The 72,089-nt window shown below is 43.8% G+C and overlaps 1 protein-coding gene, 2 long non-coding RNA genes and 1 pseudogene across 9 annotated transcripts; 1 reads left to right on the top strand and 3 right to left on the bottom strand.

Moving 5' to 3' along the window:
* Positions 1-11,061: 11,061 nt before the first annotated feature.
* Positions 11,062-12,483, top strand: LOC147303016 (zinc finger MYM-type protein 1-like; annotated as a pseudogene).
* An 11,712-nt stretch (positions 12,484-24,195) lies between these two features.
* On the bottom strand, positions 24,196-49,482 carry LOC147303015 (uncharacterized). 6 transcript variants are annotated; one of them, XR_015127249.1, is made up of 5 exons: positions 48,041-48,521; positions 47,643-47,694; positions 47,171-47,293; positions 46,401-46,558; positions 44,891-45,080 (listed from the first exon to the last, which is right to left on the bottom strand). It is a non-coding gene; the product is annotated as an uncharacterized LOC147303015 (long non-coding RNA). The 6 variants fall into 6 exon arrangements; XR_015127252.1 differs by lacking the exons at positions 44,891-45,080; positions 46,401-46,558 and adding an exon at positions 24,196-24,619 and having other exon boundaries at positions 48,041-48,536; XR_015127253.1 differs by lacking the exons at positions 44,891-45,080; positions 46,401-46,558; positions 47,171-47,293; positions 47,643-47,694; positions 48,041-48,521 and adding exons at positions 24,196-24,619; positions 27,731-27,850; positions 27,994-28,050; positions 32,810-32,890.
* A 2,612-nt stretch (positions 49,483-52,094) lies between these two features.
* Positions 52,095-53,456, bottom strand: LOC147303014 (uncharacterized). The gene is made up of 4 exons (XR_015127275.1): positions 53,338-53,456; positions 52,927-53,005; positions 52,493-52,609; positions 52,095-52,334 (listed from the first exon to the last, which is right to left on the bottom strand). It is a non-coding gene; the product is annotated as an uncharacterized LOC147303014 (long non-coding RNA).
* Positions 53,457-55,362: 1,906 nt separating this feature from the next.
* On the bottom strand, positions 55,363-71,224 carry arhgap1 (Rho GTPase activating protein 1). Of its 2 annotated transcripts, none has more exons than XM_086282240.1 (13): positions 71,084-71,224; positions 65,694-65,897; positions 65,414-65,512; positions 65,223-65,310; positions 64,209-64,340; positions 63,177-63,263; positions 61,337-61,435; positions 60,456-60,563; positions 60,271-60,347; positions 59,964-60,041; positions 59,589-59,717; positions 59,360-59,463; positions 55,363-59,275 (listed from the first exon to the last, which is right to left on the bottom strand). In XM_086282240.1, the coding sequence occupies exons 2-13, from the start codon at positions 65,815-65,817 to the stop codon at positions 59,108-59,110; spliced, it is 1,293 nt and encodes a 430-aa protein (XP_086138366.1). In that variant the 5' UTR covers positions 65,818-65,897; positions 71,084-71,224; the 3' UTR covers positions 55,363-59,107. The 2 variants fall into 2 exon arrangements, with proteins under 2 accessions (XP_086138366.1, XP_086138368.1); XM_086282242.1 differs by having other exon boundaries at positions 65,414-65,506.
* Between the last annotated feature and the right edge of the window lie 865 nt (positions 71,225-72,089).

Here is a 72,089-nt window from a genome sequence, read left to right as displayed (position 1 = left end):
CTGAGTAAATCGGTTTGGCTGAGATTAGCTGACTCTGGATTAAATCTAACATTAAAAATATTTTAATTCAGGAAACATTTTCACCGGGAACAAAAACAGCATCTTAGTACATGGAGATTCTGAAGGCTGCTTCAAAAATGATCAGATTCTTTTAAATATTTTTTTCAGTTCTCTTCCAAACCCCAGCAGCTGTCTGTCATTTTTGAGTGTCCACCAGGGGCGGAGCGTGGGGGTGGCTTACTGGGCTTAAGCCCGGGGTCTTTTGGAGTGTAATTTTTTTCATAGTTAGATGTCTGGCTGACAACTGTATAAAACAAAAAGTACACACAATATTCGAAGCACATAGTGCACACTGTGGGAATTTACGACTGTGCGTGAATCCCCCCTGATATTGGTATGATCCGAGCTCAGGCACTAAACGACTGAGCGAGGGGGCGGGGCAGCTGCCGCCTGTGAGTGCGCTGTTGGAGGTTGGAGAGACAGAGCCAGCCATACTAAGGAGAGCTTAAGTTTGACCAGGTACCAAAGAAAATCATTCGTACTGTACAAATAATGTAAATATGACGGTGCATCACGAAAGATATCAAACTGATCACTTGACCCATATTACGTTACTTGCTCTTCAAGTGACTCAACAAATGGCGAAATGAAAAGCCGAACAAATGCTATTTTTTTTAGAGTCTTAGCTTACGTGTGTTTATTTCATATTTTCAGTTCTTACCCTCCCCGACTAAATCGGTTTCAGTTATGTACTGAAATATAAGAATGGACATTAGAGGGTTCTTTCAAAGAAAAACTCAGGTAAATGTTATTTTCTATATTATGCTTTGTATGTTGTTCAGTATATTTCTATGCAAAACAAGAGGGGTTTCAGTACACAGCAGGATATTCACATTTGTAACCAGATATTTACACTTTAGGGAGAAAACATTTTTACTGTACAACATCAATTTAGAGTAAACTTTTATTTTAGACAAATATTGAAATATCTTTTGAATTAGTTAAATGTCAGAATAAAGAGAGAGAGATCGGTCTATTTATTATCACTTTCATCAAATGTAGGAGCACATATACACTAAGTTTATTGTTAAATAATAAGAAACTCCAGACGATTCCATTCTGAGCTGAAGAAGCTTCTGATAGGTTAGTAGAGTCCATGTGAGTAAATCGGTGGCACAGCTGTGGATGCAGATAAGGCAAAACACTGAGTCTGTTTCTGTGACATGGGAACATCAAGAGATGTCAACAAAACACCAGGAACAGAACTGTGGAGCTCCATAAGTGTGGCTCAGTTTGAATACAATTTGGTGCCATTTACAATTAAGAAATACAGATAGTTTCTCTCTTTACTATTAAAGTTAACAAATATAAATTAAACATTTAGTCTAATTTGAGGTTTTACCTTAAATAAGTGTTTGTGTTTTTATCTGAAGAGCATGTAAATATCTGGTTTCAACTGTATATTTGATGATGTTGGTGTTTGGTTTGATTCTCAGCACAAAGAGGGAGAGAGAGGGTGAGAGAGGGAGATGGAGAGGAGAATGAGGACAGAAGAGAAATGGAACAAGAACCAGGTGAGACAGACATGTTAGTCAAATGGTTGTTTGCCAAAACATCAGAACATGTATCTCGTACCTAGTGTATCTTTTTAGGTTTGTTATTTTTCAAATTCTATATTTATTAAGTTATGCAAACTTATTTGCACAACAAGGCTAATTAGTTATATAAACTTTTGTGAATCTAAATAGAGTACTTTGGTAGAATTAAAAATAATATGGCGGACTTCCGGTTTAGGTGACTATGGCGTAGGTCGCACCGAGCGTAGCTCCTGCAGAGTCTAGTTATTATCTAGCATTTCCAGGCACATTTTGACGGGTTTTTTCTTTTTGTTTAGTTCCGAGACAAGACTGTTTTTGCTTTTTGTGTTTACAATGTCGCGTAAGGTTAATAAGAGCGCAAGCACCTCTCAGCCGAACTTGCGGCCTGCTGCTAACACTGCATCCCCGCCTCGTGGTAAAACTTCACCACTGCCTGGGTCACCCGACACGCCGCTCGTCGATACGGAAAAATTCACGAAGGCTGAACTCCTCTCTGAACTTCGTGAAGAAATTTCAGCACTGTTTAAACAGGAACTGACGACAGCGTTTGCGGAGAATCTCACGTCTATCAGGTCCGACATACAGCAACTAAAAACGGACCTTTCCTCAGATATAACTACCATGCGGCAGGAATTTGCTGGCCTCAGGAGCACAGTTACGGAGATGGAACAGTCTCTCTCCACATGCACGGATGATATTGTCCACCTCCAAGCCAAAGTGGATGCGATGTCAAAGGAGTTGGCCAAATTGGAGAATAAATGCGAGGATTTGGAGTCCAGGTCTCGCCGCAATAATATACGCATTGTTGGTGTGCCAGAGGAGAACGTCCTGTCCGCTACAGATGTGTCCGTGCTGTTGATGGAGGCATTTCAGCTTGGGAAGGAGCCGCTTGTAGACAGAGCCCACCGAACTTTGGCCCCCAAACCTAACACCGGTGAACGCCCCCGTGCTATGGTTGTGAAGCTGCACTATTACGCGGACTGTGCTAGGATTCTCCAGAAGGCCAGGGAGCTGCAGAGGGTGCAGATAAATAATATGACCATTTCTGTGTTCCCCGACCACACCGCTAAGACAGCGCGGGCCCGTGCGGCTTTCAATGAGGTCCGTCGCCAGCTTCACGGCATCCAGGGAGTCCGATTTGGGATCCTCTATCCGGCAAGACTGCGGATCACTTATCAAGGAATGCAGCGCGACTTCGTCTCGCCAGATGAGGCCAAGGAATATATTAAGACAATAACCACGCGATAAAAAATATAGCGGGACAATGTTTGTCTGTTTGAAATAGCGCATGATCCAAATCCAAACCTCATTGTGGTAAGCTAAGTTTGTTACTCTGCCAAACACTTGTTTTGTTTTACCTGTCTAATAGTAAAATATAATTGGGTTATTTTTATTTTATTTGTGCCTTTTAATCTATTGAGAAATGACTCTGTTGGAGCTTTGGTTTGACACGGTTCGTTTCGTAGTCGGGAGCGTTTTTGTTCAGATTGCTCCGGGTGGGAGCGTGCACTGCCGTCTCCATCGTTTGGGGATGGGGGCTTTTGCTGTGCAGGGGGGAGGCGGGAGGGTGTGTTTGACGTGTTATTATTATTTTTATTCTGAAGCTGTACTTCTGTTGTTGTGGGTTTGCGTTGTGTGTTTGTGTGAGTGTGTTTTTCCACTTGTTCTTTCTTTGGGGGTGAAGAAATAAGTATTTTCTCTTTTGTCTTTCTGCAATGACCAGTACTTCAGGTCAGTCCTTAGGCAATTGTGGGATTAGATTTTTAACTTGGAATGTCAAAGGTATGAATAGCCCAATTAAACGATCTAAAATATTCTCGCATCTTAAACGTTTAAAGAGTGATGTAATGTTTTTGCAAGAGACCCATTTGCGAAATCGGGATCGTCTTAGGCTCAGGTGCCCATGGGTGGGTCATACTTTCCATTCAATGTTTAATTCAAAAGCCAGGGGGGTGGCGATCTTAATAAACAGAAGGGTACAGTTTACAGCCTCTGAGATTAAAGCTGACAAAAACGGGAGATATTTGGTTGTTGTAGGCACCATGTACAATGTACCCGTCCTCTTAGTCAATGTGTATGCGCCAAATTTTGATAATCCAGGTTTTACAGATGCACTTTTGAGTAGTCTCCCTTCCCTTGATACTCATCTTTTGATATTGGGTGGTGACTTAAACTGTGTTATTGATCCTGCCTTAGATCGCTCGAATCCTCGGACCCTGACCCAATCCTCTATGTCCAAGTCTATTTCAGAGTTTATGTCTCAGAATGGTTTTGTAGATCCCTGGAGGTTTTCTAACCCTACTACCAGAGCGTACTCTTTCTTTTCTCAGGTACATCAGTCCTTTTCGCGGATTGATTATTTTTTTGTGGACGGTTCCCTTATTCCAAAAGTACTGTCATCTACATATCATCCTATTGTCATTTCCGATCACGCACCACTTAGCGTTGACATCAAGCTCATAGCCCAGTCCTCTTTTTCCTCACCCTGGAGATTTAACTCTTTGTTGCTTTCGGATGAGGGGTTTGTTACCTTTATCAAATCCGCAATTGATGAATTTATGGTGTTTAACGACAGCGATACTGTTACGAGGTCATTACTTTGGGAATCTCTTAAGGCATATGTGCGTGGGCAAATAATTTCTTTCTCTGCCCATTCCACTAAAAGCCACAAAGCCAAACTTCAAACTTTGACTACGCAATTTTGTGACATAGACAGGTTGTTGACAGTCCCACTCCTGATTTGCATAAAAGACGACTTGACTTGCAGACCGAATTTGATTTACTTTCTACGGCAGATGCTGAACGTCTCTTACTTCGTGCGCGTGCGACTTATTATGAATATGGTGATAAGCCCAGAAGGCTTTTGGCCCATCAGTTAAAACGTCAGGCCTCTTCTCGATTAATTTCTCAAATTAAAGATGCGGCAGGCAACTTGGTCTCTGATTCAAAGGAAGTCAACGAGGTGTTTAAGACGTATTATTCCTCCCTATATGAATCTGAATCTGCTGCTGACGCCTCTGAGATGGATTCCTTTTTTAACGGTCTTATAATGCCCACTGTCGATCCTGTTATAGCTGAACAATTAGATGCCCCTTTTAGGTTGGATGACATTGTGCATGCAATCAAGACCATGCACAATAGTAAGGCACCAGGACCTGATGGGTTTTCAGTTGAATTTTTAAAAACATTTAAGATAAGATAAGATAACCTTTATTAGTCCCACACGTGGGAAATTTGTTTTGTCACAGCAGGAAGTGGACAGTGCAAAAGTTATGAGGCAAAAATTAGAATACAATAAGAATAAATACAGTACACAACTGTACAGAATAGAATAAAATAAAATACTATATACAGTAGAATAAAATAAAATAAATATACAATAAGACAAGTTTGTAGACAAGTTAGCCCCACTACTTCTTTCAGTGTATAATGAATCTTTTGTACGTGGTCTATTGCCCCCTACATTGTCTCAAGCACTAATTACTGTTCTCTTAAAGAAGGGTAAGGATCCTACGTCTTGCACCTCGTATAGGCCTATTTCACTGCTGAATGTTGATGTTAAAGTCTTGGCTAAAATTTTAGCAATTCGCCTTGAAAAGGTTCTTCCTACTATTATTTCAGATGAACAGAATGGCTTTATTAAAGGCCGCCAGCTGTTCTTTAATGTCCGCACGCTTTTGAATGTCATTCTCTCCCAACACTCGACCACTAATTCAGAAGTAGTTATCTCACTTGATGCTGAGAAAGCTTTCGATCGTGTGGAGTGGAGCTTTCTCTTTGCGGTCTTGCAAAGATTTGGTTTCAAGGACAGATTCATTTCATGGATTCGACTGTTGTACAAGGCACCCCAAGCCAGTGTCTATACAAATGGTGTTTCCTCTGGCTACTTCTCATTGTCACGCGGCACGAGACAGGGTTGCCCCCTGTCCCCCCTACTTTTTGCTATTGTAATTGAACCCCTATCTATAGCTTTGAAGGCTCTTCCTCATTTTCGTGGTATTTCCCGGTCAGGCCTTGACGTAAAATTGTCTTTATATGCAGATGACCTGCTTCTATATGTTTCTGATCCCTTATCTAGCATACCATCGATTGTGTCTCTATTAAACAAGTTCGGCTCTCTGTCAGGTTACAAAATACGTGACTCGTACTTTGTCTTCTCTATACTCTTCCAATTTCTCCCCTTTAATGACTCAAATTCAATCGGATTTTCAGAGATGGAAATCGCTACCTTTGTCCCTAATTGGTCGGATCAATGCTGTAAAGATGAACATTTTGCCTCGATTGTTATTTCTGTTTCAGAGTATTCCTATATTTTTACCTAAAGCTTTTTTCAAAAAGTTAGACCAGCTAGTTACATCGTTTTTGTGGGGAGGGAAACACCCCAGGGTGAGGAAATCATTATTACAGAGACTGACATTTGATGGTGGTCTTGCCTTGCCTAACTTTTTATTTTACTATTGGTCCTCTCATGTTCACAAATTGACCCATTGGCTTGAATCTCAAGAACTGCTGTGGTGCAAACTGGAACGCCTGTCGTGCACTTCCTCATCCTTAGAAGCTTTATTGTTCTCTCCACTACCACTTAAGCCTTCTCATTTCACCCAAAATCCCGTGGTACAGTCTAGTCTAAGGGTCTGGTCACAATTCAGGAGTCATTTTAAGTACATCTCTGCGTCAGTACACATGCCCATCACGCAGAACCATCTGTTTACTCTTGGCCTCATTGATGGTACCTATGTACAGTGGAAGCGTCATGGTATTAATACGTTTAAGGATCTCTATAAAGATGGCACTTTCTTAACTTTTTTAGACCTGTGTTCAGAAACAAATCTTCCGGCTACCAATCTATTCCGTTATTTTCAGGCGCGGCATTGCACTTCTGCTCTCTTCCCCTCCTACCCTCTTCTTCCAAATGTCCAACCGTGGGAGGAATTCTTATCCCTTAAACCCAATAAGAAGTCAATTATATCTTTAATATATAAACAACTTATGGATTTAAATATCCATTCAGTTGCTAAGATTAGGGGGGCTTGGGAGCGGGAGTTAGGAGTAATTTTTTCGGATCAGCAATGGGAGAAGGCAGTATCCAATGTCCGTTATAGTACGTCCTGTGCCAGGTTACAACTTATCCAGTTCAAGGTGTTGTACAGGGTTTACTATTCGAAGTCTCGTCTGTCTGAGATTCACCCACAAGTGATGGATCAGTGTGAGAGATGTCATGCCACCCCATGTGACCTAGGCCATATGTTCTTTCTGTGCCCAAGACTCCATGGCTTCTGGAGTCAGTATTCAGTTATTCTTTCCAAGGCTCTTGGGACCCAGATCTGCATGGACCCTTTTCTAGCTGTTTTTGGGCTTCCAGTCAACACTGGTCTAACCGACCCTACACACTTCAAAATTTTAGCCTTTACATCACTTTTGGCTAGACGTTGCATCTTACTCCTTTGGAAATCTTCAAAGCCACCTTCAGTTTCTTTTTGGTTTAGAGATGTGATGTCATTTCTTAAATTGCAAAAGATAGGCCTTGTGGCGAAGGGCAAATACAGAGAATTTTATCGTATCTGGGGGCCCTTCGTAGACTATTGCAAGTCATTACACGCTCTACCAGCTGATTAATATCACATCTCTTCCCCCCCCCCCCCTTTTTTTTTTTTTTTTTTTTTTTTTTTTTTTTTTGTGTGTGTTTTGGGGTTTGTTGTTTGTGTTTGTTTTGGGTTTCTTATTAGGTTTTGTTTTGTTTGTTTATTTAAGCGTGTGGGTGGGTGTGCCTGTGTGTGTGTGTGTGTTATCGTATCTGTTTATGTAAGAAAAACTAAAAAATATGTGAGGGGAACAGATTGAATTGTCATTGTAAACCACTGTACACTTGTCTCTCAATAAAAATATGAGGAAAAAAAAAATAATAATATGGCACAAACTTGTGACTCACAAAGACAAATACAGAGGGATCATTAATTAGTAATGATTCTCTTTCTGATCATTCAGAGAGGTCAGGGGAAATCAGGAAAGCAAGAGAAAACCAAAACACAACAGCATCACAGCAGGAAGCAGCAGGTGGATCGTTAAGGACAGCTGAAGGAGGTTTACTGGAAGGAGCAGCAGGAGATGATTTAGGAACTCTAGAACGTGATCCAAGACAATGTCCTCCCACAATATCCGCTGAGCCAGTTTGGAGGCCAGCAGAGGGCGTTCAATAAGAGTTGGTTTGAACAGTTTACATGGCTGGAGTATTCTGTTGTGAGGAACTTGGCTTTCTGTTTTTCATGTCGCATTTTTGGGAAGCAGAATACTTTAAAAAAAGATGGCCTCAGTCATTCAGGGTTCTGCAATTGGAAGAGGGCTTTAAATGCCTTTAGGGAGCACGAAAAGAGTTCCAGCCATTCGTCTTCTATGATCTGCCGGCACAGCTTTAAGACCACAAAAAACCAAGGTGACGCTGTTGAGCAACTTAGATCAGCAAGCGCAGCAGAGATTTCAGAGAGACGACAGTATCTCCACAGGATCTTAGCTGTAACAAGTTTCCTTGGAAAACAAGGAATACCATTCTGTGGCCACGGTGGGCAGGAATCCACCAGTCATAATCAAGGCAACTTCCTGGAGTGCTTGAAGCTGCTGAAAACATTTGATCTATTTTTGAAAAATTACAGTCCTTTTTTAAATTTTTTTTAATTTATTTATTATTTTTTTGTGTCCCGTTTGGATCTTTAGCCATCAGAATTGTTGTCTTAAGGCCAAGAAAGATGCCAAGCGGATTTATTTTACCAAGTGGATCATCATGGCCTTGCCATATTGGTCCATTTGATTGACCTTTATTATAATTATGAATTTATTTTATTTTCAGTTGCTACAAACGGGACAGACATGACTGGCGGATAGGACAGGGAGAAAGAATGAAAGAAAGAGAGGGAGAGAAAGAAAACCAAAGGGGAGAAGAGACGGTGAGAAGGGGGGGAAGAAAGAAAAAAAACAAACAAACAAAAAAACAAAACACCTGGGTCACCTGTATGGAGAAAAAAAACAGAAGAGAAAGCAAACAACAAAGAGCAACATAATAAAAAAAACAGCACCATCACAATAAACTAGCTAGCAGTAAATATCAGTAGATACTAAATAATAAACGATATTGTGCAGCACGCAAGATAGACAGCGCACAATGTGCTTTGAGGCAGCAGCCAAGAAAGCTGTAGTCCGCGTCTGTGAATACCCGTGTGTACACCTGTGTGCACACCTGTGTGGATCAGCATGCTTGCATTCCAAAGGTTTCTCCATGTAATGATCTGCTAGGGAGTGTGGGGAGCCATAGCCCTGTCCTCCAGGGTATGAAGCAGGTATGGAGGAGATCAAAACTCCAGACATCCAGAGGCCCCCAGAACACAAGAGACCATGGAAGACCAACAGAGGGGCAGCCGCGCCACTGTCCCAGAAAGAGCTGAGGAGAGTCCCAGATGAGGGCTCACTCAGCAGCCGCGGAGCAGAAGCCAGGGGGGGTTGCAGTGACGCGCCCGTGAGCTCCGCCGGCAGCCAGCTGCGCCTGAGTGACCGAGCCCCAGGCCGAGAGGCCGGGGGCACCCCACCTCCGAAGTGGCCCGAGCGAGCCCCAGGCTCCAGGCCCTGATAAGCGGCCACCAAGGAGTGAGCCGGTGTGTACCTGGACGCCCACCCCCAGACACAAAGAACCACCAACGCACCGACACCTGAGGGAGTCCGCCACTGGCAGGGGAAGTGGTGGTAGGGGGAGATAGGCCTCCAAACCTTGGAGGGCCTGAGATGTCCACAGAGAGGTGGCGTCTGATACCCAACCTGACATATAGACACAGACATACAGGCACACACAGATACAAACATCCATTCCCACCCTCATGCTCTCATATGCACTTACTCCACACTCAACCAACGTGGAGACAGACATAAAGAGACGCTGTACACACGATCACACTCCCCAAGCGTACTCTACAAACTGGGTCTAGGTACCCTTGCCCCTGGAGGGGGAAACTGCACCCAGACCCAGGTGGTGTTACCCTTTTCCCTGCGGTGGGGGGAGGCAGACCGCCCCGACTCCGCAGCAGCAGGGAGGCCCCACACTCCAGACCGCAGTCGGATGGCCAACTCCTCCTCCTAGCCCCCCCCCCCCGCTCCAGCAGGTCGCAGAGAATGGGGGTGAGAGAAGACTCCAAACCTCCCTCCACCCGCTCATTGTAGTGTTGATGCATGTGTGTTCTAAGGTGCATTTAAAACCCAGGAGGGCATGGAGCTACCTGCCAGAGAGCAGCAGGTAAGCGCATGGTCCCTCCTGCTAGCCCTCAATGTCTACGTGTATTTAAAATTGAGAGGTGGGCAACGACGCCAGAGGTGGGGTGTACACCCTGATGGTAATTTGGACTCCGTGTAGCGTGCCCACCCCCAAGATCCTATATGTATGTGTAATGAGAGTGTGAGTAATGTGAATGTCTAAGTTGTGGGATAAAATTGAGGCAGAGGCAGCCAGAAGGGGACAGAGGGGGGTAGCCTCCTCTGCACCCTGGTGACATACCCCTACTCCAAGGCCCTGCATGTGTGGGTGGTTGTGGTGGAGCGGGAAGAGGGAGGCAGCTGGAGATGGGGAGGGAAGGAAGGGAGGGGCAAGTGACCCCTCCCTGGGGCCAGCTCCCCCGCTGACCCCAGTAGGCACTCCCATACTCCGCGACCCGCCAGGGAAAGGGGGCCCAGGCCCATCCAGACCGGGGCCCAGTGCAGCAGCGCCCCCCGGCCCCACAGAGCCCAGGACAGTCCACCCAACCCCACCACAGAAAAAACTGCACCCACCCCACCATCCACTCATCTTCCAGACTACATGAGACAATAGACGCCCAGGCTGAGATCTTCCTCCACCTCTCCTGTATCTCCCCCTCCTGCAGAGAGTTCCTGGGGAGAGGAAAGCTCCTGCTAGGTGTGACAATCTCCCCCACCAGTTGAAGAGCCCCCCCAGGTGGCTCGACGCACCGGCGGCACCCTGCGCCAGGGATGGGCCCCCATGCACCCACCTGCCCACAACCCCAGCAACACACAAACCAGGACCCAAGGCCCCGAGGCCCGGCCCGGGCCCCAGCCCAGAGACGGAGCGCCCCCAGAACCTCACGCCCATCCCGGACCCACCCAGGGGCAGACAGGCTACCAGGTCAGTAACCCACGTCCGTCAGCAAAGACCCTCCCCTAGCCCCGCTGCACGCAGCCACGAGGAAACAGTCACCCGAGAGCCAAAAGAGCCCCCAACCGGACATGACCGCTACCCCGGGTTGAGCCCCCCAAGGAATATGCCTCCAGGGAACCCCCCGACGCCCTAAGCCTGTCCCTACAGGCTTACAGTCCTGTCTCACATGCTACCTATCTGTCTCATTTTTCACACAATGAGATGATAACCAGCATTTCACATGAAATAACTGGAAATATAGTTAAAGAGATGAAGGAAGCTGAGATGTACTCTGTTATGGCTGATGAGGCTAGAGATGGGCACACGGAGCAGCTTGCAGTGTGTGTACGTTTTGTGTCATGTAAAGGCCATGTCAAAGAATGTTTTCTTGGTCTACGGAAACTAGAAAGGTTTGATGCACAGTGCATTACAGACACTATTGAGGAGCTGTTGCAGTATCACACGCTCAGTGACTTACTTTGTGTTGCTCAATCCTATGATGGGGCATCTGTCATGAGTGGTGCTGTGGGTGGTGTGCAGTCCCGTTTCAGACAGAGACACCGTGAAGCAGTATATGTGCACTGCTCAACCTTGTCCTTTGCCATACATGCAAGGCTATTCCAGCTGCTTCTGACTTCTTTGGACTTTTGGAAAATGTCTACTCATTTTTTAACACCTCCCTGGTAAACCACACAAAGTTTAAGGAACTGCAAAAGGACCTTGGACTGTTTGCATCTGAGCTTGTTCAGCTCTCTAACACAAGATGGCCCTGCCAAGTAAATTCCATCAAAGCCCTTCTCAACAACATTTCTGCAGTTTTAGAAACTCTTGAAGCCAAAAACACTCCTATTGCTAAAGGGATCTTGTCCAAGCTGTCAAAACCCAAGACTGTGTACATGTTAATCATGTTCTCTGCTGCTTGGCATCACTGAAGGCCTGCACCGCTACCTGCAGGGAGAAAGGCTAGACATGGGCAAAGCTGTGGAGTACAAGATGTCGGTAGTTGATACACTAAGTAAACTGCGCACAGAGGCTGCTGCTGAGGAAATATTTGAGAAGACCATGGACATTTGTGGAAGCTACAACATCCAGATTCCTCAGGGGGCACGACACAAACAGAAAAGACTTGAAGGATTTGTACTTGAGTCCAGCTGTGCTGCAACACCAAATCTCAGAAGCTCAGCAGAGTTTAGGTACGAGATATTCTTTCCTTGTTTGGACCGAATGTTGCAGGAGCTAGCAGACAGATTTTCTGGGGCAGGACAGAAAATAATGGAGGGCATTCAGGCATGCAATCCATCCTCCCCAACATTCCTTTCCAAAGATGCCTTAAAACCCATTGCGGCACACTACCATGTGACGATAAAGCCTGAAGAACTTGTTGTGGCAAAAAACTTCATGAAAAGAAAAATGGAAAAAGAGAACATTTGCGACATCACAACTGCCTTCCACTTGCTTGACGAGGACATGTTCCCAACTCTGAAGGTCATCTTTAGAATTGCACTAACCATTCCTGTCAGTAGCTGCAGCTGTGAGCGCTCTTTTAGTGCCTTGCGTCGTCTCCACATGTGGCTAAGGAGAACCATGGGACAAGAGAGGCTGAATGATTTGGCCATATTATCTATTGAAAAGTACTTGGATAATGTTGACCCCGAAAATGTCATTGATAGGTTTGCAAAACTCAAGCCTCGAAGATACAATCTCATGTTACCACAATAAAGAGGTGTTGTCAGTGTAGTGCAGATCTGTGATGATTTTCAGTGCTACTGTCATCTAGTTTTGATTTTGGTTCTTTGTTGGTTAAGTCCTAAAGTAGTCCTGATTTTGAACTGTTATTCTGCTGTTTTCATTCCGGATCAGTTCTGGGTGTGGTTGAAATGGGGTTTAGTCCCCGTATCTTGAAACAGCCCTAACTTCGTTCTGCCTTGCTGTTTAAGTAAAAAACTGTTTTTAAGCTGCATATGTGATATTTTTTTTCACATATTAATTTTTCTTTTCTTTTTTAAAGCTTACAACACAGCCTAATAAATCTTCAACTTCACAGCAGGTTTTTTTGTCATTTCCAACCCCCCCCCCCCCCCCCCCCCCCCCGCGCGCGCGCGCGTATTACCCTTTAGGGCTAAGCCCCGGGTGTACACAATGTCTGGCTCCGCCTCTGGTGTCCACTAAAATAAAAATAAAAGTGTTCTAACATCTCACCTGTTTGTTTCTATTAAGACCTACATGTACACTGTTTTTATTAATAGAGAGATTGATGTATAAGTCACTTAGATAACTTCTAAATCGTGTTTGGTTTGTTTCAATGTTTCTTTGTTCCTGAGTAAAACGGTTTGGCTGAGATTAAAGTTAAGCTTCATAACATATAAATCACAGTTAAGAGGGGATTGCAGTAAAAACTCCGGACCTGTGACATCATCAAGTACGCTGATGTTCCAACTGTACAAATCACGAGTCCGGACTCGGCAAGTCCAGACTTGCCCAGAATGCGTGTAAGGAGTCGCGTACTTGAGAATTGAGAAAGGGGCCTAGTATTTTCAGGTTTCTTAGTATTTTCCCAGTTTAGGTTGTTGTTGCATTTTGTTTTTTGTATCCTCGTGTTCAGACTGTATTACCTCGTCTTTTGTTTCCAAGCTTCTGCTTCCCTGTGTTGTCTGCATGTGGGTCCACACCTCGCCATACACGATCTGCACCCGCAGATCTTAACAAGTGAGGGTACCCTGGGAATGCCTAGCAGAGACCTAGTCTCTGAAGGACATTGGGGACCTCATTAATCCCACTTACACGTCTTCCATAGAAGAAGCAGCGTTTCAGGACAAGGGGGACAACAGGGCCCCTAGGGTGGATGAGTTCCTGAAGGCTCTGGATGGTATAGGGCTGTCTTGGCTGAGATGCTTCTACAATGCTACATGAACATCTGGGGCTGTACCTCTGAATTGGCAAAGCAGTGGTGGTTCTTAGCTTTAAGAAGGGAGAGCCAGAGGGTGTGCTCCAACTATAGGGGAATCACACTCCTCAGTCTCAACGATCAATCAATCAATCAATCTTTATTTATAAAGCACTTTTCATACAAAAAAATGTAGCAGAAAGTGCTTTACATAGTTAAAAGCAGCCCACCCCACCCTCCAACGCACTCCCCGCACTCTCATTAACATAAATGATGTGAATACACACATACACATATCCCCCCCCCCTCCACACACACACACGCACACACACACACATACACGCACACACACACACACACACATACACGCACACTTAAAGAGTAAAAATTGGGCTGGGTTCACATGAGCCAAGTGAGCCAAGTGAGGAAACACTATAACAGGGAGCCGTCTGCACCGAGAGCCGGTCACAGACCGCAACCTCCAGGCTGGGCACACAGCAGGAGGACCAACTTTATCCTCTTGAGGATGTTTGAGGGTGCATGGGAGTTCACCTAACCAGTCAACATGTGTTCTGTGGACTTGGAGAAAGTGTTGTGTCCCTTGGGAGATTCAAGATTCAAAGTCTTTATTGTCAATACAACAATATACACAGTATACAGTGTACCGAAATGTCGTTTCACTCCAAGCCCCCCGTGGTGCATTTAAAAGAATATAAAAAACATATCTCCAAGAGATGTAAAACTTGAAATTACAAATAAATAATAACTCGCTAGATTTTGTGGAGATCTGGTGGAAGTGCATCCAAAGTCTCGGGGCAGAACGACTCTGAGTCCCGTGGTCAGGTGAGCAGGTGGAACAGACAGACGGGAAGCTGAAGAAGAGCGAAGTGTACGAGGGGGTGAGTATGTGTGGAGAAGATCGGATAAATATGGAGGAGCGAGGTTATGAAGCGCTTTGAAAGTGAGAAGCAGGATCTGACACAGAGTGAACTGGAAGCCAATGTTTAAGAACAGGTGTATAACACCTGTTCTTAAACATTGGCTTAAACATATAATGTTCAGTGGATCTAGTTCTGGACGCAGTACGAGCAGCTGTATTTTTATTTTTTTCCTGTCCCATTTGGTTCTTTAGCTGTCAGAATTGTTGTCTGAAGACCAACAAGGAGACCCAATGGATTTACTTTGCCAAATGGAGCATCACGGCCTTGCCCTATTGGTCCATTTGATCGACCTCTGTTGTTATTGTTTATTTTATTTTATTTTCAGTTGTTACAGACGGGACAGACATGACTGAGGGATAGGAAAGGGAGAGAGAAATATGAAGGAAAAGAAAAACAGGAGGGAAGAGGGACAGTGAGAAAGGGCACTTAAAAAGAGAAAGAAGAGAAAACAAGCAAAAACAACAGAGCAACATACTAAACACAACACCATCACGTTAATCTAGCTGAGTGTAAACAGCAGTAAATACTAAATATTGAATGTTGTTGTGCAGCAAGCAGGACAGACAGCGCACAATATGCTTGGAAATAGCACCAATAGAGGTGAACAGTGAACACCTGTGTGGATCAGCGCGCTTGTATTCAAATGGTTTCCACATGTAATGGTCTGCTAGAGGATGTAGAGAGCCATAGCCCCGTCCCCCAGGGCATGAAGCAGGCATGGAGGAGATCCAGGCTCCAGACATCCAGAAGCCCCAGAGTGCGAGAGCCCAAGGAGGACCACCGGAGGGGCATCCATGCCACCCTCCTGGGAAGAGCTGAGGAGAGCCCCAGACGAGGGGTCACCCAGTAGCCACGGAGCAGCAGCCAGAGGGGGCTGCAGTGGCGTGCCCGCCGGCTCTGCCGGCAGCCAGCTGTGCCAGAGTGAACCGAGCCGCAGGAGGCCCGAGGGCCCCCTTTGCCCCGGAAGAGGCCTGACCGAGCAACAGGCACCAGGCCCCGCCAAGTAGTCACCGGGAGTGAGCTGGTACATACCTGAGCGCCCAGCCCCAGACACCAAGAACCACCAACGCACCTGGGAGTTCCCAGAGAGGTGGAGTGTAAGACCCGACCTGACATATAGACACAGACAAACAGGCACACACAGACACAAACATGCATTCCCACCCTCATGCACACATATACAAATACTCAGCACTCACCCAACGTAGGGATAGACATACATGGACACTGTACACACAATCACACTCCCCAAACATACTCTATACCCCGGGTCCAGGTACCCTCGCCCCCAGAGGGGGAAACGGCACCTAGACCCAGGAGATGTTACCCTTTCCCCCGGGGAGGCAAGCAGGCGGAGTGGTCAGGTTGAGATCGGCGAAATCCTTTGGACGCTGCCAGGTCTCCAACAGATATATGAAGTCAAGTTTATGATCATTAAGAATTTCATAGACAAGAGGTCCCTTGCTGGAGAGGGATCGGACATTAAGCAATCCGACGGAGATGGGATAGTCGCCGCTAGCTTTGCAAGCCGACCTGGCAGGGCTAGCAAGCACACTGCGGTCAGCAGTCCATCAACCAGTCTTCTTAGCGGAGAAGCGATGAGATGACCACAGGGATGGTATCGGGTTCCAGCTGTTGATCCTGTAATTCCATCTGGATCGGGTGCAGCAGTAAAGCCAGCAGAAGGGTCGGGAGGTGCTGGAAGCGTCGATAGAATCGTTCTGGTACCGTGTACCCCAGAGTGGAGGAGACAGGCCGGACTGCAGAACAAACCCAGCGGGAAGAGTCTGGAAGAACAGGACCTTAGCAGTCATGATGTTACAATGTCCAGAATCCAGCTGATGCTAACAGCTGACAGTAAATATGTCCAAAAACACGCCAGTCAAACAGGTAAGGCAGAGAAGCACTTTACCTAGGACGACAATGTAGGTTCAGGGAATAAAACAAACTTGTGTAGCTATACTAAGCAATAAGTATGGAAAGTATAGAGAGAGAGCAGCGGCAGCCAAAACATGCCAGTGTCCACGGGGGGAGTGGATATGTGCACGGACATGTGCAAGGTGCAAAATGTGCAAATATAATATAATACAGATGTGACTGAGGTGTGCAAACAAGCCTATTGTTCCCAGGTCCAGTTTGTAGTGCATTTGTGGAAGATTGTGTTGCTTTGAGTCTTTTGGTGAGTAATGTTGGTGTTTGTAAAGGTGCATGTGTCACGGGGTGGAAATGGACACGTTTTTATCTTGCATGAGTTGCTGTGTTTTATTAAACAGCCCTGGCCGAGGAGAACACACAATAAAAAACAATAAAACATAAACACACTAAAAGTCCAGTGGCGTCAGCCACGGCGATAAAGTCCAGGAAAATCGGAGTGGGCAAGGAAAGCCCGGTGGCGTCCCCGGCCGCCCTGTCAGTCTCTCCGCTCCGGAGTACTGAAAAAGAGACGGGCAGCGACAGTCACTGTTCTTTCCAGTGGCTCGGGTTATTGCAGCACAATATGTCACGGGACTTACCACACTATTACATACGTGTATAGAGTTGGGAGACGGGTGTCCTCACTATCTGCTGCAGAGACGTCTTTTCAGCGAGGGTGCAGTTCCCGTGCCAGAGTGTGATGTAGCAGCAGAGGACGCTGTCAGTGGTTCCCTGGTAAAACGATGTGGGAGGAGGGAGACTGGCCTTCTTCAGTTTCCTAAGAAAGTGAAGACGTTGTTGGGCTTTCTTCATGATGGTGGTGGTGTTCAGGTTGCAGGAGAGGTCATCTGATCCGGAGTATGAGTTATGTGTCCTGTGATTAAAAACCATTTAGTCCTTATACAACCGTTGGAGGAGCCTGGTTCGCATTGCTAGCAATAAGTTGGACTTGTGTCCGGTGGATGTTGTCATTGATTTTGTACATAATTTTTATGAACAGAATTTCTAGACGTAGCCAAGTGGCAGAAGGCTTCAACTGTGGTTCTTTTGCCTTCATTGGGTGATTGCTTCCAGCTCGCACTGGAGCGGTTTGCAGAAGGAGAATCAGCACCTCCAAGTCTGAGGCCATGGTCCTCAGCTGGACAAGGGTGGTGTCTCGCTGGTCCAGGAACGCCTCGGTGTTCCCCCAGATAAACTAGAGGAGGTGGCTGGGGGGAGGGAGGTCTGGGCTTCTCTGCGTAGGCTGCTGCCCCTGCGACCCGGCCCCGGATAAGAAGAAGAAATGGATGGATCAGAGAGAAAAAGGTTTCAGGGAATATTGCTAAATGTTCAGAGAGAATGCTGCAACTCTCCTTCCTGGGACAGTAAATCAATATATTGATCACTTAGTAAATGATTTAGTAACATGGAGTTAGAACGGAGAGACATAACATAACATCACATAATCAACATTTAATTTAACAGTTTCACTCTTTGGTGCAGTGAGTCAGGTTATATATTTATATATTTTGATTAAATTGTTTTTTGATGTTTGTTTTTTGCTGGTCTGAGTTCATTTCTAGAAATAAGAGCTGCTCCATCCACAGTGGGATGGATGCTGTCTCTCCTAAAGACCATTTTTCCCCCAGAAAGTTTCCCAGTTATCTTTAAAGCCCACCACAGGTCCCTGAGTAACCTCAGCCCCAAGGGTCTGTTACTTCAAAGGGCTGGAGTGGAAGAGCTATTCATACTAATGTAGATAATACTCAGGTTTTTACCTTTGCTGTTTCACAGTAAGTTAAAAAAGGGAATGTCCACAATATACTTTTTAATGCAGGAGATTTTTAAAAAGTAATTTAGCGGTAGCAAGGTAAAAACAGGATCAAATATGAATAAAAACGGAGTCAAATCATCTGAATTATACTCACCATGTTTTTCGGAGTATAAGGCACACTTAAAATCCTTTACTTTAATAATAATAAAGTAATAATAATAATAATGGATTGCATTTATATAGCGCTTTTCGAGACCCTCAAAGCGCTTTACAATGCCACTATTCAGTCACTCTCACATTCACACACTGGTGGAGGCAGCTACAGGTGTAGCCACAGCTGCCCTGGGGCAGACTGACAGAAGCCAGGCTGCCATATCGCGCCATCACCAGTTGCGCCTTATGTATGAATTCTAGTTGTGCTCACTGCCCTCGAACTGATTTTATGTGGAACACGGCGCCCAGAAATCTGTCAAAAATGTTTTAGTAGCACTTTGCTAGCTATGAAGCTGCACCGCATGATGGATTGTCGGAGCATTACGGCTACTGTAGTCAGGACCAGCACCTGTTAAGAGATGCTTACAAAGCAGATTTCAAACTCTATCAGTCACACAGTCGAACATGGGAATAGAGCAGCTGCGAGAGAATTCAGCATTGATGAATCAGTGGTACAGAAGTGGAGGAAGCAAGAAGATGACCTGCACCAAGCAAAGAAGATCAAACAGTTTCGGAGGGACCAAAGCGAGATGGCCACAGTTAGAGGACAACATTGAACAGTGGGTTATTGAACAGAGAACACCAGGTAGAAGCGTCTCTACAGTCTGTATTTGACTCAAGGCAACAGCGGTAGCATGTGACATGAAGATCAGTCACTTTCGAGGAGGTCCTTCTTGGGCGTAACAAGAACTACACTCTCGCAGCAACTGCCAAAGGATTACGAAGAAAGGCTGGTCATTTTCTGCACCTACTGCAAGAATAAGATCACTGAAAAGAATATGTGGCCAGAACACATCACCAACATCGACAGTAATTTGCCTTATAGTGCGAAAAATACGGTATCTAGTGACCTTGTTCTGATCTTTGTGAGCAGAAAGAGGACGAGCACACCGGGATCCAAAGGTGCACTTATCAAGTGTGCTGAGCTGATTGGAAATCCAAACCTCTCTCATTCATCATATTGATTAAACTTGATTATACGTTGATCAGTATTAAGAAATTAAACATAATTAACTATTGTCGAAGCTGTAACATGTGTATGTACACAATATCTACATATTAAAACATTTTCATTACTCAAACTGCATTTCTCATTTAACATGTTAATCATACCTGCAGCTTCATTTATATCTCTAATTAAAAATATATATTCACTATTAGCAAAAGCACATACAGAGAAGCTCTGTTCTAGCACTCTGTATCATTGTAAAGATAAAAGGCTGGACGTTAAGACGTTTTACCGTCTCTCAGATGTAATGAGAGGAAATCGCACCTTTCTCATCAGAGTAAAACTTTAAACTTGACTGTTGCTGCTGATTGGAGCTTTCTGAACTGTTGTGTAAGATTCACTGTGAATAAACGCATTGTCGTTCACATGACGCCATGCATTGGGTCTCTTTGACATCCAGATGAACACACGAAGGTTACACTATGAATATAGAAGTTTTATAAAGGTTCAAGGTTCAAGGTTCTTTATTTGTCACATGCATAGTTATACAAGTATAACACACAGTGAAATGTAGCCTGACACGCTCCTCGACATGTGCAAAAAAATTGGGGGGGGGGGTGTAGGGGAAGAACATTATATATATATATATATAGTATATACATTGGGTGAATGTGCCGTAGTAGCAGCAAGCAGGTGAATTCTGTACATTAATATGAATAGACATCTGACTATTTTACAGGATAGACAATATAAACATATTTAAAATTAAAGGAATTGAAATGTACATTGTGCCTTGGTTTAGTGTCTGGAAGAGTCCTGTCTCAGTCAATTATAGATGATGTGAGAGGGCGGGTGTGTGTGTTTAGGGCACGGGTGGCTTGGGGATAGAAGCTCCTCTTGAGTCTCTCTGTCCTTGCCCGGAAGATGCTGAACCTTCTACCAGATTGCAGAAGTTGGAACAGTTTGTTGCCAGGATGGGACGGGTCCTTCAGTATCTGCTCTAGTCCGGCATCTCCTGGTGTAGGTGTCCTGAAGCGGGGGGAGAGCAATCCTGCAGCAGCGTTCTGCTGTACGGATCACTCTCTGGAGAGCTTTTTGGTCCTTCACACAGCTGTTCCCAAACCACGAGGTTTGCAATTGCATGAGCTACACAGATTGAACCACTGAAAACACATCTGTGCATGGAAACAGGAACAGGCAGTGATACAATACCACTGTGATCTAAAAGCAAGCCACCACCAGGAACAGTAACCTGTCAATCAAATGCAGCTGTGAGACAAATATTGTGATACACAAATTAAGTCTTAGTAGGAATAAAATAAAACATGTTTATTATGTAAATCTTGTTGCGGGGAACAACAAACAGATAAAGCAGTTGCATACAAAGTTATTTATTACGTATTATTGACCAGAATGGGTAAAAGCCAAGGAAAAGCCCGGGTTGTGGCTGAGCTAATGGCTGAGAGCTGGACGAGGGGGAGGATGAACTGGCTGGGGGCTTTGATGGGACAGTCTTAGCTTACTAAATATGTCACTATTTTACTACAAAAAGAAGAAAAGGGAGAGAGGACAGAGTTGTGCTGCCACCTTTAAAGTCTACACAACAACTTGAAAACTAAACCACCCTGCTGCACTCTTTACCTTCCCTCACCAGCTTTTAAAAATCATGGCTACCCAATCGGTTAGGTCATGGTGGTCAATAAGACTAGAAAATGCTACACAGAGGTGAGTCCACTGAAGGATTACTCCAAGAGCGCTGAACAAGTATTCACAGGAATGATGTGACGTAGTGTGATGTGTGGGCCCGTTGTGTCAGGTGAGCAGCATCTGAGACAGAATGAGACGTCAGATCATAAAAGGTTTGGTTTTATGGGGTTGCTTTCATTCAGTTCTCCAACCCTCTGACTCACTGTGTCGCTGAGCCTGCAGCTCTCAGAGCTTTCTTCTTGTTCTTTCATCCAAATATGACTTAAGTGCTTGTTCATAGTGAATCTGCATAACTGATGGTTTATAAATACAATTAGATTGTTTTTAAAAGAATAATTGAGCAAAATTATTTGTTGTTTGTTTATGCATTTCTCTTGCAGTCATGTCAGAGGCGAGCATGAGCCAGTTTGTCTATATGGTCACAAGATTTTGAGGATGTTGAGCTAAAAAACAATGTTTTGTAACACAACAGTGTTAAAGTAGATTCTTAGTAAAGTGCAGTTACCATTGACTCCAATGTTAATTTGGCTGGTATAAAATATGTTGTGGTGCTGCTGAACTTTAATATAGGCAGTGTTGGGACTAACGCGTTATTAAGTAACGCGTTACAGTAACTACGTTATTATTGTGGTAACGAGCACGGTAACTAGTTATTATGCCAAAATCAGGAATGCGTTACTCGTTACTGGGATTCAGATAGACTCGTTACTCGTTACTTCCTGTGGTGGCTATCGCGGAGCTTCCACAGATTCAATAACATTAGCAAGTGGTGGAGGCCAGCAGGTGGATGAACGAAAAGGGAGGCAGGAGGAGGAGAGACCCGAAGCAGCCGCCGGTCCAAGTGTGAACTGAACTTCAGGTAAGAAGTTATGACCTGCAGTCTCTCTGGGTCAGATATGAACCAAGTTTAGGTGGAGTTTATTTTCGTTATTCGGACTTTTTCCATACTGCGTGCTAGCTAGCATGACGGAGTTTCTATACAGCTGGGTGGTGCTATGAAGTTAATGATGTTGCACTTTATTTTGTTCATAAGTTATTAGAATTGCCAACTGTCCCGTCTGTTATTCAGAGAAAATATTACGCGTTTCTTATTGAGGTGAAAAGGAACAGTTTGTCCCGTAATTCAGCTACAATGAAAAAGGCACAAAGCTGGAGTTACTCTGTGTTTACGCTGCACAGCTGCCTCTTCTTCTCTCATCCTCCCCCCTCCCTCTCCCGTTTCTACTTCAATCATGAAACTGATCAATGATCAGCTGATCGTCTCTCTTGTTTGTTTATCGCTCACTTTGCGCCGAAAGAAGAAACCAGTGGATGTCGCGCTAAACAACAGCAGCACGTTTAAGCTTGATCAGCTGTTGTTGGAATTTATTTAATATTAATTTCTAGTATCAGCTGATGTTTGCTGGAGCCACAGCTGTAAAGCTGCTGGTCATGATATGGTTTGGTTATGTGGTGAGAGGGAAACATGAAGATGAAACCAGGAGATGTCCTTACTGGATCATCAGAGCTGTGATGGAGAAACAGGTTTACCTTTTAGGTGACATGGATGAGTTGAAGTTATGAACTGTTTCTGAGAGACGAATAACACCAGGATCCTTTTCTAAGTAGCTGACAGCTGGTAACTGTGCAGGGGCGGGTCTAGCAAAGTGTTGCCAGGGGGCCAGGTAGGCATTAACAGGGAGAGGGGGGCACAAAGAAATACTTTTCTTTCTTATTCTCATTTAAAATGTCTCACTGTTATTAAATAATTATCTGAATCTTACAACAAACGATTGATAGATTGATGCATATATACCATCAGAACAGTGAACATCACTGTCACAACAGTGTTTGTTTTCATTCAAAGGCTTTATGATTTTTCCTATAATGGCGGCCGGTCTCTAGTCAAAATGCCCGGGACTATTTTCTGTCCCAGTCCAGCCCTGTATGCAGCTCATCTGCAGTCTGGTGTTACCTACATCTTCCTATTCAGAAGGCAGAATTTCTGAGTTCTGAGTACAATCAAAGCACCACGACTGCAGTTTTTGTGTTGGATGTAAAAGGCGCACATGACGCTGTGACGTAGGCTAGAATCATGGCAGCAGTCAATGACGGTCCAGGCGTGGGATTTCTCTCGTGGAAATGTGCACATTATCTTTTCCTTTCTGTTGGTAGGTGGCACAGTGCACTGTGGCAAGTAAGCAAGCTAGAAGACTGGCAAAGTTATGGAAGCAACACATTAACAAGAGAATTCTGAGTAAAACCAAAGTTACTTTCCCTAGTAACTAGTTACTTTGAAAGTAACGAGTAACTTGAAGTAACTGAGTTACTTTTGAGAGAAGTAACTAGTAATGTAACTAAGTTACTATTTTAAAGTAACTTGCCCAACACTGAATATAGCTGACAGCTGCTTCACTGTCCTCAGTGTGATAAATCAGTGTCTATGTCCAGATCTGAAGGGTTTACAGAGTTGATGGACCCTTAGCCACCCGACACAGGCTGAACGAGTTAAAAACAGATACACAGATGTACTCAGAGTCTCAAGGGAGGAACTATTCCCAAAGGACGATCCACTGCACTATGATTGGGATTTGCTGAATTATTAATTGAATTAACTGAGATCATTGTATAGAGAGAGACAGGTACAGATATTTGTCATTCATGTGATTCAGTCGACGTTTATGCTTTGCTGAGACTGTAATATTTCCAATATTGCACAGAACGCCCGTCTCACATCTAGCAGAGCTGCTTTTAGCAGTGAGGTTTTTTCCTCTATATTACATTTGGTTGGCACTGTATCAGATTTACAGACTGACTAATACAATAGCCTTTTGATGCTACATTACTCTTACAAGTGACAAGCCAAGCCATCAGCTCATAGGCATGCAACCCACACGGAGGAGAGCACATTTATCTCTCCCTCAGCTGGTCTTTGCCTGTGACTGAAAAATGTGTCGCATTTGCATATGTTCAGCTCAGTATGATCCATTATTAAACCTCAGGTGAAACGACCTGGCTTTAATAAGTGATAAACCCCAATGCTTGTCATTTAAATTCATCATGTGAAGAAAAAAGACGTCAAACTCAGATATCAAAATGTCACTCAGCTTCACTGTTTGTCTTTTAATAAAGCTCTTACACACATATGAAAACACACATATATGCAGCAGCTGCTCGTTGTGTTGTATAGTGTGCCACTGCCATCTAGTGACGGAGTCAAAGCTCACTGGTTTGTTTTTGTGTCAGGTCTGAATTAAATGACACGTGTACAGAGCTACACACACATACCATCACAGAGAAAGCAAACAGAAGTGCACTTGATTGGAATCAGTGTAAGAAGGATATGAAGCTAACAACCTCCAGTCTTGATTCAGGAATCAGCGATCATGTGGTCCTGAGATTAAAGGAAGAGGATCAGTTGCAAAGGTCGGTGCTGCAGCATTGGGCGATCGCACCAGGTGTTGTGATGTAGCTCTGACACAACGCCATGTTCATGCACTGACGGAACGAAGCGCCTAGAATAATGAAACAGAGTGTACGCTTAAAGTGAGCGTGTGAACATACTTACTGAGCAGGCATAACTTCACACATGATTTAAATGGCCTGGTAAATGGTCTGTATTTATATAGCGCTTTACTCGTCCCTAAGGACCCCAAAGCGCTTTACATATCCAGTCATCCACCCATTCACACACTGGTGATGGCAGCTACATTGTAGCCACAGCCACCCTGGGGCGCACTGACAGAGGCGAGGCTGCCGGACACTGGCGCCACCGGGCCCTCTGACCACCACCAGTAGGCAACGGGTGAAGTGTCTTGCCCAAGGACACAACGACCAAGACTGTCCAACCGGGGCTCGAACCGGCAACCTTCCAATTACAAGGCAAACTCCCAACTCTTGAGCCACGATCGCCCCGTTTTAGAGATTCATTCAATCTGTCTCAACACATTTCTTTTTTTGGTATCATTCCTTACCTTTAGTAGTATTTAAAACCCTCAAATACACATACAGCTGGGTGATCCTGGGTCTGTGCTGCAGATTTGAGTTCATTATGGTTTTGTGTTTTGCATTTAGCAGGTTTTCATATTCTAATTTCCTAATGCATCTGAGTCATTAGATCATTTGTTATTTCAAGTTCCTGGTTTTTGTTGTGTTACATTTAGTTTCTGGTCTGTATCTTGTCATCACCGCCTCTTGTTGTAGTATGCTTTGATTCCCTGCTCATATTCCTGTCTGTCTGGTTTCCCTGTGTCTAGTTCACATATCTCAGTCTAGGTCTCAATGTTTTATTTTGATACACCAGCCTCATGCGTATGATGTTCAGTTTTGCTTTCCTTGTCTCATGTGTTCCCACGTTGCTGCAGATCTGCTCGTCTTTGCCACCATGGCCAGTCCACACCTCACCTGTCTCTTTGCTGGCAGAAAGAGGAACCTGCCCCCGCTGCACCCTCAGTTTCCTTTGGTTCCCTCATCAAGGAGGAACCGGCACTCCCAACACCGTCAGAGCCTACAGCTCCACCTGGGTTTGACCTCAGAGCAGCCAAACGCTCCTCCGGGTGAATTAGAAGAACCTTTTCTCTTGTGCTTTCTCCGAGCCAGAGAAAATTAAAACAGGGGCTTTAAATTTGACTGAGTTGTTTGTTCCTGAGTCTGTAGGTTTGTCTTTTTTAATGAATCATGTGATGTTCAGCGAGCAGGAGCTGAGTCTGTATTTTGTGCTTTCAGTGTTGACCAAAGCAGAAGTTTCTTGTTTGTTTCTGAGACATTTGTTCCAAGCTTTTACAGTTTGAGGTCTGACCTCAGTGTGGCTAAGATGGCACAATCAAAGAAGTGAAAAAGTGTTTTCAACCTCAAAGCCAGCAAAAAGTAAGACTGAGGTTTTTGTTCCTGAGACTGTCGACATGGACAAAGTGCGTTCCAGAACCAGCTGAAAATAAAGGAGCAGATTTCTGTGCAATTAACGAAGCACTGTGTGTTTCTGAGACAACTATAAACAACATACTGCTCCTGAGCTGGTCGATAATGACAGATGCCAGCCTCTTATTGCTTTTCCCAGCCGGCCAGTATTGATAAGTGTGTGTTTTCTGCTTCTGAATCCTCGGCACTGCTAAGTGCAGTTTGCTTTGCGTCTGAGTCGACTATCTGAGGACTTTGAACTTAAACACAGATAAACCAAGCTGGTTTTCTCTAACACTGTCAGCATTTCTGAGCTCGATGATTCAGGGATGCTTGGTTATACTTGGTTATTCCTCTGTTATGATTCAGTGTTATGGATATTTGTGTTTCTTTGTCACACCAGACACACCATAGTTTGTGTCCTGTGTTATTGCTGCTATGTGAGTCCCAGGTGGAGGCTGACCATTGGTGGAGGACTGGCAGAGGCCGGCTATAAATGAGGACCCTTCTCAACCGGCACGCTCCGCCTACTTCCTGTTCCCAACGAACTGTGCATGTGGCTGCGTGTGGATCTGTATTCTGGAAGCTTTTGCTGTGTTGTAAGTAGTTTGTTGTAAATAGATGGTAGCTGTTTTGGTTGGTCTTCCTTGAGAGCAGGGAGTGTGGGGGCATTTTCCTCTTTTTATTGTCCTTGTGTTGCACGCCGGTTTCCCCTGGGCTGGGGTGTAACACCTCTGACTGATGTTTGTCTTCCAAAGCTGGCAGCCGTGAGTCAGCTATGAGCCCTGCTCAGCCCCAGTCGTTGAGCATCCTCCCAATCTGCAGGTTCTCACGCTGCCACCTGTGGACTCCACACAGCTGCCACCGGCTTCCATATTGCCTTCAGCATCTGGGACAGAGCCTGGACCGGCTTCCCCAGCGCCAGTGTGTGCGCCCAAGCCGGGGGTCCCCGCATCGCCTTCACCCAAGTCTGATCCTGCCCCGTCTGGTCTTTAGGCAGCCTGGAGATAAACTATCTGAGCCTACAGCCTCCCAGCCGGGCTTCCACAGCTTCCCTGTTTCTAGCCTCAGCTCCCCAACATTGGACACTTTTAAAACCCGTTTGAAACCCTACTTTTATTCCTTGGCTTTTAAATCAGAATGAGTTTATTGCTTTTATTTATCTTATTTCTCACTCAAATCTTCTAATTTTCTGATTCTTTTTCTAAGCTCTTATCATATCCCTATGTTTTTTTTTCTTTAAATTATCTTGATTGTACAGCACCTTGGTCAACGGTTGTTGTTTTAAATGTGCTATATAAATAAATTGGACTTTGACTAGATTAAACATCTAAGTCTACGTCTAGTTTGTCACCTTACAGTAAAGGTTGTTCCCAGTCACTTTAAGTTGCTCCGAGTGATCAGTATTATGGTGACAATCTTCTATTCTGGGAGGGATCTTTTTTTAATTGACTTTTTTTATTCCTTGTATGATCATTTTTCATAATTAAACAATAAGAACAAGAAGTCTGATGTCTTGTATTTATTATGTATGTATAGTTTGAAATACACTACTTTGTATTTAAATTTCAAACACATTTCGTTTTTGTACAAAGTCTCGATATCGGATCAGTATCGCTGATACCAGCCTGAAGTTTACAGCTATGGAAAGGAAATCCGTGGCATCGCTATTGGAAAGGAAACTTCTTCAAGCTGGCAAAAATATTGTGATGCTACCATAGGGTACTTACTGACGCTTTGAAATATAACATCAGCACAGGCATTTTGTCCTGCCGGACAGGTCTGGATGCTTGTAGGAGTACAGAGGTCACTCTGCCATGAGAAACAAAAGTTACACCTCAGTGCCTCTCCTGGAAACCACACACACACACACATATTAAAATAATGCAGATATAAGAGATCATTCTGAGCACTTATTGACGTCTTTTTTGTCATTCTTCTTGAATTCTTGAATTGATAAACAAATGGTATGAAAAAGAATAAAGAAACATACCCTGATAAAAAGTCAGGAAGAAAAGAATGACACCCAGTGCAGCTCTCATGTTTTGGTCTGGAAGTTAAAGAAAACAAAAGTATGTTTACACCGTGTTTCAAGTTATTATGCAAATTGTGTTTAAGTGTCATAAAGATTAAATAAGCTGTTCTTCGATAAAAACCATGGATGGGAGTGTGTCTCAGGACTCTGTGTTTCACTGAAATCAACCTCGGACCCCTGTGATCGTTAGTTTGCCAGCTGAGCCCAATTAAAGGAAAAACTACTAAAGGAGGATGTTCCACATTATTAAGCAGGCCTCCATTTTCAAGAAACAGAGGAATGAAAAAGGATCTCTGCTGCTGAAAAGTGTGAAATAGTTGAATGCCTTGGACACGTAACGAGATATTTCACAAATATTTCAGCGTGATCACCATCATGTTAAGAGATTTGTGAGTCAGAGCACACATGGGTCCGTGCAGGTAAAGGCACAATGATGAAGGTTTCAGACAAATGCATCAGATTAAGAGAGCAGCTGCTAAAAGGCCATCACAAAGCAGCAAACACATGTTTGAAGCTGCTGGTGCCTCTGGAGCCCTGCGAACATCAAGCTGTAGGATCCTCCAGAGACCTGCAGCTGTGCATAAACCACCTCCAACCAATGCTCACAAGCAGAAACGCTGCAGTGGGCCCAGAACTACAAGAAGACTCGTTTTCAAACGGTCTTGGTCACTGATGAGTGCAGCGCAGCCCTGGATGGTCCAGATGGATGCAGAGGTGGACGGCCACCGTGTCCCAACAAGGCTGCATCGTCAGCGAGGAGGTGGAGTCATGTTTGAGCTGGAATCACAGGGAGAGAGCTGGTCGGCCCCTTTAGGGTCCCTGAAGGAGTGAAAATGACCTCTGCAGAGGATGGAGTTTCTGACTGACCACTTTCTTCCATGGTAGAAAGAGAAGAACTGTGCCTTCTGCAACACAACCATCTTCATGCAACACAATGCACCACCTCATGCTACAAGGAACACCTCTGCATCATTGGCTGCTGTCGGCATAAAGGGAGAGAAACTCATGGTGTGGTCCCCATTCCTCCCTGACTTCAATCCTATTGGGAACCTTTGGAACATCCTCAAGCAAACAAATATGAGGGTGGGAGGCCGTTCACATCCAAACAGCAGCTCCGGGAGGCTATTCTGACATCCTGCAAACACATTCAAGCAGAAACTTTCCAAAAACTTCCAAGAATTGTAGAACTGCTATCAAATAAGGGGTCCTGTGTTAATGTGTAACTTGACCTGTTAGGATGTTTCTGATTTCAGTGAAATTGATCCACTAATGCTGCAAATTCAACAAATCACCATTTTCAATTCTCTACAACCTGTAAAATCTTTTGAAACTGTGTGTGCGTAATAATTTGGAAGCGTGCGTTTCAAGTTTTGTATTTTTGAAAAACTGTTTTCATCGGGAGTTTAGTTCAGTAACATTTGAATTATACTCTAATGGCTGACGACTCGAAAATTATGCCGACTGTCATTTAAATCACTATGTAGGAAAAACAGAGAAAAATATCATAATCATTTGGAACGCGGTGTAAGCTCCTGTGCCCAAGAAAAGTACTCGACAGGATTGATTGCCCCACTACCCACAGGAAGAGCTTGTAGGGGTTTGGTGCTTTGTAAATAAGGAGGCAATCAGGGGCGGAGCTCGTGGCAATCCAATCGTTAGCTTCCAAAACTGGCTTGTGGTTCATGGAATGTCAGTTCTTTGTGGAAAAGGAGTCTGAGTGAGACTGAAAGACATGTAGATAGGGATGGGTATCGTTTAGGTTTTATCTGATACCGGTGCCAAATCGGTACTTTTGAAACGGTGCCGGTGCTCAAACGGTGCTCAAACCGGTGCTTAAAGAATGGAGAACACAAAATTGGTCCAAAAACCTCTCATGTTCAGCTGGTTTTTTGTAAAAAGATAACAATGTTAGCCTTTTCTGCAGCTATGGGGCATATATGGTATCACTCTTGGCTGGAAGCAGTGCTTAATCAATGGAAAAAATACAAACTTTGTCCAAAAACCTCTCATGTTTAGCTGTTTCCCTCTTTTTCTTTGGTCATTTTAGCCTTTTTGGCCAGGGTGAAGGGAGTATCTGCCATCAAACAAGAGGACAGCCGCATGTAGCTATGATGGTGTTTGCTAGTTCACCTTACATGCATTAATGTAATAACGTGGTTAGCCTACTCAACGTAAATTACACACAAACAACATTAAGCTCCTCACGCAGAGAAGAACGGCTGCTGCTGCCATCAAATACGGCGCATTTCTCGGCTTTTAAAAAAAACGCTATGCGTCGCCAGGTGTTTCATCGGATTCGAGGTGTTACCTCCTTTGACAGTATCCCAGTATCAGCTTAAAGCACTTGTTGCTGCTGAGTTTGCATCTTTTGCTGTGAAGTACTGCCAGACTTTTGACCGCTTCGCCTTGGGCATTTTTAATCTGTAGCTCTGCTCTAAAAGAACGTACGTACCTGGCCCCGCCTACTATCCTCGGAAACGTAAAATGATTGGCTAGAAGTGTATCACAGCTCAGGAAAAAAAAGCACCGAAATAAAGCACCGAAATGTGCGCTGCTTTTCGGTCTGGTTACTACCGTTTATGTCAGAACCGGTGCCATCATGGCACCGGACACCGGTACCCATCCCTACATGTAGATGTAGTCGGGCTCACCTCAGTGGACAGCCACCAAGGGTGACTTCAAAGGATTCGTTTGACAGTTGGGGTTTTCTTTGCAGCTTCTTTAGGGTCTTTACCTCACAATATAGTAGTGCCTTGAAGCAACTGCTGCTGTGATTTGGTTTTACATGAACTGAATTGAATTGAATTGAATTACACTTGCATTCCCCGGTTCGCTGTGTTTGGGTTTTCCCCAGTGGATGCATCCATGTACCTTCTGGTCACAGAACAGGTCCTGACTGTTGTGTTGCTTGTGTGCCAAGTGACAGTATTCAGCCTTCTTTGAGTCACTGGACGGGGTGCTAAAGTGTGCTCCGTCTGGGGACTCCATTGTTTTGCTGAAGGACTTTAACTCTCAATGGGTCAATGACAGTGTGACCTGGAGTGGTCTAATATGAACCCAAATAGGGTTCTGTTATTGGACTGTGGAGCATAAGGATGTCAAAGTGCACTTGGCACCAGGTCATCCTAGGTCACAGATCAATGATCAATTTTGTAATTATCAGATCTAAGGATGATCAGACATCCTTAGATCAAGACGAGGAAGATCATCTAATCAAAGGCTGTTGGTAGTCCCAACAGCCTTTGATTAGATTTTAAGACCAGAGGAGGCCCCGGGTTGTGGAATGCTCTGCCTCGATCATTACATTGCCTTGATTGTATTTATTCTTTAAAACAGCAGCTTAAGACTCATTTATTTAGGTTGGCTTTTACCTAGATTTGTGCTGTATGTTCGATTGTGCTGTTTTATGTATATCTGTTTTATATTATTGTAAAGCACTTTCTGGTTTTTATCCAGTGAAGAGTGCTATATAAATAAATAAAGTAAAGTAAGCTGGGGTAACCTGCTGGCAGGCAAAACTAAAGAAGTCAGTTGGATGAGTAACAAAATGTTTCTCCTACAGAAAAAGCAACGTGCAGATGAACAGAATCAGCTTCCTGGGATTTCCTAAACTGGATGATTGAGGATGTATCAAGAGTAATTAGCAGTTTCTCAAGGTAACTTTTTGCACACTGTCCAGTCCAGCGAAGTTAATTAAGTTTTTATTTATAAACAATTATAAGGATAAGTAATGATTTCAAATTCAGTACTATATATATCTATATATATATATTTATATATATATAGATATAGATATATATGTCCCACTAAAAACGGCTGTTTTTATTTTGATTAATTTGTTGCCCAATGAGCAGTCATTTTGAAATGACTGATCGTTTGTCAGTGACATACAAACACAAACCAAATATGCCACTAACTGCACTCTGCAAAATCCCTTTGTTCACTTTAAAGCATCCGCATTATTTAAGCCTTTATGTGTCAGTGTTGTTTGCAGCACTTTGAAGACCTTTCCATATCAGCATGTCAGATATGAGCAAACCTCCCTAGTTATGAACAAAATGGAATCTACTTTACAAATAGGGATGGGTACCGGTGTCCGGTGCCATCATGACATAAACGGTAGTAACCAGACCGAAAAGCAGTGCACATTTCGGTGCTTTATTTCGGTGCTTTTTTTTCCTGAGCTGTGATACACTTCTAGCCAATCATTTTACGTTTCCGAGGATAGTAGGCGGGGCCAGGTACGTACGTTCTTTTAGAGCAGAGCTACAGATTAAAAATGCCCAAGGCGAAGCGGTCAAAAGTCTGGCTGTACTTCACAGCAAAAGATGCAAACTCAGCAGCAACAAGTGCTTTAAGCTGATACTGTGATACTGTGCAAAGGAGGTAACACCTCAAATCCGATGAAACACCTGGCGACGCATAGTGTTTTTTTTAAAAGAAAAAGAGGAAAACAGCTAAACATGAGAGGTTTTTGGACAAAGTTTGTGTTTTTCCCATTGATTAAGCACTGCTTCCAGCCAAGAGTGATACCATATATGCCCCATAGCTGCAGAAAAGGCTAACATTGTTATCTTTTCACAAAAACCAGCTGAACATGAGAGGTTTTTGGACCAATTTTGTGTTCTCCATTCTTTAAGCACCGGTTTGAGCACCGTTTGAGCACCGGCACCGTTTCAAAAGTACCGATTTGGCACCGGTATCAGATAAAACCTAAACGATACCCATCCCTATTTACAAAGTTTGCAGATTTAATTTACTTGTGAGTTGTTACCTTGTGCTTAGATCGTCAGCTCCCAATCTGTGTCCTGTATCTTGGAAGGAGGTGTTGGCTTTACAGTGGGTGCTGTCTTTTATAACCATTGCACAATCAGCCAAAGGAGACGATGTATTGTGGAATAGGTTTTGGTGGGGATATCATGTGACTGAGGCTTGTTGAAAATTGTTGTTTCACATGAAATCCCCACCAAAATAAGGAAGTAACAGTGTGTTACTTCCTTATTTTGGTGGGGATTTCATGTGACTGAGGCTTGTTGAAAATTGTTGTTTCACATGAAATCCCCACCAAAAGTAAGTAACACTGTATATATATATATATATATATATATATATATATATATATATATATATATTAGGGGTGCAACGATACTCGTATCGATATTGAACTGTTCGATACAGTGCTTTCGGTTCAGTACGCATATGTATCGAACAATACAAATTTTTTAATTTATGTTATCAACTTTCCTTCTGACGATGCTGTCTGTGTTGAGCGCTCAGTGGATCTGCGCTCGACAGTGCAGCCTAGGCGGAGTAGTCGAACACAGATTCACTGAGCGCAGGGCAAGCTAGCCAGACAGAAGTTAAGCTCTCCTTCCAACATGGCAAATTGAACCTCCCCCACCCTCATTCAGATCTGGCGTTTGGAACTATTTTGGTCTTCATGTGACGTATGACCCTGAAGGTAAGCGCGTCATGGACTAAAATAAAACAGTGTGTCGGATGTGCCACGCAATGCTCAATTACATGGGTGGGAACTAGTGTGTTAGTGCAGTTAGCTTGTTAACGTGTTGACGCCGTCCAGCCCCACGCACGGGGCGATCGGCGGTAGCTCGTTAACGGAGATTTGCCATGTTGTGGTGTTAACGTCATTTCAGATTAACGCTGACAGCACTAGTGGGAACACAACGAATATGACTGCACATTTACACCGACATCATCCTAGTGCAAAGACAAGTGGAAGCAGACAAAAACAAGCAAGCATGCTACTAACTTTACCCGAGTCATTTAGACAGCCGTTAGCACAGGATTCTCCTTATGGGGACCTGATATGTTTAATATGCTGCTGAGAATATAGCCCAGAAGAAGAGTATAGTAGAGCTTTTATTTTGAAAGAGCCATTTCTCTGTAATAAACTCTCTTTTCCAAAGATGAGTGATTCCTCCAGCAGATAGATTTATTATTTTATTACTTTTTTGTTTTTGCAACATTAAATTAAAAAACTGTACTTTTGAGTTAAAATATATATTTATAATTTTAATAAATGACAAATTAAAAAAGGCACGAACATTTTTTTTGTATTGAAAAAATATCGAACCGTGACACCAAAGTATCGAACCGAACCGTGAATTTTGTGTATCGTTGCACCCCTAATATATATATATATATTACGTGAAGTACCCTCAGAAGGTCTGCTAGATGATGTTAATGCAGCACTACGGGCAATACCTACAACCACGATTACCGACACTAACAAGCTGATCTACAATACGGCAACAGTGATCAGTGAGATGCTTGGCTACAAGTTGAACAGCCACAAGGGGCAGTACCCTCCATGGAGAAGGAGGCTAGAGGGCAAGATCAAAGTAGCACGGAGGGAGGTTAGCCAACTAACGGAGTTGCAGAAAGGTGCGACAAAGAAGGTGCCTAAGAAATACAGCAAACTGTCCATACCTGAGGCCTTGGAAACTGCCAAGCAAAGACTCACAGCCTTGGCCAGCCGCTTGAGGAGGTACACCAGAGAGATAGAAGGCAGGAGAATAAACCAGCTGTTCTCCACAGAACCAGCAAAGGTGTACTCTCAGTGGCAAGGGAACAATAAGAGAACAGCACCACCAAGGCTGGAGACGGAGCAATACTGGAAGAGCATATGGGAGAAGGACGCAACCCATAACGGCAATGCTCAGTGGCTAGAGGATCTGAGGGCAGACCACAGCGACCTCCCTGAACAGGGTCCAGTAACCATCACAGTGGCAGATATCCAAGAAAGGGTCTCCAGTATGAAGAGTTGGACAGCACCAGGGCCCGACATGGTTCACGCCTACTGGCTGAAGAAGCTGACTGCACTCCACGAGCGTCTGGCAGCACAAATGAACCAGCTGCTAGTTAACGAGAGACACCCGGAATGGCTAACCGAAGGCCGGACGGTCCTGATCCCCAAGGACCCCAAGAAGGGACCGGTCCCCTCCAAGTACCGACCAATAACCTGCCTCAGTACTACATGGAAGCTCCTGTCAGGCATCATATCGGCTAAGATGAACAGGCACATGGGTCAATACATGAGTGGGGCACAGAAAGGGATTGGCAAGAATACCAGAGGCACAAAACACCAGCTACTGGTAGACCAAGCAGTCAGCCAAGACTGCAAGACCAGACTGACCAACCTGTGCACTGCCTGGATTGATTACAAGAAGGCCTATGACTCAATGCCCCACAGCTGGATACTGGAATGCTTAGAATTGTATGCAACAATTCTATACAATTGTATTGTATAGAATTGTATAGATCAATGGGACCCTAAGAGCCTTCATCAGGAACTCAATGGGGATGTGGCGTACAACACTAGAGGCCAACTCCAAGCCCATAGCACAAGTCACCATCAAGTGCGGGATCTACCAAGGAGATGCTCTGTCCCCACTGCTGTTCTGCATAGGCCTGAACCCCCTCAGTGAGATCATTAACAAGACTGGCTATGGATACCGACTACGGAACGGAGCAGTTGTCAGCCACCTCCTGTACATGGACGACATCAAGCTGTATGCCAAGAGTGAACGAGACATCGATTCACTGATCCACACTACCAGGCTATACAGCAATGACATTGGAATGTCGTTCGGACTGGAGAAGTGTAGTCGGATGGTAACAAAGAGAGGGAAGGTAGTCAGAACAGAGGGGATTGAACTACCAGAAGGCAACATTGCAGACATAGAGGACAGTTACAAGTACCTGGGGATCCTGCAGGCAAATGGGAACCATGAAGAGGCCGCTAGAAAAGCTGCAACCACCAAGTACCTGCAGAGGGTCAGGCAAGTCCTGAGGAGTCAGCTGAATGGTAAGAACAAGATCCTGGCCATCAACACCTGTGCCCTGCCCGTGATCAGGTACCCTGCTGGGGTAATAGGCTGGCCAAAGGAGGAGATAGAAGCCACTGACATCAAGACAAGAAAGCTCCTTACCATGCATGGAGAGTTTCACCCCAAGTCCAGCACCCTGAGGCTGTACACTAAGCGGAAGGAAGGGGGCCGGGGACTGGTGAGTGTCAGCACCACAGTCCAGGATGAGACAACGAACATCCAAGAATACATTGGGAAGATGGCCCCAACTGACCGAGTGCTCAGTGAATACCTCAGGCAGCAGAAACCGAAGAAAGAGGGAGACGAGGAACCATCATGGAAGGACAGGCCCCTGCACGGTATGTACCACCGGCAGATAGAGGAGGTGGCTGATATCCAGAAATCCTACCAGTGGCTGGACAAAGCTGGACTGAAAGACAGCACAGAGGCACTAATCATGGCAGCACAAGAACAAGCTCTGAGTACAAGATCCATAGAGGCTGGGGTCTATCACACCAGGCAAGACCCCAGGTGCAGGCTGTGTAAAGATGCCCCAGAGACAATCCAGCACATAACAGCAGGGTGCAAGATGCTAGCAGGCAAGGCATACATGGAACGCCATAACCAAGTGGCCGGCATAGTGTACAGGAACATCTGTGCCGAGTATAACCTGGAAGTCCCGAGGTCAAAATGGGAGATGCCCCCAAGGGTGGTGGAGAATGACCGAGCTAAGATCCTGTGGGACTTCCAGATACAGACGGACAAAATGGTGGTGGCTAACCAACCGGACATAGTGGTGGTAGACAAACAGAAGAAGACGGCCGTAGTGATCGATGTAGCGGTTCCGAATGACAGCAATATCAGGAAGAAGGAACACGAGAAGCTGGAGAAATACCAAGGGCTCAGAGAAGAGCTCGAGAGGATGTGGAGGGTGAAGGTAACGGTGGTCCCCGTGGTAATCGGAGCACTAGGTGCGGTGACTCCCAAGCTAGGCGAGTGGCTCCAGCAGATCCCGGGAACAACATCGGAGATCTCTGTCCAGAAGAGCACAGTCCTGGGAACAGCTAAGATACTGCGCAGGACCCTCAAGCTCCCAGGCCTCTGGTAGAGGACCCGAGCTTGAAGGATAAACCGCCCGCAGGGGCGTGCTGGGTGTTCTTTTTTTTTTATATATGTATATATACATATATACAGTGTTACTTACTTTTGGTGGGAATTTCATGTGCTTGTTGATAATTTTCGCTTCACATGAAACATGAAATCCCCACCAAAAGTAAGTAACACTGTGTACATATATATATATATATATATATATATATATATATATATATATATATATATATATATATATATATATATATATTAGGGGTGCAACGATATTCGTATCGATATTGAACCGTTCGATACAGTGCTTTCGGTTCGGTACGCATATGTATCGAACAATACAACATTTGTAATTTATTTTATCAACTTTCCTTCTGACGATGCTGTCTGTGTTGAGCGCTCAGTGAATCTGTGTTCGACTACTCCGCCTAGGCTGCACTGTCGAGCGCAGATCCACTGAGCGCTCAACACAGACAGCATAGTCAGAAGGAAGAGAGCAGGGCAAGCTAGCAAGACAGAAGTTAAGCTCTCCTTGCAACATGGACCTCCCCCACTCTCAGATCTGGCGTTTGGAATTATTTTGGTTTTCATGTGACGTATGACCCTGAAGGTAAGCGAGTCATGGACTAAAGTAAAACAGTATGTTGGATGTGCCATGCAATGCTCAATTACATTGGTGTGAACTAGTGTGTTAGCGCAGTTAGCTCGTTAACGTGTTGGCCGTCTAGCCCCATGCACGGAGTGATCGGCGGTAGCTCGTTAACGGAGATTTTCCGTGTTGTGGCGTTAAGGTCATTTCAACAAGATTAACCTGAAAGCACTAGTGGGAACACAAAGAATATGACTGCACATTTACGGCGACATCATCCTAGTGCAAAGACAAGTAGAAGCAGACCAAAAAAAGCAAGCATGCTACTAACTTTAGCCGAGTCATTTAGACAGCTGTTAGCACATGATTCTCCTTATGCTGCTGAGATTATAGCCCAGAAGAAGCAGATAGTATAGCTTTTATTTTGGAAAGAGCCATTTCTCTGTAATAAACTCTCTTTTCCAAAGATGAGTGATTCCTCAATCAGATACAGGGCTTGCAATATCGCTAGCCCGACGTCCCGGAGCTAGCGATTTTTTTCAGACGGGCTACCAAAATCTATCTCTGCCCTGCCCGTCGGGCTATTGTAGGAAAAATATATGTCAATGCTTTTGCATTCTTTCAGAAATGTAGCTGGGTAATTATGTCATTGGCATCGGTGAGCCACTGTCAATATGTGACATATTGAAGTCGCGTTTGAATTTGCGCTTGTTTTTTTGCTTTCACTTTGCAATCGTGCGAACTGTGTATAGAGAGTGACAGCACTGATCTGTGAGTGATGATAATTTGTGCACCAATTCCTCTGACATCGTCTTATTAATCGTTAGCTTACTATGCAAACATGACAAGTGAAATCTCCCGCAGCTTAAACACGTGAGAGGTTGATCGCGCAGAGAATCGCTGAGCTTATGTGAGTGCGTGTGTAAAAGCATTTCAGTTCTGCTGAGCCAAATAAGACAGGTCAGGGTGAAGAAGTGACAGCCAAAGAAAAGCTTACCACAAAACGGAGAAGTTATGACAAATCAGACTATAAGGCAACAAGAAAGTGCAGCTTTATGGTTTCATGGACAAAAGAATTTCTGTGGCTGCAATATGACGAGCTAAATAACCAGGGCTGCACATAAGTGGTCCGCAGGTGCGCATTCGCTGTCAAAATAAAAAACACGCACAAGGGTTAGGGTTAAATTTAAAAACTGTACTTTTGAGTTAAAATATATATTTATAATTTTAATAAATGACAAATTAAAAAGGCATGAACATTTTATTTGTATCGAAAAAATATCGAACCGTGACACCAAAGTATCGAACCGAACCGTGAATTTTGTGTATCGTTGCACCCCTAATATATATATATATATATATATATATATATATACGGTGCAGAAGTATTATAGTATTAGTATTATTGCTTGTATTGTTTCACTGTAAATAAAACCACTGTAGTTTGCCCTGAAGAGCACTGCACTTGGGTTCGCTTTCTTCCTACCTCTCCTTGACAGAAAGCTTCACGTTGGTTTGGTTTGATCTGGTTGTTGTTGTGCTTGAAGACAGAGCAATGACCCAGACCTAGATTTATTTCTGATTACTAGATATTTTCTTTTAAAATCCTTTTTTCTTCATGACTCCTTCCACCTTGATGAGAGTCGCAGTTCCAGAACATTAAAAAAACATTTACACAGCTTAATATCATTGTGTTGTACTGTGGGGTGGCATTTTTTGTTTCTTACACCTCTTACACCCATCTTTGTCCAAACAGCTATACAGCCAAAGAGATCGTGTTCAGTATTGGTCAAGTTACTTGAAAATAGTAATTAGTTACTAATTACTGATTACTTCTTCAAGAAAGTAATCCCATTACTTTACTGATTATTTGGTTTGAAAAGTAATTAGTTACTTTATTACTTACTGTAATAATGTGAATTATTGTTTACAGTATGAGTTGTGTTCCACAGTGCTGTGTTACTACACGAGTGTTTTAGTGTGACACAAGGAATGACTGTGTGGGCCGAAACGTTAGGCTGTATGTTGTGCATGGCAGGAGACTCAATCTGAGTCACATGACATGTTAATAAATCTTACTACCCCGTTGGGTGGGAAATAGATATTCTGTAGTCTGAATGGGACCAGAATATAACATGGTGGCAGTGGAGTAAGCTGCACGGACGGATTGAACCTCCCAGAGATGTCTTAAAATGGCGCCGGTGAGGTCGGCTGCCGTGCTGGATGCTCTGCCCCAACTTCTCCACTTTTTGCAGTTTTTCGTCACTTATATCTGCGATAATCTTACATGGGCATCATGCAAAACACACAAATCCGCTACAGTAGAGACACTTTGGTTTCTATTGGTCTACAATACACGAACATTTCACCATGTTTAACTCCGGACCCAACCTGGCCAAAGGAGATCCTACGAGAGAACAAAGGATGCGACCCTAAGCGACGGCCTCGAGGTAAAAGAGCCGGCATCAGGAACAGGAACAGGAAAACAAGTCTCCCCCTCCATCTCACTCAGCACTGAGTCTTGAAACTGGACAGCATCGTTACTTCAGAGCACCCAACAGCCAAGGAGTGGAACGTGGATCAGATAAAAGCAGAATATGCCGAAGTCTTCACAGGAAATGGCTGTTTGGAGGGAGAGTTCAGGCTCGGATGAAACTGTGAAACTAGTGTAGTTACCAAAACGACGTGTGCCTACTACAATGATGAACCCGTTAAAGAGGGAGCTTCAGGATCTTCAGCGCAGGGGGATCATCAGACCAGTAGAAGGCAGCAAGTTAAGCTACCAACATTGGCTATATAATAAAACAGTACTTTTTAAAAACATGATGCACAACCTCAATACGTTATAAAGGAATAGAGCTTTCAGCCCAATTCTGCATTATCTATCATATAAAATTGAATCAAATGAAAACGTCTCTTATTAAAAATTGTTTTATTACTTTTAATCTTTTAACTTTATTGCATCAGGCAAAAATTAAATTATATGCAACAGTCTTTGACTTAAAGAAATCTGTTTAACATTTAAATCTATTTTCTAACCAGCATATAAAATAAAACATTTTTTTCTGTTTACACTCACTCTTTCAAATAAAAGCAAGTAAAACACAGTAAAAAATAAATAAAACAAAATCACGTTTTAGTAACGCAGTAATGCAGCATGCTTATGGGAAAGTATCAGTAATCTGGAAAGTAGTAGTCAGATTACACTAACGTGTTACTGTCCATCTCTGATCGTGCTGCATCTCATCTGACAAAAGGGCACAGCCAAGTACACACAAGGGAGGCTGGCCTCAACAATGTGTGTGGGAGAAGAGTTCAGCTAACTGCTCTGCACTGTGTTGGCACGTGCTAATGAAGTGCAAGAACAGTGAATCTGTAACTTCCTTAAACTGTTGTACAGCACCTTCAGAAAGACGTCTACTTTAATGAAATTTGTTCCTCAATGCTGTTTAATTCATTTTTGTAAATTATGCTATTAAGAAAAAATTGAACAAACTAGTGTTTTCAGGGAAATAGGCTTAAATTTTCCATTTCTATGCCATGTGTCAAGCGATGGGTTGGATCATTTACATTTTGAGAGGAGTGAGTTGAGGTAAATAATGAATGAAATGCAGTGCAGAAGTTGTTGATTTAAGCATCTACAAAATGTTTAAATCATCCACTATAATTATTTTATTAATTTAGCATGAAATTAAAAAGTTTGTGAGAGCAAATTAAAACTAGCACGTTAGAGTCAAGCGGACAATTGAGATATCAGCAAATTAAACAGTTTTTTGAGTTTTCCAGTTTCCAGTGTACAAGGCTAAGAGTCAGGCTTTCTAATGAATGAAAAATGTCTGCGTTTTCAGTTGATTAATGGGGTTGGGGATGAGATTTTAGGGCGATTCAATTCCATTTTATTTATATAGCGCCAAATCACAACAGCAGTCGCCTCAAAGCGCTTTATATTGCACAGTCGATCGTACAATAATAGATAGGATGACAGGAGGCAAGAAGCTACTAAGTATGTAACACTGCAACCCACTTTCCTTGGAGGTGGTCACGGCCCACCCTTGAGGCTTATTGCACCACTTTATACTAATCCACATGCAGTTAACTATTCAATAAGAAGAAGACAATAGGACATACATAAATATGATTAAATAATGTGTCAAAGCTTTACATCTTAAAAGAGACCCCAGAACAAACAAAAATGAGATGCTGAAATAATTCGTGTTGGCAAATCTGGTTTTTCAAAAACAACAAAGAACAAAAGTGTTTCCTAGATTTCAAGTACTCGGGAAGTGTATTCCATTAACTGGTAGCTTTAAGTGAAAATGCAGATCGAGAGGAAGCAGAGCTTAAAATGATCTCTTAAAGCTTGTTTGTAAAGAGATTTGATAGATTTCAGTGTTGAGACCAACATGAGGTGTAATAAGTTGCAGTATATGAGAAAATATAATAGCATTCAAGTATACACTTGTGGTCTCTCTCATAAGTGAATCATGAATTTTTCACAAGGTATATTTAAGTGTATTGCCCATCACATGCACTTCTTGAAGCAGAGTGTGGGATCGTCGACGACGATGGCGACGTGCCTGTCGTCGAGCAGAGAGGGGATGGAAAAAAGATAGGCTCCATGTTTCCTTTGACATTCTATGTCGAAGTCGCACAGCATATCAAAAATCTGTTCAGATGGCTAAAGCGGCCTTCTTATCGGACATCATTGTGGCCAATGGTCACAATCCTCGAGTTTTATTTAAAATCTTTAATTCAGTGGTCAACCCTCGGTCAGATGTGCTGAGGGAGGCCTCCACAGCTCTCTGTGAGCGATTTTTGAATTATTTCACAGATAAAATTGCATCATTAAAGGCCCTGCATTTACCGGCGGTTAGCCAAGTTCCAACTTTAAGATGCTCTTCGGCCTTTTACCAGTTTGAACCTATCTACTCTTAACACTAAAGGAAATAATAGATCAGTTGAGAAGCTCAAACTCTTTACATGACATTCTTCCATCTCGTATTATTAAGGATGGCGTTGATGTAATCGGGCCTTGCATTCTATCTCTAATAAACTCATCATTGCTATCGTGTCACGTTCGGACTGCTTTTAAACATGCGGTTGTGGAACCTGTCATTAAGAAAAGTGGCCTTGACCACAAAGACTTTGCAAATTATAGGCCGATCTCTAAATGACCTTTTATGGCAAACAAGTCGTTCTTCAGCAATTAGAGGCCTATCTAGATGCTAATCACATTAGCGACAGATTTCAGTCTGGGTCTAAACCACATCATCATGTCATAGTACAGAAACTGCTCTGCTGAGAGATTTTAATGACCTTCTTTTAATTGTGGATTCAGGGCGCCCTGTGGTCTTGGTTTTACTGGATTTGTCTTCTGCCTTTGATGTAGTGGACCACAGCATTCTGCTAACAAGACTGGAATATTTAGTAGGCATTAAAGGGAACGCCCTTGAATGGTTTAAATCGTATCAAAAGTTCCCTTTCTGTTACGATGGGGAGCTACTCTTCCTCTGTTACCCCTTTTCATTGTGGTGTGCCCCAGGGCTCTGTTCTTGGCCCTATGTTGTTCTCATTGTACATGTTACCCTTGGGCTCTATATTTGACAAAAATAAAATTTCTTTTCATCTTTATGCTGATGATATTCAAATCTATTTTCGTCTGACGGACGATACCCCATCTTCACTATGCTGCTTTCTTGATTGTATGAGGAAGGTTAAAGGCTGGCTATCCAGTAACTCCCTTTTGTTAAATGAAAAGAAAACAGAAATTATTATCTTTCATAGCCACATCCCTCGGGGACAATTAACCGATATATTTGGGCCCTTTGCTACCTCCCTCTCTGATACAGTACGTAACTTGGGTGTCCTTTTGGACAGTTCCTTCAAACTTGATAAACAAGTGTCCTCTGTAGTATAGTCTAGCTTTTACCAACTACGACAAATCTCTAAAGCTAAGCATTACATACCGCGAACGGATCTTGAAAAACTTATACATGCATTTGTTACCTCAAGATTAGACTACTGCAACTCCTTTTACCTGGGCCTCCAATCTGCCCTTCTTCATAAACTACAACTTGCCCAAAATGCAGCGGCACACCTTTTAACTGGTACTACAAGGTTTGATTCTATTACCCCGATCCTGGCTGCCAATCAAATATCGGATTGATTTTAAGATTTTATTGTTTACATTCAAAAGCCACTCAGCCTGTATACTCCTAGTTGAGCACTTCAGTCATCGAGTCAAATGCTCTTGGTGCAACCTCGGTCCCGGCTGAAAACCAGACGTGATCGTGCTTTTGTCATTGCTGCACCGAACATCTGGAACAGTCTTCCAGCTGATATTTGCGCAATGATTAGTTAGTGATTTATCGGATGTACACTTTGTACTTTTATTGCGTTTGTATGTCATTCTATTATTTCATATTTTACTTTTCAGAAGCACTTTGGAGTACCTCTGGTCTTTTAAAAGGGCTATCTAACTAAAGTATTGATTGACTGAATATTTAGTGTGAATGGCTAAATACAATTTTATCCAGTTTAAGACACTTATGATTAACTGATGGTGTAGAAGCTTTTTAATAAGCAGTGAATGTGTCAAATGCTTTGTGCAAGTCCAAAGATACTGCAGCCAGTTTTGGTTAAATGGTTTACTCTAAATCCAACTGCAACAGATGAAGCAAAGCTCCTCTTTCCAAACGTTCTTCCAGCTATTCAGTAACAACTTAAATGGTAAATGGCTTGTATTTGTATAGCGCACTGGTGATGGCAGCTACATTGAAGCCACAGCTGCCCTGGGGCGCACTGACAGAGGTGAGGCTGCCGGACACTGGCGCCACCGGGCCCTCTGACCACCACCAGTAGGCAACGGGTGAAGTGTCTTACCCAAGGACACAACGACCAAGACTGTCCAAGCCGGGGAGGTATGTATATGCATTAAATTCGAGACATGTTCTGGTTGTGCTGCAGGAAAAGTCCTTGAGTGTGTGCGGGAAGGGGAGCAGGAGTCTGTTATTGTTCTGGAGCAGGAGAGTGAGTTGTACCAGACGACTCCTTGGGATTAATATGTTAAAATAGTGACATCTGTTGGTGACAAATATAAAGAACAGCTTGAATCTACAAATTAAAGTGCTTCGTGATTACTGCCCACTCTACAGAGTGGAGTTGATAATTCTGTCTCATATTGGGCCACCCTTGTGTTGCTTTGATCATGTATTTTTAGCAGGTGACAAAATTATGGGATAATGACGTGGGGGTAGAATTGATTGGGAACTGGAAAGGGAAAATGCTAATGAACTTGTAAAGTAAAAACATGATGCATTAAAGGTTACCCTGTTTGGTTTTTATTGAAGAAGGGAATGTGTTCCTCTGTGCGATGGCCGAGTCTGTTTCTTTTCTAGGAGGTCATTTCTCCTGCCTTAGAGAAAATCCTCACATGGAACAGAAGAGGCTGGAGCGCACAGAAACTGCAATGCAAGTTGGTAGAGATGCAGGTTTACAGGCGTCCTGGGACCACAGACTATCATCTAAAAAGAAGATCAAACAACAGGCATACTGAATTTTACAGTATTCATGCAAAGATATCTTTGTCTGTGTCATCTTTTATAATTGCAGCTTTCTTCATGAACTTATTCACTGACAATGCGTTTCTCACCATTACATGCACTCACAGTGCTTATAAGTTGTCTTTCTGGCCTAAAGAAAAACGTTTCTTCATTTTAGGAATAATTTGAATGTCTTCGGTCACACAGCTGCAAATCCCTGTTGCAAACAGCAGGGACACAGAATGACCTCAGTGTGATAAATCATTGTGTCACGGTTCATTTTGAGTTTCTTATGTTTTGGTTTATTTTTGAATGATGGATTGTTTTCTGTTCTCTGGTGCTTTGTTGATTATTATGATAAATCTGTTTCAGTTATTCTGGTATATTTCTGTATTATGATTAATGTTCTGGTTGTATTTTGTTATTATTGCAGCTTTAGTTCAGTGTCTAGTCTTTCTCTCTCTCTCTAATCCGTGTCTTATTTAAGTGTTTCCTGTTTTACTTTGAAGGTTCATGTCTGATGTCAGTGTTTCTGGCTTTGCTGTCTCGTTAGGTCTCATTGCTTGCTCAGTGTATTTAAGCTCAGTGTTTCTTTGTGTCAGTGTCGTGTCGAACCCTCAGAATGGCCTGTGTGGTCCAGTTTGTGTGTTCACGGTTTGGTTTCTGTTTTTGTTTCGTGCCGCAATAAAGCTGAGGTTTCCAGTTACAATTCTGTCTCAGAGTCCTGCATTTGGATCCTCATCCCCGCCTGCCCGCACACAGAGCCCTGACACATTATCTGTGTCAAGATCTGAGGGGTTTTTCCAGAGTTGATGACTGGACTCATAGCCACCTGACACCTGAGTTAAAAAAAGGACAAAAGTCCAACTGCACAAAGCTCATACAGATTTATTTTACAGTCTCAGAAGGGAGGAACTATTCCCAAAGGAGAATCCACTGCACTGTGATTGGGAATGGCTGGATTATTTCCTGTTCAATAGGTACTAATTGAGATCAGTGTATAGAGATACAGGCTTCAAATATGTCATTCTATGTGATTCAGTTTATGTAACAAGAAAGAGCGAGTGTGGGCTTTTTGTTTTTTCCTCTTTATTAAATGTGGTTGTCCCTGTATCAGATTTCCAGACTGATGAGTGGCTGCTCGCGGTGTTTATAGTGTACCACTGCCATCTAGTGTCATTCAGAGTCAAAGCTCACTGGTTTATTTTGGACCTCACAGAAGACACCAAATACCATCACAGAGAAAGCAAACAGAAGTGCACTTGATTGGAAGCAGTGTAAGAAGGATGTGAAGCTAACAACCTCCAGTCTTGATTCAGGAATCAGCGATCATGTGGTTGTGGACTTAAAGGAAGAGGATCAGTTGCAAAGGTCGGTGCTGCAGCATCGGGCGATCGCACCAGGTGTTGTGACGTAGCCCTGACACACCGCCATGTTCATGCACTGACGGAACGAAGACCCTACAATAATGAAACACAGACGCTTAAAGTGAGCGTGTGAACATACTTACTGAGCAGGCATATAATGATACATTAGTTTAGATCAGGGATGTCAAACTCCATTTACACTGTGGGCCACTTACAGCACCTTTTATCTATATTTTAACTGTTATTGATGAAATGATGCTTACTTTGGTGTAGTGTGAATTTAAACAGTAAAAGCTACGAAAATACAGTAAAAAGTCCAAAATCAGTGCCCTCCATCAAAATTTACAAAACTGTCCAGTGGACCGGATTGGAGTCTTTTGGAGACCGATTCTGGTCCCCAGGCCATATGTTTGACATGTGTTTATATATTCACGTAAGACAATGAATAAAATAATAAAAACAATCAGATGCACATGCAGCATATGTAATTTTTGTGTGTGTTATCATTCCTTATCTTTATGCAGTGTTTAAAAGTCTCAAATACAGGTATAGACGGATGACCTGTCGAACCTCTCGGAGGATCTGTGGCTCGGTTACTGCTGTGGGTTGTTTCAAGTAACTCTTATCCTGTGGTGATAACTTCTGTTCTGATGGGAGTAATCTCTTGTATAATGTGACACACTACACCTTCCACAGAGTACTTACTCAGAGCGCCTTGGAATATCACGGCACCACAGGCATTAGCCCGTCCCGAGCAGGTCTGGATGCTTGTAGGAGTGCAGAGGACACTGTCGTCTGAGAAACAAAAGTTGCATCGCAGCGCCTCTCCTGGAAACGACACACACACACGTGAAAATAATGTAAGAGATCATTCTGGCTTGAGATACAAAACATTTTTACAGTATATCTAACACATTATACAGGATTTAAATAACTAATGTGGACTCTTCAATAATAAAAATAAAATGTTAACTAAAAAGGTGAAAATGGAAAAGAGACATTTTTACTCCCGTTAAAGCTTCAAAGTCACAATAAAAAGTTGGTACTTGTTTGTATTTCTTTAAATGATTATTTCTCTGTTTTGTAATAAATAACCTGATTACTGTTGTGCTTCAGTCTTTAAGTGGAATTAATAAAATGCATAAGTTGCATGTATGCCAAGAATAAAGAAACATACCCTGACACAGAGTCAGCAACAGAAGAATGGCACCCACCGCAGCTCTCATGATCTGCAAGAAAACAGAAAAGTATTTATAACCTCCTGTGCCCGAGGAAACGACTCTTCATCAGTGATATGACTTTTCAGATGAAAAAGAAAATCTGTTTGTTGATCAGTCGTTTTGAAACAGCTTTTGTTGTCAGAGACACACCAACACAAATACTCACTGTCTCTGTTCTCTTTAAAGCATCAACATTATTTAAGCCTGTAAGTGTCAGAGTTCTTTGCAGCTCTTTAAAGTCATCTTCATATCAGCATGTCAGATGCTTGAAATGTGCAAGTGAACTATCGTATAAACAAAACAGAGTCTGCTTCACAGTTTGCAGGTAAGAACTAATCTACGTGTGAGTTGTTACCTCGTGCTCAGACCCTCAGCTCCAAATGTGTGTCCCGTATGTTGGAAGGAAGTGTGCGCTGTCTTTAACAACCATAGCACAAAGCAGAAGAGCCTGTCTGTTGTGTAACGGTGGGTCAGTACAGGGTTCAACAAAACACACTTTCTAGTTGTGTTGCAAGAAAGAAATTTACAAGGAAACTACATCCCACTGATGGATCACGCACCAGAAGCTTTTTCTCAGAAGTGCAGACCTGATTTCATTGCTGAGTTAAACTGAGTCTTAAAAAGAGGAAAAACAAAGAACAGCTTTCATCTGTTAAATGTTCTTTTAATTATCTTCCTGTTTTTAGATGCTGCTTCCCTTTCTTTCAACAGTTGCAGCAGTAATTCTGTCTTTTGGTGGAGAGTTCATGTTGCAACAGCAGAGGCTGAAGAGTGTGCAATGATTTAAGAGTACACAGAGGGATGGATGACGGATAGATCGCTCTAGCAGCACATGCTATAGTGTAGTGGGTAAGACACTGGAAGTGTAAAGTGTAAATCAGGAACTTGGTGACTGCACGTAAATTTTTGAGCTTCAACATAATGTCCAGTAGTAAGTTCCTGATTATGTTGAAGCTCAAAAATTTACGTGCAGTCACCATTTAGGTCACTTCAGCATTTTACAGGACATCCCACTAAAGTCACCTATGTGTCGTCATGCTTGATGCATTGTGCTTTTCTGATATTCAACATGTAAAGCTTTCCTGCAGGTGTGTTGTACAGACCTTCAGGTGTCAATATCCTGAAATGAGAAGAATAATGAGGCAAGAGTTAACATTTTGCACTATCCCAGATACCATAGGGCAGGGGTGGGGAACGTCAAGGGCCGGTGTCCTGGAGGTTTAGATGTGTCCTTGATCCAACACAGCTGATTCAAATGGCTAAATGACCTCCTCAACATGTCATAAAGTTCTCCAGAGGCCTGGGAATGAAGTAATCATTCGATTCAGGTGTGCTGACCCAGGGTGAGATCTAAAACCTGCAGCACACCGGCCCTCGAGGCCTGGAGCTGGACACCCCTGCCATAGGGGTACACCCTGGACAGACTGTCAAGCTGATGCAGGGCTAACACAGAGAGACTCATTCACACATATGGGCCATTTAGAAAGGCCAGTTACCTAACCCCACTATCTGCATGTTTCTGGACTGTGGAAGGAAGCCAGAGTACCTGAGACAACCTGCACACAGGGACAATATGCAAACTCCACACAGAAACACTCCGGCCAGCCGGTGGAGTTAAACTCAGCCATGTCTTACAGGTAAAGTGTTAAACAGGCTAGCTACTGTCGACAGTTTGAGACGCTTTAACTGAATAAAGTCCAGTGCTGCCATTGATGTCAATGATTTTATTTCTTATTTTTAGTCACATCATTATAGGCCTAAAAATGTGCTGCAAACACCCGTGGCAACGATTTATCGTACTCAATAGTTCTGTTTGTTTGTTACCTGTCGACACAAACGACGCTCTTCATTTTATCCTCCCCATCACCTCGAGTACACGTCAGACTGTGGTCCTCCTAACAAACCATCAGACAGAACTTGGTTTGCTGCTGTTCTGTCTTTTATTGCAAGGAAAATAGGAATAAAATAACTTTAAACTAACAAGTTTATTGTCCCACATCTTTGCTTTTTGCATTAAAAGCAAAATAAAACAGTCACATGTGGCTGTTGTTGTGCTGCTTTTGAAGGCAGGTGCAGCCCTGACACTCCAGTTTGTTTATGACTGATTGCAAAATAACAGACTTTTCAGCACTGACGCAAGAAAGGACTCTACCCAACTTTTTCATCACATTATTGCCATGTTAGAAAGTTCAGAGGACAGACTTGACTCCGCCCTCAAACCAGCGTTCCTCCCTGTCCAGGATGTTACATCCTCATCATTGAAAGTGTCCACTGGCCTGTAGGTGTAGATAGACTGCAGAGTCCAGGCCTGACGAGGTGGCTCTGCTGTGTTGGTCCATCCTCTCAGCCAGAGCTTGTTTGGTTTCCTCGATGTATAAATCCTGGCACTCCTCCTGCACTTAACAGCGTACACTATGTTACTCTGTTTGTGTCGGGGACCCGATCCTTGGGCTGGACCAGTTTTTGGCGCAGCGTGTTTTGGGGTTTAAAAGCCACAGAGACCCGGTGTTTAGAGAAAATGTGTCTCAGCTGTTCTGATACTCCTGACACGTACGGGGGTTTTCCTCTGCTCTTTCCAGGTGGGTGACACGGTTGCCCCTCTGATGATCCTCCTTGGGCTCTTGTGCTCTGGGGGGCCTATGGATTTCTGGGGCCTGGATCTCCTCCATGCCTGCTTCATGCCCTGGGGGGGACGGGGCCATGGCTCCCCACACCCCCTAGCACAGGGGTCGGCAACCTGCGGCTCTTTGGTTCTTATACTGCGGCTCTGCGTGGTTTGGGAAAATAAATTAGAAGCTATTAGCTGAAGTGTATTTTATTTATGTTCTTTTTTAACTTGTAGTTCTAAACTGGAAGATTATTGTGATATTGAAATATAAAAATGAAAATATATTATATTATTTGTTCATCACTCAAAATAAGCGTCACACTCGTGGAAGCCGGTGTACCCGCCGAAACGCCGTGCATTTATCGAGACTTTCAGCCCCAGGTAGGTCAGTTATGGATCTTTGGATCCACATTATGTCAGCAGCTCCACCGTGAACTATGTTAAACCAAACACGCTCGCGCCTCACAGACGACAGCTTACAGTCCTGTAAAGATGAAAGTGACTTCGTACAGCCCCGACCTGCAGACGCTGTGCGCAGAGGTTCAGGAGCAGAAGTCCCGTTGTAAACATGTCACGGCAGACCCGACGATGTTTGCATGAACACGCTTTTCAGCTTCTCTTTATTGACCACTTTTCACACACGGTTGCTGTACGCACACAGCCGGCTGTAGCTTTGCAGCTCACAGCCCGACACACACCAACACAACAGCACAGACGTTAAGGCGGCGAGGCGTGATTGCGGGTGCAGCTCAGGTGCGTCCGCCTCCCCTGCAGCGGCGCTGCAGACCACGCCCCGCCACACACATTAACCAGGTAAAATACATATTTAGGCAGAATTTTGTAAATATCTATTTTTCATCTTTCAGCAGCATCGAGCTTTTTTCCAATTATTTTTTAAAAGTCGGGTCAAGGCTCCAAAAGCACAAAGGCGATATAAGGAGGGCTCACAACAGTTTTTGTTTGCTGGATCATTTTAGTTCAGCTGGGCGTCTTTCCTTTGGTTATATTTCTTTAAGAGTTCAAAATGTGTTCATTACATAAATAACATGTAATTTTCTCTGTAGCACTTCATGGATTTCATAAGCAACACACCTTAGTTGTTCACACAAAGCATAAAGGTACAAAACAATATATACAGTGTTATCTTCATTCTAGATGTCAAAAAGTATTCGCGGCTCCCAGTGTTTTCTTTCTTTACGTGGAAACTGGGTCCAAATGGCTCTCTGGGTCTTAAAGGTCGCTGACCCCTGCACTAGCAGATCGTTACATGGAGAAACCTTTTGAATACAAGATCCACACAGGTGCTCACAGACACAAACTACAGCTTTCTCGGCTGCTACCTCCAACAACATTGTGCGCTGTTGGTCCTGCGTGCTGCACAATAACTTTCAATATTTAGCATTTACTGTTAGTTACAGTTACCCAGGTTATTGCTGTGGTGTCGTGTTTATTGTGTTGCTCTCCTTTTGTTTGTTTGGGGTTTTTGTTCTCTCTCAGCAGGTGATCCAGGTGATTTTTTTTTTCGTGCCCTTCCTCACTGTCCCCTTTCCCCCTGTTTTTCTTTCCCTCCCTCTCTTTCTTTTTCCCTTTCCTATCCCCAGCCATGTCTGTCCCGTCTGTAACAAGTGAAAGTAAAATAAAATAACAAAGGTCAGTCAAATGGACCGAATGGCAAGGCTGGGATGATCCAGTTGGTAAAGTGAATCTGTTGAGCATCTTTTTTGGCCTTCAGATAATAATTCTGACGGCGAAAGAACCAAACAGGACAGGCAAAAATAAAAAACAGTCCTTACACACACAATTATCCTTTTGTTATCCTTTCAATCCTTTTTATTGAAATGAAAGGCCAGACAGTCAAAAGAAAATAAAACAGTGGTTAAAAGTGACTCCATGTCTTCTGATATCATTGTGACATCTTCATGCAGAAGTTTCCCTCATCAGTTGCACCGATCATCAGTACATGTGAAGACGTTAAAGCTGGAAATGGACTTCAAAGCAAAGGCATCAGCTCTCCTCATGCATCTTTTGAAGTACGAGTATCCTGCAAAAGAGCAAAGTGAAAACTCAGACTGTACAGATTTGAATTCAAAGAAACACCATCATCAAAAATAACATGAAATAACAATAATGTGTGTGTGTGTGTGTGTGTGTGTGTGTGTGTGTGTGTGTGTGTGTGTGTGTGTGTGTAACCATACTTACTGGGAAATGTGCTGATGACATAGGCACAGACCTCATCAGGTCTCTGGCAGGTCTCCACTGTGTTGGTGCAGCTGCCACCAGCTGTTATTGGAACGCAGCGGTTACACCGCAGAGCCTCTGACAGAAGACAAAGACAGAGATATACACATGAATATGACTGTTTAATATTAGTGAACACTGATGGCAAATCTACTGAATTAAAAACAGAAGAGAAACATGTTGAAGTCCAGCTCTTCAGTGTTACTGCCCCTAACAGAAGATTGGTGGCACTGGCTCGTTTTCAGTCACATTTTGCAGTTTTAGTTAAGTTAAAATTTCTTTTCTTTTTTTATAGCGCAACAGTTGCCTCGATGTGCTTTATACAGTAAAGTAAATATACAACTCCTCCGACTTTGAACTGAACAGAACAAAAGCAATCTGTAAATCTAACTTACCACTGCTGATGAAGATCATGAGGAGGATGACAGCAAGTGCAAAGGCTTTCATTTTCTTCTCTTGCAGGAGAGTTGGTCTCTGCAAAGATTACTTGGATTACAATATACTCACTCATATGACCAAATGCTGCTGAGTGTGAATCAAAAACAAGGCTCTGAGAAAACATCAGCTTTTTCCCTTTCTTCAAACACAGAAATCCTTCATTTCTTATTGTGTCTTATTTTTGTTCCCATGTCCAGGCGTCTCTGTCTGTGTCGTCCTTTCCCAGTCCTTTCCCAGTCCTTTCCCAGTCCTCCTGCTGCTGATGCTGCCAAACCCTCACCACGAACAGCCCACATGTCTCTGTGATCACACGCTTGCACCAAAGAACAGTTAAAAAGGACATTTCGATTTAGAAAGTGAAGAATTACCTGATGATGTTTCCTTTAGCAAAGGTACAGCTTCACTAGACTGAGCGCTTCACTCAGGAATTTATAGTCTGCTGAGATGTTACACAAACACTGGATATTCCATTTTAATGAAAGCCGACTACAGAAGATTACAACATCATGTTAATGAGCTACCACTCTGCAAAGAAACAACGCAAACACACAATTTCACTCCAAGCAAAATTTCCCAGAGTAGAAAAGCGCTGTATAAGAATCAGTCCATTCACCATGTAAACTGTACTTTACTTCACCAGCAGCCAGATGTGGTGAACAGTGCAGCAGGACTGTCTGAATTCTTCTCAATTCTGTCATCTTCTTCTGTCACCTACGATTTCACTGCCAGCTGCCCTGGAAATAAATAATGTTCAAGCTGACGCTGTAGCAAGCAGCACATGTTACGTCTGTGTGTTTCCTTGCTTGTACAGCACAGCGACCCAAACAGTGGCTTCTACATTAAAGTGGTTTGTAATTTGCAACATGTGAAAATACACCGTGTTGATTTATCTTTATTATTTATGTATTTATTATTATTAATTCTTGAATTGTTATTTCCCAGAACACAGAATGTCAATCTACAGGTTCATTTCTGCTCACCTGTAATTTGACTGTTGTTATCCTTTCATCCCTGCCGGACTGTAGCTGTCCTCAAATGTCATTCCTGCCTAACATGTGTTCCTAAAGCAGCCTAGTTAGTATACGTCTATGTCTCAGCCTTCTACACTTACATTTAATTGTCTGGTGTTTGCACATGAACATCCACTGTTGTGTCCATTACTGAAGCTGTTCAGCAGCAGAAATAACACAGCTGCGTAGGACACAATGTCCTTATTTATCTAACATGCAACACAGTAAATCAGACACACCAGTCCCTCTTACACCATCACTGGTTACTGGTACTCTGAGTTTTATTTGAGTATAGTTAGGAAAATACAGCCAAACAAAGATGGTTTCCACAAATCGTCTTGTCAGGTGAAGTATCGATCTTCACACCCTGAGTGATTCCCAGCTTCAGACGCTCCAGCATCTGTTAGCAGGACTCGTATGTGTACATCTGTATATGTATGTAATTTATAATTTGTTCATAATTGTCCCACATTACCCAAAATGTTGAAAAGTATAATCAGTGGCATGAAATCATCTTTAAAATTTGCTATTAAAACAGAAACAGTTTGAGTGTGGTGCCATTGAGAAATCCAGTAAACGAGTCATGTTAGTGAGTAAAGCCGCTGGAATAAACCAAGCATGACTCACAGGGTCACAGCAGGGGGCAGCAGGTCAGGAACTCTGCTGAGGAACGCTCACAGTTTCTGTGGGAGTGTCCTGCGTGTCCGTGACACATGGACTGGTTGGCTTTAGTGAGTCAGAAGTGTCTTTAAATTCAGTCTTCAGCAGAGAGCTCAAATCATCAGATGGGGACATCTGATTGGACGTAAAAAGCTCCAAATGACCATGTACCAAAATCTAAATCCGTACACTAAATGACGTCTGTAAAAAACATCTGGCACCAGGCTGCATGCCTGTATTTGAGCTCTGATGACCTGACTGTTGCAATGACATTAATATTAATGTTGCATGTAGTTATAATAATATCAACAGCTTTAACCCGATCAGTCTGACAGCACAGAGGCCGAGCAGGTTTTCTTTCTTGTGTTGGTCCAAGTGTAAATGTCTTCTATGTTCTAAATGTGTCTAAATGTGCATTTATAGTAAATCTGCAGAGGTTGATTCTGTTCATATCGTCACTCATCCAGGTGACGTCCTCAGTCTCAGCTGACTGCAGGTTTCCAGCCTTATGCAAATGTGCAGTTTATAAGACTGGGGAAACCTGCCGCTTACAGTTGAAGGCACATCGATATGGAGCGCTGCCTCAAACAGGCAGTCTCATTAATGCATTTATGATACATTAATATGTATCATCTGTATGAATAAATACTAATGCAGACTGTAGTTCGGGTATTATACTGAGCTTGGCTGAGTATGAAAATGATCAAAGAGCAGAGCCCCAGCTTTCATTCATCATTTCTTTATTGTTTGCACACATTAACATTACAGGATATCACCATTTATATCACACATGTATAAGACAGATCCACAACATATCAAAAGAGGATGAAAAAAAGGAGTTAAGAAAATAAGGTCACTAAGTAAAAATAAATCAGCCTGGGAACCAATGAATTTCTCCCTTAGAGAAGTTCACTGTCACCATGACAACAGTTACAGTACAAAGACCCATAGATTAGAGAGGCTGTAACGGATCAGCAGAGTTGAGAAGAATCAGCGTTTCGGGAAAGGAACACGGGACACAGCTGACAGCTTTACAGTGGGGTTAGAAAAGGAAGCGTTTTTACCCGTCTCGCTCACCTGGTGACTTTCAGCTACGCCGTCTTAAAACCTGAAAACGAAACTAAACCGAGTTTTGTGAGAAGAAGATCAGACGAGTGGGTTTACACTCGAAGCTCAGACTCGAGCTCGATTTTGTAACGAAGACAAATCCTCAAGTCTGCCGTCGCCCATTACAGCTGAGCTGCTCTCAACAAAGTCAGCGTTTGGGTGGGGGCCACGCCGCACGCGTCACAGGCTGCTCTGAACACCAGCAAACACCAGAGCTTTGTTGAACGCACCCCGTCTTATTTAATCTATGGCAGAATGATCACACTGGCACTTAGATGGCTAATCACATGACCACGCGGGGGAAACAAATAAGGCACGAGCACGCACAAACACACACAGACTATTTAAAAAGTGCATCTCCACTAGCTTTTGTGATTCAGAGAAACTGCTTGGCTCGCTCTTTTTGTGTTTCACAGATATTTTGAACAGATCAAAGATGACTCACAATCAAACAGGAAGGTCTGTCTCACTACGTCACACCATTAAAAAACGGAGATGCCACCGCCTGACAACATTCACGCACGCAGCCCTCGTCTGCAGTGAAACCCATCTGCACTGGTACACACAAACACACACCCACGTCACTGTGGCATTAAAACAGGTAAACACTTTTTGTTGTCGTTTTTGCTCTCAGCTTCAGTCAAAGTGAAATTCTGACTGTTTTGGTGCTTTTCAGTCACATCGTTACAGGAACACCACAACACCAATATTTACCCACTGATAGTTTGTTGCAATGAAAGACATCTAGTTGAACAGCTTGTTTTGAGTCTTTAGAAACTGGCTGACTAAAGGAAAGAGACAACGTGTCAAAGGTAACTACTGCAGGTGCTGACTGCTGTAATCACTGTGAGGCTGTCCTTTACACGAAGACTCTGGAAACAGACTGAGGACAGAAACTGAGACTTGCAGAAATAATGTTCTTCTCAGGAATCACAGGTGATTATTACAGGAAAGAACATGAGCAATGATAAATGCAGCAGGAAGCTTAAGGCCTCGGTTACGGCCACACAGTTCTCATTTAGCCACAGAAATTAAAACCCTCATTAAGGAAAGTTGTAGCTGTGCTGGAGGCTGTGAAAGCAGCGATAACAGTGAAACCCTCAACAGCAAAGACATCCCAACCAACTCCCCACAGCGTCTGTGCATCACTGCTGAACCGTGAGATAAATGAGAACACAATGCAGCTTTTGGGAGGCCATACAGTTGCACCCGGGAACCTCTGCGAGAGCCCACAGTCACCTGTGTGCATCCAGTGCCTGCGCTCAAAAAGCCGAGGACGGGGGCTGCTGCTCACCTAACAGGAGGCTGTGAGCTGCTCAAACAATCACACCGAGCAACCACCGCTCGTGTTGGCTGCACTCTATAAGGGACTGATTCATCTTTGGGTTTAGGAAGAACTAAATCATTTCAAAGGGTTCACACTTTCCTCTCTCACTACAGAGGAGAGAGTACAAGCCGATTCTGACGGGTTACACTCCTGCTGCATGCTCCTCATACGCCTGCTCCTAAAGACCTGTGGTGACTAAAAGAAAACACAAGAGCTAAAAGGAATACTGGCTTGTGATTGGCCAAAGGGTGACAGCTCTGATCTAATGCGTCTATATCCTACATTAATACTCAACAAACAAATGGACGAACAGCTGGCCTGGAGCCCCGGTGCCCTCTGAGGCGTGTGGGGTCTGTTAACTGCACTGCTCAGTGTGGATTATGTGCAGCACACCACGGCACTGCGCCACAAACACCGAGCCAAAAACCAGCACATAACTTGGACAGACTCCTGTAGTTCAAAGCCTGAAACGGTACACAGAGTAAGACTCAGTATCAGGTACTTCTACTTAATTAAATTTGGGACAATCACAGGAAATCAGACACCCAAAATCATTCATTATGTACACTGAAGTGATGCTGCTACAAATGAAAACATGAATCCATTACAACTTATATTATTACTGATTGTATGAGCACACATCACGTCTGCTCGCACAATCAGTCACACAGAGGGCAGCAGAGACGCTGGCCCGTGGGAGTCCACCACATGCCCGACGTACCGACCGTCTCCCTGTAATTTAAACAACAACGGCGTCACTCCAGGGAGCGCAGTCACATCTACACTTTGTCACCAAACCCGCAGAGTGCCGAGTGTGAAGCCGTCACTCAGCACACTTTTGTAGTGTGCCGTTTACCCGGGACACCAGCTACAGGTCCAAATGACACTGCTATTAGTAAAATTCATATAAAGGAAGAGAAAGACTCCACGTGCACAGCTGTGGCTGGTTTCTGCCACTCCAAGTACAGCATTTCATAGATTGTCCACAAAGTTCGGTACCGAGTTCACCATTCTGACGTAAACCCGAGTCACGCCTCCACTCTCCTCATCAGCCCTCTCTTTAGCGCAGAATCAGAATCTAAAGAACATTTGGTAACACAGGTGAAACGCCTTTTTGGCACTACATAGAAAACAACACGACCAGCTGCTACTGACAGAGATAAAAGATGCAAACCAGCCGCTGTTGAAGCAGGGCAGCGATACAGGGCTGAATATAGATATGAACACGTGCAGGTAGGAGTGACGGAGGCATGGACGGAGCAGTTCGGGGTGGTAGAGAAGCACATGGCAGCAAATGACTAGCCCTGCATTCACACACATGTAGTGATTTCAGATTTATGAGAGCTTTTATGTCCCCCTCCCCCAGTGTTGCAGCTCTTTATAGTGTGCCGGCCTGAGACCCGCATGAAACGACTTCACGTCATCGTTCAGATTCTTGTTGTGCTCGTGGAGACTGCTGGAAGCACTACACTGACTTAAAGGAAGGGAAACGTGCACGTCTGTATCTGTACTCGTGACGTGTTTGTGGGATTTCATGATGCAAAGTGATGTCGAGAGTTATCACGGCTCACAGTGGAGCACCACTCACGCAGGTGGTATCAGGGCCGCAGCGTTTCATGCTGTGATACGTGAACAGCCTCTAATTTAACGCTGTAACAAAACTGGGGATCTGGATCTTTCTTGTTTACCATCGGTTGCATTTTGTAGTGTTTTCTGTTATTTTTTGCTCACATTATTTTTATTTGCCTGAGCTCTAACACGTGTGCTGTTTCCACTTGTTTTCATGCTTGGAGTCAAATAGAAATGCCAGAAGTTGCCAGACATAATAACAGGACGCTCAGAACGACCGGAGACACACAAATAACTTGGTCCACTGAATCTTTTTAAATGTGCGCGGCATGTAAGAGACAGTCAGGCCTGTCTGAGTACTTTGATGATGCTCCTAAGGTAAGCTAAAGGCTAAATGCTGCAGGGAAGGAGGGTCTCGGCGGCGTTTCACATTGGCAGAAAGAGCTCAGAGCAGAGGGCTGGACATTAGGCAAACACCAGATGCTGCTGGTCCAGCAGGGTTCTCGTGAAGTTATTGATTGGTCCAATGGCGCTGAGCGACATGGCGTTGTCCCGCCCCCAGAGCAGATTGGGACCAAAGACCACAGCCAGGTTACTGTTGGTCATCTTATTCACCTCACTGTTGGCCGATACCTAAACACACACACACAGGATGCTGTTGTAACAGACAGAGATGATATTTTGTGATCAGCGGGATGTGCAGACCATCAGCTGTACCTGTGCCAGAAATGTGATGAGGTATCGCAGCGATGCGTAGTTTTCCTCCGGCAGTGACTCTACCAGCGTCTTCATTACTGTCACCTGACTCTCACTGGACACAGCTGGAACAAACACAGTCATCAGGTGAACTGCTGAGGCAGACTGTTCATCTGGTGTAGGGCAGGTGGGGGTGTGGGCTTCACACAGTCACACAGGTACAAGCTGAGACTCCTCTAACCGTACTTACAGGCAAAGTTGACAATGTCATTGTAGAGCTGATAGGTGAGCAGAGGCTCGGGGAGTTCCCTCAGGAATGTTTTCAGGATGACAGCAGCCAGGTGCACATCTTCCATCTCTCTGAGGTTCACTGTCGCACCTGCAAACACACGAGTTCAATGAGAACAGAAGAAAACCCGAGAGAAGAGACGAGCGTCCCAACCCTGCTCTAACGTGGAAGAAACCAGGCCCTCTGCACATAAACACCTGCAGCCTAACTGGTGTTTACAGAACCATCCATAACACAGAGGATCATAACTGACGTCACACAGCAGGTGGAGGGGACTCCTCCATCATGAGTCTACAGCAGGGAATTTCAGCATCACAGGGCGGTCAGAGCTCATACCTGAGTTGTACCTGAGCTGGACCTCCTTCACCAGAGTCACGTTGGCAGATCGTCTGAAGATGCCCTCAATCTCCAAGCCTGACGCACACACACACAGTGAAAAAGAAAGAAAAGTGTTTCTTTCAGACATAACGAGGCACAGCCTGAGTCTGCATCAGAGCACAGCACAGGTATAAAGTCACCTGTGTGTGTGCAGCAGGCTTTAATTACAGTGATGTGAGCCAGTAAAAGCACAGGTGAGGCAGCCGTGTGTGCTCCATGCAGGCACAGCTCAGGGAGGAGTTCGCTCAGGTGTTCTGTTTGTTACCTTGCTCTGACAGGAAGCCAACGGTGTCTCTCATCACCACAGGAACTGGATCGCCATCTGGATCCCTCTGTCTGAGCCTGACACGCACACATTAAAACAACAAGCAGATTCAAAGGTTTTTTCCTTTATCTGGAAGCTTCTCTCACAGGGCCGTGTCTCTCTCCAACTACAGAATCAGCACTTACAGCGTTAGTGGCACACCAAACACCTGGCTCGGGAGAGGAGGGCTGTGAGGAGGAGACATGGGGGGCTGTGTGGTGGGTTTCAGAGATGCTCTTAATTTGTTGTCATACCTGGCACAGAGACAACGGGAGATTTTAAAAAGTAACACAGGGCTTCACTATTTGTGCCTGAATGTTTGCCTAAACCACAGAATGGAAGCAGCACAGCAGTGAATAAACTCCATCAGTGGCACCTTTTAAGATGCATTGTGCATGAGCAGAACAACCACAGGAAGCATTCCCAGATCAAATGAAAAGATTGACAGTACTCAGTGCAGAGGGCATTTCCAAAGAAGACGCACATGGAACAGGATGCAATGATGATGCTTAAAGTGACAATAATATGTGGAAACTGAGATTTGTCATTGTTTCCTGAAAAAAAACAAATGCATGCTGACTTTAGATTCAGAAAGCCAAGATAGAGAGGGAAAATGTTTGAATGTAAAAACTCTGCTGGTAAGAAAAACCCAAGAGAGCGGGCTGTAAACCAGCACACGACTCACAAATTGCACTCTCTCACCTCCAGCTCGTTTAGCGTGGAGCACAAGGAGTCGGCACACAGCTGGGAAACCAGCAGCTGTGCCAGTGTGGCTACATCAGGGTGCACTGCACGGTTATTTGGATTGTGATGAAGCCACTTTCAGTAAGATAATACCATCCCACTTCCTGTGTTTGCTCCAACACGCCACTCTCAAGGAGGTCAAACACTTTCAACACTCACTTCTCATGCACACGGATAATAAGACGGAGGCGGCATTTAACCCTCAGTGAAACGTGCTGCTGGCATCACGCAATGAGAAGACTGAATGAAAGGCACACATCTGAAGTTTGGCAGGAACACTTACTCTCTGACGCGGGAAGGAATGACCAGCTGATCACACTTGACCACATCCTCCAGCTCACTCAGATAGCTCACATAGTTGATCTTCCTGCCAAACTTAAAGCTGAGAGAGAGAAAACTCGAGTGGTTGATCTGTGAGCAGCAATGATGATGGTTCAGACTTTTTATAACCATGAAAACAGAAATGTAACAAAGTGAAAGTAGCAAGTAGCACATGATGTGCGCACCTTGTTATGGACATTTTAACAACAACCCAGCGAGCTCGTTTTGAAGTGGTTTAGTTAACACGTTGCAATGTGGAGAAAACGTTCAGATCAAACAACAGTGTTCTGAGGACGGACACCTCCCTGAACTCTTATACAAACAAAGAACAAGCCACAACTCTCACATGCTGGCCCCTCTCACAGGGGCTCCTCCCGTCACCTGAATATTTACATCCCTGATAAGGGGAAGGAGTCCCACTATCTGCTTAGCGTCTCCCGTTACAATGGCCTCACTGTGTGTGTAGAGCATACTCTGCAGTGAACATGCAGTGAGACAGTGACATTACTATTACTAATGTGAAATGATTAAATATGTGATTAACAGAAAACCTCTGGTTTGGTCAGAGTATTTAAAGACGTTTGTGCACTTCCTGGAACGCTTCATACGCCAAGGAAAACAGCAACAAGCGACTCACCGACGAGTCCGTCTACGGGGAATTATGTAATCATAATTCCCCCAAAATGACCGGCTATTTTTTCTGTTTCTTGAACAGAGGCGGTCTAAAGGTTAGCGGTAGGCTCAGTGTCACACTGTTTCATCAGCGACTTACATAAAAATGTTCCTGTTGGATGGAGAGAACAAAGCTTACAAAGTTAAGCGAGTGGTTCTTGCTTCCAGCTGCAGCACTGTGACACTCTCTGTTGGCATAGCTACAAGATGATGTGTACAGTATAAAGCACCTCGACTGTTGTTGGGATTTGTTGCCATTTAAATAAAACTGGTATCCAGTAAGAACCAAACCTGAAGCAGGAACTTCAGACACATTTATGGCTGCAGTTTTCTACTGCTGCCACTAGATGCTGCTCAAGCTCTGTCAATGTTAGTTACAATGGCGCAAAATTCACATTCATTAATCATGTGCTTCCTTTTTAAATGAACACGTCTCTTGAAAACCGCAGGAAGGACTCGTGTAATGATATCAGCTCACGTAAGCACACTGATGTGACACTACTGTACTGTACTGTACTGTACTTACTGAGGGAACATGCTCATCAGCATTTAGCATTAGTGGAGTCTGTGTTTACCCACAATCCACAGGAGTAATGCTGGAGTACATAATGCCGTGTGGTACCCATGGCTGCCCGTTAGGCAGATTATATTAGCAGCACCTGACCCGACATCAAGCATATAAAAAAATCCTAGAAAATGTCATAAAATCAATGAGGGATTAAAAATCTGACTGACATCAAGTTGCACTTTAAAACTGGTTGCTCCAAGTACAGACGGCTTTTCCATCATAGCAAGGATAATAAGTTCAAGTACTGGGTCACCCTCTCTGAACCTTTGCATAAAATCGAGCCGTAACCACGTGTTATAACCGTGCATCCGTCAAAGAGTGGGCCGTACTGTAACAGGACGCCACAGCTGCAACGATCAGTCGTCAGATTTCTCCCTATATCAACAGGAAGTGGATCACAGAGTGATGCAGGCCCCACCCACCCCCTTATTCAGTTTTATTTATACAGCACCAAATCCCAACAGTCGCCTCGCTTTGTAACAAAATCAGCACAAAACTGTGTGTATGTGCACGGGGGCTGCGCATAATGGTCCTTTAAAAATCCCTGAAACCAGAAACTAACCTTATAATTGGTTTGAAGAGGATCAGCAGAGTCTTGATGAACATGGTGGGATGGACGATGTACAGGGCCTTGATGTTCTTCTTGTACCTGCAAACACATCACATGTTCTCACAAGGTGTGCTAACACACGTTTGATACAACGATTACAAGAGCATACACAGAAACGTGACAGCATCTGTGGAATCTGCTGTCCACAGGTTACACAGGCAACCAGCACTGCTGAGGGGCTGAATCCTGTGCTGTCAGCGATGAGCTGGTGAAAATAATGCAAGGACATGTAACTGGAGACCTGCTTTTATCTTTATCAGCCAAACTGAATGGCTGTGTGGGTGTGCTCGCCCGCTGCTGTGCAAAGTGCAAATTAACTGGGTGAAAGTGATTAAAGACAAAAGCAGGGCTCAGCTCCTTCGCCATTTTGAATAGTGGGAACATGGCTGAAGCCATCCGCACATGTTACTGTAACTGTGCAGTTTATGAAACACTGCACACAGTATTTGTTTCCACTGCATTCAAGAGAAAAACCAGTACCATATCAGTGGATGCACACTGTGCACCTCTGCTTAAATACAGAAGTGAGGGGAAAACAAACAGTCAGAGCTTCTCACGTGTGCAGCACGGCTCCTTTCTCCTCGACTCGTCCTGTCTGTACTTCCTCTGTGGACTATGGTGCTCACAGGAAGTACAGAGAAATTACTTTCTTACAAAAAATGACTCCCTGTTTTTCTTCATTTGTTCTGTTCAAAGAGGAGAACGCTGGCACAAGTCTAACCTTAGTAACATTTAAAAAGAAAATAAAGGTTTTTATGCAAAGTCATGATGTTTAAAACATCCAGTGTTGGAAGTGGACGGTGCCAGCCTGAAGGCTTTGGGATACGTTTACCCTGGTGTGGAATTTTGATGCATCCGGTACAGGCAGAGGTTAGTCTGCAGAAGCCATTGATCCGGTTAATAAATGCAAAGAGCAGCAGTAGGACCAGCTGTAAACAGGTATAATATGATAAGTGAGATGTGCAGTGATGTGTTGGAGATTACTTTCTGTCAAACTCCCTGTATGCATCCCGCACCCAGCTGAGGGAAGGTTTGTTTTCACTGGTCAGCCCGTGGTGAAAGTAGATCAGAGTGTAGTCACTCTCCACATACTGATCCAGGGTTCCTTTGAGATACCTGAAAAACATGAGCAAGTCTTTGTAAACGCAGAAATATCTTTACCTGCTCAAATAACTTTGTTGGTTAGTAACTACTGCACCTGAGGGCTTCGCATCAACTATTTCCATACCAGATGAAAGAGTGAATCTCTTCACGCTGTCCCTACAGGAAGGAGCCTTCAGAACATTTTCTAAAAACTGCAGCCTTACGTTCACCGCATCACTCGTTACACCCAAACACAGCAAAGATAGACACAGCCATGCCTTCTCCATTCATTCCAATCATGATTATCTGGGGCAGTGGTGAATACACCATTTCATAACATGATTACTCCCCGACTGTGGAAACATCAGGCAGTCTTTAAAATAACCTTTAAAACGTATTTTTTCAAGACCACAATCACCTCCATCACAGTCTGCTCTTTGTAAAAGCAACCAGTCTGTCAGCAGGAAGGCGAGAGTGGGCGGGGCAGACCAGGTCAGACACTCGTACACCTCAGAGGCCCCACAGTGGAAGCTACAGGTAGAACAATGGTGACCACCGACCAACACTTCCAGCACCACTGACACCTGACTGCTCAGCCACGGCTCGAATGCTTGCTCTGCGGATCCTTCAGCAGCAGCTGTCGGTCTTTGGGACTAATCTTCTCTCAGTGTCACTGATGCAAATCTTGTTCTTGCTCTTAACATTAGTGGATCGCATTTATACAGCGCTTTTCAAGAACCTCAAAGCGCTGTACAATGCCACTATTCATTCACTCTCACATTCACACACAGGTGGAGGCAGCTACACTTCCTGTCTTTAGACACAGCGTGATGACCAAAGACCACCACTTCTCCTTACATCGTGTCACATGACAAAAACGCTGGCAAAGCCTAAAGGTTTGCGGTCACTACTTACATCAGCAGCTTATGATGGTCCAGCTGGTGCTGCGGCGGCATCCTGCAGGCATTAAACACAATCACCTTCCTGCCAAAGTTGTCATCACCTACGGACGCAGACATGGACTCGCGTTACTTCCACTACAAGATTTTACTTTTCAAAAACATATATTTCCAGACTGAAAGGTCAGCTGTGACTGAAGAACCGACCGGCCACTTCGATGATCTGATGTCTGGCAATGTCATAGAAAGGGTGGTCCCAGGGCAGGTGTGGAGAGCTGGCGTCAAACTGCTGGGAAACATCTGTCTCTGAAACACACACACAGTTAATACAAGACAACAATCACAGCATTACATCACCATGAAGTCCTTCATATGTAAATGTGTTTGTATGTAACATTTTAAGATTAACCCCAGCCGCTCAGAGCTCTTACAATCCTTCGTTTGAAACATGGCATCATCAGCAGGTGTGGACAGACATCCCTCTCACCTGACTTGCTGAGGTAAGACTCGTCAGCGGGCCACTGCTGGTCCTCTATGGTAGTCAGCTTCAGCTGTCCTAGCTGCGCCGTTGCAGAGTCGTCGCCCACATCTACCAGCAGTTCTGAAGACATCGCACACACGTGCGCTCTCACATACACACAGACGGCACAGCGATGTCTTTCTTCAGCTCACTCAAACATACACGCACAAGCTGCAAGAGACAAAAACGCTTCAGGTCAGCACATCTCAGCCAAACTGTGTTTGAACCTGATGCTGTGACATTATATCAGACCCAGATCAAATCAAACATTTCTGCACAACTGAAGCAACATGAAGTCACATCCGTGAAGTTTCTAAGAAACACGAGACATTTGAACTTCCACAGAATACGCTGTCCCTTTATCACACTCACTGTTACCCAACTCGACTGAGTTTAAAAGATGAAAGAATGAAATCCATTAGTGATTGATGCTGCTGCAGTGGGTGACATGCTGCATCAGCACCATCTAAATAACATCAGACAACAGCAGTAATCTTCAGGCTAATGCTGCACGATCCCTTTCTCACAGCCTCTAATTATTCCGATCACACCTCCAGAAATAAAGAGTGTACACAGTTACACAGAACATCTTAGCGATGCTGAGGTGGTCGTACAGTTTCCTTTGGCTTATTAGATCTGCCTCAGCCAAGTGACGTTAACCAAGGACAAACCACAAGCAAAGACTACTATAGATCTGCACTGCAGAGTAACAACTAACTTCTTCAGCCCTATAGAAACATACCACAAACTGCAGCATGACGAATGCATGAAAGACAAGAAAAACGACATAATGTGTGCTGACATGAATCGCCCAACATCAACTTGATCAACTCGTCTGAGCTGACGATGGACAAGAATGTACAGCATCCTGTGCAGGAAGACACTAAACTCACCAACACCTGCATTATATCAGGAGATCTCACAACTATGTGAGTTTCACCTCACGTAACCAATGAATGAAGTACTTTAGATTTTGCATCTTGATAAATAAATACAAGGTGAAAAAACAACTTGTTTGTCTGCAAAGATGAAGTTACAGGTAGCTGTGGCAGAGTGTAAAGACGAAAGCAGCGCTGATATGATTTCATTTTGTGTAAAGCTTTGGTACTTTTTTACTTCCAGGAGGTGCACTGAGTTTAGCTGGCGAGCTGTCCAGGGTGTACCCCGATTCTCTCGCCATGGTAACTGAGGTGGGCTCCAGATGTTTTATTCATATAAATAAAACATCCGCTGGCATATTGACTGATGCACAAACCTCTCCCAGTGACAGCTCCCACAGCTGAAGGAGATGTTAATGAGAAAAATAGACCACTCACCACAGGTACGTGATACAAAGAGCCTGTGGGATTTTATTGTCACTGGTGTGCCAACCCTCAGTGGATTTTTGTTACTCTGAGTAGTTTTAGTTCAAGAAAAATGAAGACACCTTTTCCCCCTCAGGAGCTTTGGCCATGCTCCAGGTGGTGACTTACCATCAGTTCCTGCATGCTTTCTGTTTCTGGAGCTATGGATCTGTGTACAAGAACAGTATCAGGGACACATTTTTTGAGATTTTTAAAAATCTGTTTGATTTCTTTTTCTAACCTTCATTTCACCAGGAAGTAAAACTCTAGAAGCTGAGATTCTCTTCTGAGAGAGTTTCTTAGTGTGGCTAGGGTTAACCCAGCAGGCAGTTTCACTGGTGACAAACCAGAAACGCTGAACAGTGGCCTGAGACGTGCAGCAGCAGAGAGACTGATTAGTCTCAGAGTGCCACCACAGTTTGGTCCTGCTTTTTGTTTTTTTAGCTTCAGCAAACAGAAAAAAAGCTTTATATCTGATATATCTGAAGAAAGGATTCATCAGTCTGATGACTTTCAAATGGAGCTCCAACAATAAGGTTCAAACACAGCATGAGCCACTTCCTCAGTTTAATGACTGCATCACTCCTCTCCTCTCTTATTAACTGCCCATATTTTCTACATGCTTCCTTTTTATCTACCATCCCCCACCTATTTACTCCACTCTTACTCTCATGCCCACACACGTACACACACAGCTGTGATGTTATGCTAGCTGACAGCATGTAGCTTTAAATAAATATCACTACTAACCAGCAGACACAGTCGGCCAATTGCTGCAGCCAAACACACACACAGACAAACTGAGTGAAAAGCAACTGTTTGCACACTATCTGCATGTCAGTCAGTAACCATGCAGCTGTCGGGGAGGATGTTGGTTAACATTTATGATGATGTGAACAGTAACAGGTTCCTCATTTCCTTTCTCTTCATTCAGTTCCTAAACTGAACAGACCAATGGAGGTCACAGCAGTGGGTCAGGGGCACAAAACCTGACTGTGAGTTTATTTCTATGACAAAGTTTCACACGTTACATTCATACTGAAACAGGTAAGCTCGCTCCAGGCACTTCAGGTCTGACAGCTCTGGATTCAAAATGTTTACTTTCGTGGCATTCAGTCCTATTGTCTGCACTGGATGATCTGTTGCTATTTGCCTAATTTATTGAGCCTATTTGGCTTTTTAAGCTGAGAAGCACTGAAAAGATGTAATGCTAAAGTTTCAGGATCATCACTCTGATGGTGGAGGAGACGCCCAAGTGTAAATAGTCAGAGGTCAGGAGAAGAGGAACCAGAACGCAAAGCATGCAGAGTTTCACTGGGAGACAACCGGGAGGACTGCAAGGACTACGGTTTGTGAGCAGGGTATAAGGGTTAGCCTTGAAAGCTGATTTCCACCTCTCTGCTCAGTTTAAAGTAGCTTTCTTTGTGTTTGCTTGGTTTTTTTAACCAGATAGTTGCATCCTTAGTGTCGACAAGGTTAGTTCAGGATTGGATCTGATAGGGCATGGGTGTCAAACTCAAGTCCTAGAGGGCTGGTGCCCTGAAACGTTTTAATATGCCACTGCTGCACCACAACTGAGAAAGAATTAGTAGGTCATTAGCAAGAACTACTAGCTATAGAACGTACGGTGACTCTGTAACCTTGGATCTCTGTTACACATGTTACAAATGATGACAATGCTGAATCTTGTGTATCTTTGCCCATGCAGTGCATCCAGCCACAACACCATGTATGCATGAGGCATTGTTTGTGGATCGTGCTGCACTACCCACATGTGTGCATGCGCGCACACACACACACACACACACACATATATATACACACACACAGAAAAAGCCACTTTGTGTACATATGAGCATCTAACAGAAGCATCCAGCGAGCACAGCACCCTGCCCCCTCTATTCCTCTTCTCTCTCAGCACTGCAGAGCAGCTGAGGAGGGCAGTTTAGTCAAAGCCTGCTCCAGGGGCTCAGGAAATGATTCCTAGCAAAGCTCTAGTGCAGAAAAAAGCCATGGAGTGACACAGTATTATTACTGAGCATTTCTGCATGTGAAACACTGCTCTACTTATTTTATGCTTTTATGGCATTTCAGCTTCAGTAGTCTAAATACTACCAAAGGGTTCATCCCTAACAGCAGCATGCACCATCAAATATGCAAAAGAAAAAAAAAGACAATACTGGCATGTACATGCAAGCAGCAGCAACATTCCCTCTCTCCATTTCTCTCTCTCTCACACACACACACACACACACACACACACACACACACACACACCTGCAGTAACATTTCTGCACCACAACACACTCCACAGTTTCTAATGCCGACCAGAGACTGACACTGAGCTTAAACTCCAATCACCTCTAGCTGGGGAAGTTCATTTTACGTTTTTTTACCTGAGGGACGCCACAAAAAGAAGAAGAACCTGAACAATGGGAACCAAAAATCCCACAAAAAAGCAACCACTGTTTCTGACATGACATATGTGTAAGGAACAGCTCATTTCATCTCCTGCATGCAACTCACTGATGTTTGAAATCACTGCTACAGCTTTCATGTCAACGCAGCTTTCGCCCCAGTCTTCTTGGTGGGTTACATTTATTTATAAAATGTATTTTAAGATGTTTATACTCTAGAGGCCTTTTCAGGCATGATCACCTAACACTGCTGGCTGCTTGAAGTCAAAATGATGACACTGGGCAATTCAGGCAAGGGTCACTTTTACATTCAGGTTTGGTAAATATCACAGGAGGCTGAACTTTGCAGCTAGTAATAATAACATAACTGAGGCCACAACTATACTTAAAAACATTCGGTGGCTGAACGTTGTAAAACTGTATGTGTCTGTCTGTTAATGTGACTGCACACAAGTACCAGACCAATCAGTGTGATCAGGTCCAGCATAGGAGCAGTGCACTCCAGAGTTTTAAGGAAAATCACCTCGATGCTTTTCAGATATGAAGCACGCAGTCAGTGACTGGTGTCCCGGGTTGTACTGAGGTTACTTTTAATATTTCTAAAATCCTTTCTAAAGCCCAGAGATGATCCAATCCTAATAATTAGCTCAACCGGAGGAAAGAAAGGCACAACCATAAAAGGACTGTTGGCTTATCCTGTCACAAGACAGCAGAACGCGTCATTTTTTGATCACCTCTATTTTAAACAGAATAGTTTCGCATTTTGTTTGCCATTCAGAACCTCCGCCTGCCACCAGGGCAGTTTATGCAGAGGGTGTAGCTCACAGACACCATCAGCCTGATTCTGTAACCTCTGCGTCAGTATGAAACTACACCCAGAGGCTGTCTCATTTTTCAATGTCTAATGTAAAGTTTTCCAGTAAAATCCAAACATAACCGATAAACTACAAAATACAGTGTAGTGTGTAAGTGGAAGGGACATCACTGCAAGCTATGAACACACTGATGCACTACCATAACATGATAATGTGTGATATATGCACATTTTTGAAGTGAGACGTCATCTTTGGGGAAATGCTACGAATGATTTTGGGGGAAGGAGAGAAGAGCATTAAACCCGAACGGAGTTTGGCGGGCTGAGCAGACACCTTCACTGCTGGCAGTCCAGCGATAAAAGCAACAAGTGAGCAGCTGACCTCTTTTACTTTTACCAAACGGCTCAGCGGGAGAAACATTTCAGTGTCAGTAGCTGCGGATTCAGAAAAGCTGAACAGGCTAACGCAGCCACACTCGCTGGTCATTATCACACAGCGAAACGCATTAGCAAACCGCCTAGCAAGCTGGCTCGGCTGCATTCACCATATTCGGCACACGGATGCACATTTTATGGCGTTTCATACGCTGTGAGGCTTCAGTAACTGAAACGACGCTTAGCTGGGCTAAACCAGAACACCGCAGTGTTAACAAATGACCTCATCACAACAAATTAGCCCCACAACACCCGACTAACAACGCACGAGCATCACAGCGCGTGAGCCCCGCGTGCTTCTAACATGTTCAGTTTCTACCAAACACGGCATCATGAAATTTGTTTTACCGTAATAATCCAGCCGCTCTCTTACAACCGATTCACTTTGTGGCGTCTGAAGTCAACGTAGACCGTTGTCAGCAACAACCCTGCGTCAGCACCTCTTCCGGTTTGTTGTTTTCAAAATAAAGCTATCAATTCAGTGTTTGTTTACTATACCTGTCAAAATAAAAGTGCTAAAAAAAGAAAGCGTCCCCGTGGTGTTTTAGTAAAAGGCCTGAGTCTCCACAGGCGGACTCAGGCCTTTTACTAAAGTATGACAAGCTGATTCTATTGTGTCTATCTATATCTATTATTCTAATGATAATATTCTATTTTCCACACCGACCAATGGCGTGAACTGTAACTAATCCCTGCGATGCCGCTCAGCCAATTAAATCATTTATTCAGAGCGCGTGAGAAAACATAATTGTGGGAGGAGACATGACATGTTGGTCAGTCACAGGAGCTCGTTCAGTGAGAGACTGAGATTACCGAAAAGCACCACTGAACGACACAGGAAATCATTCCTGCCTGTGGCCATCTCCCTGTACAACGCATCCACTTAACACACTGTTTGCTGCTACAGCTACACATGTTTCTTTTCCAAATATTTATTTATAAGTGACTTATGTATGTATGTATGTATATATATGTATATATTGTACTATTCTTAGTTAGCGTATTGTCTGTCTTGTCTTAATGTTGGTTTAAAATGGAGCACTGTAACAAAAAATAATTTCCCCCAGGGATCAATAAAGTATTCTGATTCTGATTCTGATTCTGATATTCTATTTTCCACACCGACCAATGGCGTGAACTGTAACTAATCCCTGCGATGCCGCTCAGCCAATTAAATCATTTGTTCAGAGCGCGTGAGAAAACATAATTGTGGGAGGAGACAGAAGAGGGTTAGAGTACACCTTTTTATGATTTTTTTTTAAATTAATTTAAAAAATATTACTGTTTTAATTAAGTACTTATTTAAAGACAACTAATTCAACAGTTCTTTTTTATTTTTGAAAGCAACTTGAAA

The sequence above is a fragment of the Aulonocara sp. 'chitande type north' Nkhata Bay genome, linkage group LG23 (assembly GCF_057382095.1).
Source record: "Aulonocara sp. 'chitande type north' Nkhata Bay isolate Kocher_YH1m ecotype deep benthic linkage group LG23, A_spYH_male_GT1.1, whole genome shotgun sequence".
Lineage (NCBI taxonomy): Eukaryota > Metazoa > Chordata > Actinopteri > Cichliformes > Cichlidae > Aulonocara > Aulonocara sp. 'chitande type north' Nkhata Bay.
Note: the sequence above shows the minus strand (reverse complement) of the source record. Positions and strands in the feature narration are given on the sequence as shown.

Coding starts and splice junctions, on each gene's coding strand:
- arhgap1 (XM_086282240.1), bottom strand. CDS start 65,817: ATGTCTTCAGAACTGCTGGTAGATGTGGGCGACGACTCTGCAACGGCG. Junction 64,341..65,222: donor GACCATCATAAGCTGCTGAT/GTAAGTAGTGAC, acceptor CATGTTTTTCAG/GTATCTCAAAGGAACCCTGG. Junction 60,348..60,455: donor TTTGGTGTGCCACTAACGCT/GTAAGTGCTGAT, acceptor TGTGCGTGTCAG/GCTCAGACAGAGGGATCCAG.